Source organism: Pantherophis guttatus, chromosome 2 (genome assembly GCF_059756535.1).
Source record: "Pantherophis guttatus breed Tessera chromosome 2, ASM5975653v1, whole genome shotgun sequence".
Taxonomy (NCBI): Eukaryota; Metazoa; Chordata; class Lepidosauria; order Squamata; family Colubridae; genus Pantherophis; species Pantherophis guttatus.
In genome coordinates this window covers 101978433-102038417 of record NC_142064.1, presented here as the reverse complement: position 1 = coordinate 102038417, position 59985 = coordinate 101978433, and the positions used below count along the sequence as shown (strand labels likewise).

General features: G+C 38.9%; 2 protein-coding genes and 1 long non-coding RNA gene across 6 annotated transcripts; 1 reads left to right on the top strand and 2 right to left on the bottom strand.

Annotated features, from left to right (window-relative positions):
* Window positions 1–2512: 2512 nt before the first annotated feature.
* P3H3 (prolyl 3-hydroxylase 3) lies at window positions 2513–31502 on the bottom strand. 2 transcript variants are annotated; one of them, XR_015732338.1, is made up of 16 exons: window positions 30938–31366; window positions 28893–29045; window positions 27631–27817; window positions 25957–26088; window positions 25719–25852; window positions 18220–18309; window positions 17435–17487; window positions 17183–17241; window positions 15251–15375; window positions 15045–15140; window positions 13077–13227; window positions 10624–10741; window positions 5326–5868; window positions 4558–4633; window positions 4121–4261; window positions 2917–3849 (listed from the first exon to the last, which is right to left on the bottom strand). XR_015732338.1 is itself a non-coding variant. In XM_034410981.3 (15 exons), the coding sequence occupies exons 1-15, from the start codon at window positions 31364–31366 to the stop codon at window positions 3631–3633; spliced, it is 2163 nt and encodes a 720-aa protein (XP_034266872.2). In that variant the 5' UTR covers window positions 31367–31502; the 3' UTR covers window positions 2513–3630. The 2 variants fall into 2 exon arrangements, 1 of the variants encoding a protein (XP_034266872.2); XM_034410981.3 differs by lacking the exon at window positions 5326–5868 and having other exon boundaries at window positions 2513–3849; window positions 30938–31502.
* Window positions 31503–31700: 198 nt separating this feature from the next.
* Window positions 31701–48425, top strand: LOC117661817 (uncharacterized). Of its 3 annotated transcripts, XR_015732340.1 has the most exons (7): window positions 31701–31837; window positions 31982–32129; window positions 33108–33400; window positions 39692–39773; window positions 42921–43046; window positions 43461–43821; window positions 46787–48425. It is a non-coding gene; the product is annotated as an uncharacterized LOC117661817 (long non-coding RNA). The 3 variants fall into 3 exon arrangements; XR_015732339.1 differs by lacking the exons at window positions 31701–31837; window positions 31982–32129; window positions 33108–33400 and having other exon boundaries at window positions 39288–39773; XR_015732341.1 differs by lacking the exons at window positions 31701–31837; window positions 31982–32129; window positions 33108–33400 and having other exon boundaries at window positions 39288–39773; window positions 43457–43821.
* Window positions 38113–47697, bottom strand: GPR162 (G protein-coupled receptor 162). The gene is made up of 4 exons (XM_034410983.3): window positions 46834–47697; window positions 43410–43599; window positions 41574–41725; window positions 38113–39288 (listed from the first exon to the last, which is right to left on the bottom strand). Exons 1-4 carry the CDS (start codon window positions 47695–47697, stop codon window positions 38716–38718), a joined length of 1779 nt encoding a protein of 592 aa, XP_034266874.1. The 3' UTR covers window positions 38113–38715.
* Window positions 48426–59985: the final 11560 nt, after the last annotated feature.

Genomic DNA, 59985 nt, shown 5'->3' with positions numbered 1-59985 from the left:
CCTTGCAGAGTTTTCATATGATTTAGGGTCCTTCTCCATTTGTATCTAAAAATGGCACAAACATGCCCTGGCAACATCTTTTTTCTAATGTATACCTTTGATGTTGCCTTCTTCTTGTCCCAACCCTTTGAGTGAGTCTTAAGTCATCTTTACCTCTTCTTGGTTTGACAGTATTTTCCACCTTATTTTGACACATTCCAAGGATAGCTTTGAAACTGGATTAAATCTTTGAGACTTGGGTGTGTTTAAGTCAGAGGGATTGCAACATCTGGAACAGAAGCAATAGAAGCAATAGAAGCAAGATAGGCTACAGGGATAACCAATCCATTATAGCCCAGTTTACCTGCCATTCAAACATGGGTGGAGATAACTTCAACTAAATAATGGGGAAAATTCCTTTGTATGTTATGTGTTCAATATATTTTCTGAACTTAAAAAAATAGGTCAGTTCAGTAACTAAGCACATTACAGAAACATAGCCATTATATCTACTGCCACAGACCAATACAGGTAGTCCTTGACTTACGATCAATTGCTTAGCAACTGTTCAAAGTTACAATGGACATCCCTGGGGAGTACTTACAACCAATATTCGAGGTTCCCTCCCTTTATGCCCATGGTCATGTGACCACATTTCAGGTGCTGGGCAACAGGCCCATATTAATAGCTGTTTGTAGCATCCTGCAGTTGCCTGACCTTGTTTTATGATGGTTCTGCTGAAAATTGGCATTTACTTCTGGTTTTTGGCAAAACCAGTCTGTAACGAACTATTGATTCACTTAACAACCATTGCAAAAAGGGTCACAAAATTGGGTTGGCGATGTGGGTGACCTGATTTATGACCATCGTGACTTACAACTGTAATGGGTAGACTCTATTATGGTCATAACTGAAAGACTACCTATTATAATTTTTCAGTGTAAAAATTGTGTGCAGGGGATCTGTACATTTATATTGTTTTTGCAATCTTTAAACGCTTTTGTGCTGTTTCAAAAAACATACATTATAGCAAGGAAAAAATGCCAAACCACTTCAGTTCAATACAAATGACAGAACTATTCATTCTTCTATATCTACTAGATGTTTTATACATTTTAATTAATTTTATATTTGATTATTATTACTCATGATTTTGCCATTTGCTCTTTAAACTGCTCAAAGCATCAGGATCTTCCAGTCATGCCACTGTCTTCCTTACAGTGGCATCTGAAACAAGCAAGCTCTTTTTTCTAAAGAAGTTTTGCTGATCAGTACTCTGATGTCCCTACCTTACAGGTATTCAGTGTTTCTATTCCATGGTCATTAATCCCCCACAGTAAGATGGGTGGCAAATAAATTAACAAATAAACTGTGGGTTTGCTTCCTCCCTACTTTCTGCCCCTCACTCTTATTCCTACCGAATTTTTCTTTTAAAACTTAGTGAGATCAGCTGTTCAGAAGCAAGCCTGGATCTAGGAACTGGTTCACCAGTCGCCTGAAATGGCAGGCTAGGGAATATTATAATAGAAAAATGGCAGGAGTGGTGTGAGATCCTTAACTCTCTTCTTCTCAACCTTTCTCTCACCTCCACCGCCAATCTTCCCAATTCCTCACTCTCTGCTGTGTTGCCAGCTGCATGTTTTTCATCACAGAAGTCAATTAGTTCCAACGGAAAATGCAAAGAAAAAATAGCTGGAAAAGATAAAGTATCATCTCCAACCTGCTGTACCTCTGATCCAGACCACTACTTCCCAGAGTTTCACTGTTGCTCCTTTCAAAATATTTACTTTGACCTGAGTTTCACTTGCATCCTATTTACTTTTTGACTTAAAAAAAAAAAACATTCTTTGGGGAAAAAAAAAACATCTACTTCCAAAATAAAAACTGAACAATGCAAATATATCCAAATTTCTGGAGTCTGTGTTTCTGTTACTTTCTATTAACCCAAGCAATTGCAGGAAAAAAGAAAAGAATATAGTACTGGGTGCTGAATTCTACCTTCTAAGAAAAAAGGTTTTAAAAAGCATATTATTAGACTATCTAGAACGGGGTTGTCAAACTCAAGGCCTGGGGGCCAGATCCGGCCTGCGGGGTGCTTAGATCTGGCCTGTGGGGCCACCCTAGAAACAGCAAAAGACCGGCCCGTGGTGCCTCTGCCAGTGAAAATGGAGTTCGGGAGGGCCACATGCAGCCCTCCCAGGCTCTGTTTTTGGCTGCGACGGCCTCCTACCGCCCTCTGCCAGTGAAAATGGAGCCAGTGAAGGGCGGCCTCCCTGAGCTTTGTTTTCACTGGCAGAGGGCATAACAGCTGAAAACGGAGGTTGAAAGCCCATTTTCCCTGGCAGAGTGCTCAGGTCACCACAGACGCCGACACAAGAATTGTCAAGCTGGCCACGCCCACCCTGGCCTCTGAGGTCAAACACAACCCTGATGCGGCCCTCAATAAAATTGAGTTTGACACCCCTGATCTAGAACCTAAGTATGAATCTGTTTTGGAATACATTGCTTGAATAAAGAATTCGTAGTAATTCTGTTTCTTAACATTGTTTTTTGTTTTTTTTAATTAGATTTATATGCCACCCTTCTCCGGAGACTCAGGGCGGCTTACAATGCGTTAAGCCTTCATACTTTTGTATATTTTTTACAAAGTCAGCTTACTGCCCCCACAAACTGGGTCCTCAATTTACCTACCTTAGAAAGGATGGAAGGCTGAGTCAACCTTGAGCCTGGGGAGATTCGAACATGCAATAATTGCAGACAGCTGAATGTTAATAACAGGCTTTTAGTCTGTTGAGCTATCCATTTCACCTGTTTTTCTGTGCTTTCTTGGATAATAATTGGATCACCCTGGGTTCTTTAACTGTACATTTCCCTTTTTGTAATCCAGATGTCTAGTATGTATGTATGTATGTATGTATGTATGTATGTATGTATGTATGTATTTATTTATTTATTTATTTAATTTGTATATCGCCCTTCTCCCTGAGGACTCAGGGCGGTGAACAGCCAAGTAAAAACATAAACTACAAACATTAAAATACAATTAAAAAGATATATATAAATTTGGCCCCATGATTAAAAATAATAACAAACAATTAAAAACATTTTTAAATGTATGGCTTGTCTGTTTTCATGCATCCCATCCCAAAGTTCACACAAATTAATATTATTATTTTCCCAATTTTGATTCCTTCAAACGTGGAGGTGGAGGAAAGCTGGAAGGAAGGTATTTAAATTTAATATACACTTTAAAAGTAATACAAGTACATTTTATATTATCCCTGTTCCTCTCAGAAGAGCCCTGCAATCTAGGTAGATCTGTATTAACTGTGTCTGTATTGTAGATGAAGGCTTCTGAATGAGAGGGGCTAGTGCCCTCTGTGAATATGGCTGATCTGAACAGAAGATTTGCGTCTCAGTTTGTTTTAGCCATAATGTTACATTAGTTTACAAGCTTGGCATCTTTACTGGGACATCATTATATTCGGGTTTAAGTAGTAGCTGAAGTCCAGGAGTATCACTCTCTGATCCATACTTTGTGTGTCATAAAGAAGCAACTCTTTAACTCAGGAGTTGCAAAAGTTCTCAGGCTGGCCACTTGTACAAGTCACTTAAGAGTAGCTGCAAAAGACCAGGTTGCACTGAATGTGATCAGAATTCATCTCTGACTCTCAGCCTCCTGGACTTCACTCCAGACTTAGAGTCCAATTTAATATTTCGGCTTGTGGATCTAGCTCTTCCCTTTGGAGTAGGAGGCTCTGGTGAATCCCCACTTTTAGGTACAAAACTGCTATCCTTTGTGTCGTCTTCATGTGACTGTTCCTGTTCTGCCTCTTTCTGTCTCATCAGCTTTTCTGCTTGACCCCGTTCCTACAATCAGAAAGAACATAGGAAGTGGAAAAAGAATGGAGGAACCTGTTAGAAAAGCACTTTGCCATTTGTTGGTCTTCTTCTTACTATCGCCTATTCTCAATATTTGTATGAGAAGTAATGTAATTTCAAATCAAGACACTTGGAAATTTATCCAGTGATTCTGTTCTTACACTTCCTCGCAGTAGCCTTATTGGCAGCCCTTACTTTTTATTTTGCCTATGGACTTGGGTCCGTTTCCACCCCTTTTCCCTCTTCTTTGCTTGGTTACCTGCTCCGCATGCTCTTGAGAAAGGGTATACCAGAGGGCGATAGCGCAGCGCCTCCCACGGGTCACAGCCCACACTCCATGAGGATTATCTTCACCAGAGCTGAAGGCCACCAGCCTCCCGCATTTAGGGCGCACTTGAGCCTGCCAAAAAGAGGGGGGGAAAATGATAAATCAACAGTTCTCCCCTTCCTTGCCATAGAATTCTCTCGAGGTCATACGATGACTGTCAGTTATACTATAGATTTACATTTTCTTGTTTTGGAGACAAGACGAGAATTGCTCAAGCCCAGTACGGAGGAAGTTAATGTATCTTCCAACATAAAATTTGCCTGAATTTGCCTGATTGCTCAGTTTGTTAGGGGCAAATACTGCGAATTCAATTGCAGTTGTCCTTCCTTCTCTCCTAATCCCATAGCCAAGGCTTGAGGCAGACTCACTGTAAGGGTTACAGCATCCATCTCAGTGAAGAAGAGATTTCCCCCTTGGAAGTCTTCATTCAGGTAAAGGATTGCACTGTAGAGAAATGAGAAAATAAAGAAAGCAGTTTTCCATAAACCTTCCTTCGCCTTAAATAATCAAGCTTCATATTTAAATTGCCAGAGATGGACATTCTTTTAAGAGAATGCTTCCACAAAGTATGTTGCTAGAGCAGATTCAAAGGTTCACTTGGGAAAATGTTTCTAATTATGTTTCTAATAAGGATCAAACAAATTATTCAGGGAAATGTACAGGACCTGAAGCAGCCTTCTTCAAACTGTTCCCCTACAAATGTGTTGCGCTACAACAACCAACAATGTTGTCTGGATGCCAACACATTAGAAAAGGTTCATCTATATTCAGAGCCAGTGGCAACTGTCAAATCCACTTTCTTTTTCTGTTCTGTGTGTGCATTCTGTGTGTGCTCTTCATTTATTATCAGCAGTTAGTTGAAAGCAAAGTTGGTCTATCTGTGAGCTGTCTTTGACATTCCATGTTTACTGTTCTGCTTGTTTGTTATTTGCAGAACTGCAACATGGATATTTTCCATACCACCCACTCCTTTTACATGTTTTATTGTAAAAAAAAATCCATTATATCTTGGATATAATGCCTGTACCAGCAGGCATTAATACAGGGGACTAATTTAAATTTGCATGCCTAAAAAGAAAGCATACTTAAAGAAATACCTTGCATGGGAAGAAGAAAATATATACTGTTCTCCCTACCTTCCTACCGTGTCTCATTTCTCCAATGATTTTCCCTTTACTCTTCTAAGCTTTCACAGGGAGCTACCCAATCTCTCTCTTCCTCATTCTCTCCATCAAAACACTGTGAGCAAATGAGCATAGGTTCATTTTGGACATGTCTGAAGTTCTTCATCCATTTGCAGAAACAGCTTTAAAAAAACAATTAAAACCAGAATTCCAAAATTCAAAATATTCCAAGCATATGATCTTTTGGATGAGAGCCAACTGCAATGTGGAACTGGTCCACTCTCAATCAATGACTGCAGGGATCATTTTCCTGCCATGTTTAACATTGTTCTCTTCCTCAGCAGCAGCAGCAGCACACATTAATTAAAGCGTGGATCAGCTTGACATGAAAATCACTTTCATTCCCAGACTCCCTTCACACAGCCAATGGCTTCCATCCACATATTTTCATGCTGCTGGGTGGCATTCGGCAGAGATTCCCAACTTCTCCTTTAGCTATCCAATTAGAAACAAGAAGCAGTCCCAGGTATGGTCTTCACTTTGGTGTATTAGCTCCTTACGTTGAGAAAAGAAGGGAGAGAAAAAAGTTTCTTTTTTAGTTGTAGATCATTTCTAAAGATCTAAGTGTCTGAGCCCACTGTAATAACATTGCCAAAAAGGCATTAAGAGTTGTTAACCTAATCTTGCGTATCTTCTTCTCTGGTAATGTTGTACTACTAACTAGAGCATACAAAACGTTTGCTAGACCAATTCTTGAATACAGCTCATCAGTCTGGAACCCGCATTGCATATCGGACATTAATACAATCGAGAGAGTCCAGAGATATTTTACGAGAAGAGTCCTCCATTCCTCTAACTGCAATAAAATACCTTATGCCACCAGACTCCAAATTTTGGGCTCAGACAACTTAGAACTATGCCAACTTCAGTCTGACCTAAGCATAGTACATAAAATTATCTGCCACAATGTCCTTCCTGTCAGTGACTACTTCAGCTTCAACCACAACAATACACGAGCAAATAACAGATGCAAACTCAAGGTAAACCGTTCCAAACTCGATTGCAGAAAATATGACTTCACTAACAGAGTGGTCAATGCCTGGAATGCACTACCTGACTCTGTAGTTTCTTCCCCAAACCCCCAAAACTTTAACCTTAAACTGTCTATTGTTGACCTCACCCCATTCCTAAGAGGTCTGTAAGGGGCGTGCATAAGTGAACCAGCGTGCCTACTGTCCCTGTCCTAATATTCCGTTTTACTTACTCTTTTCATGTATTCAAATTATGTTTATACTTTTACCTGTTATCTTATATATGCTTGACAAATAAACTTATGATTATGATTATGGGAGGAACCGAGCTATGTTTGATGAGGAAGAAGGGGAAGAATGAACCTGCAAGTCAATAAGAATCCCAGAACAGGGCTAGACAGAAGTTACTACCAACAGGGCACATCTCTTGCCCAGCAGCTCTAGAGGAAGAGCGCTAGAACAATAATCACAAAGCCATTCCTTCTTACACAGAAGCCAAATTAACTTGCAGAGTTAATCTGCTCAGTTTCCAATGAGCAGACAGTTTGATTAAGAATATACAAGGATGACACCAATCTTAAACTTGTTGCTCTCTTGAGCATGGAAAAAGCATCACTGTATACTTCTACTCTAATCATAAAACTATGAATGGCAAGCAAGAGGTCTCTTTGTAGTTTCAGACTAAGAAGCAAAATACATGGCAGCGATTCAGTTCTTTTCTTTTGCTAGTTTAATGAATTCCATGATAAAAGAATTGTTTGCCAGGAAGATTGTCAACTGATACATGCACAAAGCAGTGTTTCTTTTAGCTTGGATGAGTAAGATAGAAAGAAATGTCACGAAGAAAAGCTTTGAGTATTTTGAAATTCTAGAATTCTATTTTGAAAAATGATAAAAGGTTCATGAGGAGGAGAACAATGCCTCCTCAGAATAACTAAAGTTGGAGGGAGGGGTGAAGACTCCAGTCCCATATGACTAAAGCCTGTAAGAGCAAATAGGAAACACCCACACATTTGCTGATTAGAGTCATTATAACTAACTGAATTATTCCTACTAAGGGGAATAATATTTGGACTGATTACAAAAGAATAACATATCTGGATGCTTCCTGAAATTACACCAAACATTAAAATGGCTGTTTGGATGCCATGTAAAATTCTCCAGAATTCTCCTACCAATTTACTTACTGAAAATATTTCTATATACAGAACTGCAGGTAGTCCGCAAATTTTGACCACCATTGGGACCAAAATTACCATTGCTAAGCAAGGCAGTTGTTAAGTGAGCAAAACAATATGTACAGCTAGTAATTGGTTCAGAATTGAATTTAAAAATACTGAAATCCTCCTTAGATAGTGAAGTAAGTCACCTTTCCATCTCATGGCTCCAAATTAAGAATTGTCAATGAACCTCAGTTGAATTTATGGCATCTGCTTCCCTTTCTATTCTGGTAGAAAGAAAGAGGGCGAGAGCAGGTATTGATTTTTTTTCTATTAATAGCCAGAAATGATGTGGAATAGAAAATCTCTCTTCTTGGATAAATCATACTATGGTATTAGATAATTTTTTTCACTATTGGACTATAATGTATAGTTAAAATACATAATTTTTGTGACACAAAGTTATTATAATATGAATTTATCCAACAAAAATTTGGTAAGCCTTTTAAACATCCACAAAATTATTTTTGTTCAAACACCTTTTTTTTTTTTTTTTACTAAAAATGGTTACCTTTTTTAAAAACATGCACAGAGATACTTTAAATACCATAAGCCAGAAAAATGCTTCAAATATGTTAGTCTCATGTTATATTATAGCTTTATAAAATTGCACACAATCTGTGAAATTGTGCACCCTTTGAAGGAAAAAATGTTTTTTTGGTTTTCAATTTTATTGTGATCCAAGTGTTCGGTCTAACTGTTTTAGGACTATAAATCCCAGTATGTGCCACCATTCCTACAAGGTTAGAGGGCAGCAGTTTATGCAAGGCTACTGCAGAGACACATACAAGGTAAACCTCTAAGTTCTGTAAAATATTGGTTTAATTTTGGTGTAAATCCTGCTCCAGGGGGCTCTTCTTTCTGCAAATTGCTTGATGTGGAAAAATCTCTATGGAACAGTTTCTATATTAAAAAAAGTCAAAACTTTTCTTTTGCTGGATTTGCAATAAATTAATTTGTACTTATTATTTAATTAATTTATATGAGCAGGAGTAAGGTAAATAATCTACTTATTAGCTTCATGTATAAAATAAACAGTAAGTTGTGAATAATAACAGATGATGTCTTCTTTTCAAAGCTGTGAGGGAATGGTCAGATGAAGAATTCACAGATCAACTTTCTCTATTGAGAAGGCAAAGCCAATTAGATAGATTTGTTGTTATAGAAATCGCTAGTTACTATTATTATGAAAAAGTAAAAAGTTGAGGGTAGATCTTAATGCTTTATTTTACTGCACCAAAGGAGTCGGAAGTCAATGCCTTTTTTTTCTTTTTTCCTTGCTTTCCCCTACTATCTACTTCCCTTTTTCCTTTCCTAATTTCCCTAATATTTGCTTTTGTATTCTCTTTGTATGTCATATTATAAATTAATAAAACTATTCAAAGACAAAGAGAAGGCAAAGCAAGAGGACAAAGGTGCTCTACTGCCTTTGGACAATAGATGGCAGCACAAATTATTGGCAATAGCAGTTGGAACCAAAGCACTAGCATCGCCCAGCACAAAGCCGAATGACAGAATAATAGAGTTGGAAGGGACCTTGGAGGTCTTCTAGTCCAATCCCTGCTCAAGCAGGAGTTCCTATACCATTCTCCATTGTGGGTGGAGACAGCAGCCAGCATGGGTTGTACTCGCAGGTTCAGATTGATGGACTGAGTCTTTCATAGCTGTTAAGTCCCGCCCATGTTACTGGGCAGATCCAGCTTTTGACTCAGTCCGTCAATCTGGACAGGCGTGTGGGTCTCTTGCTCTGACTTTTAGTCAAATTATTATCTTCTTCCTCCTATCTCATGGTTGGATTTCTGGCTTTGACATTCAATCTCTTCTTAAAAACCTCCAGTAATGGAGCACGCACAATATTTTGAAATGTTTCTATCTTTCTTTAACAGTTTTATTATGGTAAATAAAAAGACAGAAACAGCAGTGAAAAACATGGGTTATAAATAGATAGGCATGTCAGAGTGAGCACTGTATGGTCAAGCCAGGTTTTCAACACTGTAATGTCTCCTGCCCAGAATCTTCTCATGGTGGAAGAAACTGTGTAGAACAGTAGTAAGTAGATTCTTGACTATAATGATAAGTGACATCATACCAATGTCTGCAATGAGAGAGACAATTGTGATGGAAGATTTAATTGGAGGAGAAGAAGGGGGGAAGTCTCAGCAAGAGCATTGTGGTTTTCCAGGGAGGAGACAATATATTCCATAAAGAGGCCCAAAATAAAAAACTGCAGTCCTGAACTGGGTGGGGGAGAGAGAAAGAGGTTCAGGGTAGCCACACTCTAGAACAGTGTTTCTCAACCCTGGCAATTTTAAACTGTACAGACTTCTAGGCGATCGCGCGCAAAGCACGCACACAAAGAGAACCGGCAGTAAAGCCGGTTAGAACCCACCCCTGGACCAGGTAGGTGTAAATGAAGAAAGAAGGTCCTTCAAATGAATTTAAAATAAAAGAAATTCAAAATTCTTACTTTAGTACCCAAGCAACTGCTAATGACTACATTATTATAAACTGCCAGAAGCTTAAATAGTTTCAGTGGTATATTTATTTATTTATTTTATTTATTTATTGGTTCGATTTATATGCCGCCCTTTTCCGGAGACTCAGGGCGGCTTACAATGCATTAAGCAATAGCCTTCATACTTTTGTATATACCTGCTTAGTAGGGCTTTTTGGCCCCCCCAAGCGGTGTTCTTTTTTATACAAAGTCAGCTTATTGCCCCCACAAACCGGGTCCTCATTTTACCTACCTTTGAAAGGATGGAAGGCTGAGTCAACCTTGAGCCTGGTGAGATTTGAATTTGCAATAATTGCAGGCAGCTGGTGTTACTTAACAGTGCTTTAGTCTGCTGCACCACCAAGGCTCTTGGTCATATTGGTCACATCAACCAAACAGCATAAACTCCCTTCCTTCCAAATTGCTGAATGGGGTTTGCAAGTCTGTTTAAAATTTATCATCTTTAATTATAAATAAATAAACAAAATGTGTATCTAAATAATTTAAGTACGAGAGGCTCAGCATGAGATATACAGTATATCTGTTTTCACTCTGAAGCTATTACCTATAGTCTCTGTGTATGTAGGCAGGGGGTTCTCTCCAGCAAGTGTTTCCTTCCGGATCCAAGAGGCAATTATCAGCATGGACTGGATGGCTGAGATCCATGCGGCCTTCCTGTTCTCCTAAGGAAGAACAACAAAAGTCGTAACTGTTTTGTTCCCTTGAACTGCATTTTATTGCTCAATAGGCAAAAGAAACCCAAAGGCTGAGTCCTCATTTTTTTCTATAACTACAGAATTTACAGTACATAGTACTGGTAGTCCTTGACTTATAGCCATTCATTTAGTGACTGTTCAAAGTTACTATAGCACTGAAAAAAGTACCTGCACACTTATAACCATTGCACCATCCTCACAGTCAGGTGGTCAAAATTCAGGCCCTTGACAACCAGCATGTGTTTATGCAGCTTCCTGGAGTTATCACCATTTACTGATTTCTGACAAAGTCAGTGGGAAAAGCTGGATTCACTCAACAACTGTGTAATTCACGTAATCAACTGCAGTGATTTGCTTAGCAATTATAGCAATAAAGGTCATAAAATAGGGTGCAACTCGGTTAACAACCGTCTTGTGAGCAATGGAAATACTGGTCCCAACAGTTAAGGACTGCCTTTATTTTTTGAAGAAACACACCCAGGTAATACCTGGTATAATTCTAGTAGGATGGAACTGGCTTGAGACTTTTTTAAAAATGTATATTGCTATCCATTTCTCCTCCAGCAAAATTCCTCTCAATGTATCAACCGGGATGACTTAGGAGAGATAGCAAAATCCCAGTTTCAAGCAGAGCCCCAGTTTATCATAGGACTGCTTTATCTGACTTACACATATAGCAGTCTATATGTTTTCCCACTAGTTCTCGTTCTCGTTCTCGTTCTCTCTCTCTCTCTCTCTCTTCCCCTCCCTCCCTCTCTCCATGCTTTATTAGCAATAGTAATAGCATTTAGACTTATATTCCGCTTCACAGTGCTTTTACAGCTCTCTCTAAGCGGTTTACAGAGTCAGCATATTGCCCCCAACAGTCTGGGTCCTCATTTTATCAATCTTGGAAGGATGGAAATCTGAGTCAACCTTGAGCCATTCAGAATCAAACTGCTGGCTTGCAGTACTGCATTCTAATCACTGTGTCACCATAGCTCTTGAGTATTTCAGTGTGGTGGATTTAGTGTTTTCAAGATGGAGGATTAGTTTAGCAATCCTTTCTTCTATACTTTCCTTTGACCTTAGGATTTGATGGCAGAAAATCCAGAGTTTTCATATCTTTGTTTTAATGGAGACTACTTTTCGCTGTATATGTTCTGGGAAGCATCACTCTCATTGACCACATTATCTTTATTTTTAAACCTGCCTTCCTTCACTGATATCTATGTGCATGTACAATTAGCAGAATTTAAGCTTATAAAAATGAAATTTTGAAATAGCACCGTAACTTTTCACTTCCATTCCAATTGGAAAACTAAACTATAGTCTCTATTAGGCACCCAGCCTATAAATTCAAAGGATAAAACATTTATGACCGTACACTTTTGCACCAATTTCTCTTGCAATTAAATGTTATACATAGTTATATGTGGCACATTTTCATCAACACAGCCTGTATTGTACTGAATTCACGAATATGCCTATTAAGAATAACCCCAGGTGTAAAATATACAGACGTTGTGATACCAAATAAATAAATGGGATCCAATCTAGAACACAGCCCACACTGACAATTCAATATTATTTTATACAGCATATGTATGAGTTTCTCTTCCTGGATTGAAAAAGGATAGTGGATATGAGTTTATGGGACTTTGTATTTGATATATAATACTTACCAATAACACTTAGAATTATATACTGCTTCACAGTGCTTTTCAGCCCTCTCTCAGCAATTTACTAAGTCAGCATATTGCCCCTGACAATCTGGGTCCTCATTTTACTGACCTCGGAAGGATGGAAGGCTGAGTCAACCTTGAGCAGTTCAGAATCGAACTCCTGGAGTGAGCAGTGAGTTAGCCTGCAGTACTTCATTCTAACCACCATACCACTGTGTCACCATGGCTCTTTATACGTTTAAAAATCAAATCATAATCTTAATAAAACAGTGGATTTTTAATTTTCAGCTCTAAAACAGAATTCATATTTGAAATTTTGCTTATAAACTAAAGAATGAGAAAGTGGCGTATTTTGAATATCCTTACAACTGTTTTTGGCTCTGATATTTACTGCTTTATTAATAAACATGAGATGCATTTGCCAAAGTTATATAACCAAACCTATGTTCGCTACGCATTCCAACATGAATAGGTTGCATTATTTTCCTTTCCTATTTCTTCAATTGATTGATAATTTTTGCAATATATTTACCAGAAATACCATGTTACATGTTAGTATGAGATGTATTACAAATTGTCATCATAAACATGAAACTCTTACATTGCAGGTCTCAAGAAAGTACTTAAGAGCTCCTTACCTTCTGCAGCTGTGCGACACACAAGATGTGTGAAAGAAAAATAGAGATTTTTCCCAGGGGTAAAATAGGATTCCACAATTTTCCGGGATTTCTCACTGGCTTGCAGGAGAAGTTTAATATCTTTCCAGTTCATACTACTCTCCTCAGCCAGCTATAAGAAAAAAACAAATTTAATTTCTATTAAATCTCAGGAAGATCCAGGGATATTTATGAAAAAGAAAACTGATAAAGACTCATTATGTTCTTAACAAAATAGGGTGGAAGAAGTGGCTTCTCTTATATCAAATCAGAGAAGAAATTCAGATGGTGACAATTTTCTTATGGCCCTAGACCAGGGGTGTCATACTGGCGACCCGCGGGCCAGATGCGTCATACACAGGCCACACCCACCCCAGCTCCGTGAAGGGAAAAAAATGTCACGAAACATCATGTGACGGCAACATGACACCACAAGTTTGACACCCATGCCCTAGACTGTCAGTTAATTGTGTATTTATTTTATAAGGTATCAATAAAGTGAGAGACAAAAAAATATATATACCTCCTTTCCTGGCTCTACTTTCTGCTTTTTGTTTACCTTGATACTGATACTAAATACAAATGTTCATTTTTTTTTCAAAAAAATGAGAATTGAGCGAAGATTCCACCACTGGTCATAAAATGCCTTACATTCTTTTATCTCATCATCACTAAACTGTGTCTGCCTCTTTGTGACCAGCCCCTGCCCCCCCGTCTTCCACTGTCTCCCAAAGTTTGCTGAAATTCATATTCATTGCATTCATGACATTATCTAACTATCACATCCTCTCCCGTCCCTCTTCTTCTTTTGCCTTCAACCTTTCCCAACATCAGAGTCTTTTCCAAATACATTCAGACTTGGAGATGCATGTTAATTCACTCATGGGAGCAAAGCAAAGGTAGTAATTGTTCTCCAGGTTTCTGTTGTAGGCAAACCAGGACTGCAAAATAGGCAGAAAACCCAGAAGCTAGACTGAAAGAGGTTGTTTCTTCAACCCTCCTCCTCCTTTGTGCACCATACATTGTCCAGATGGAAAGTCTTGAGCTGGGATTAGAGAGAAAATACATCTTCTGGCAGGAAGGACCAGAAATTTTCCCTCCAGAAAATATATCTTCTGGAGGGAAGGACCATGCCTAACTAGGTGGCTCAGTTGCTAAAACACTAAGCTTGCCAATCAGAAAGGTCAACAATTCAGTGGTTCGAATCCCTAGTACAGGTCACCTATGTGAGCAAGGGGGTTGGACTAGATGGCCTCCAAGGACCCTTCCAACTCTGTTACTGTTACTAAAAGCTCTTCAGGCTTTAGGTTGATCTTGAGATATTCTTAGGTAAAGGATGAACGATATGGACTCTGGAAACAAGTGCTAAGGTATGTTTGTTGTATGGATATGGCCATACACAGAGCGGAACCACGTTCCCAAGGTTTAATTTAATTTATTTTTTAATTTGCTTTTTTTATTACTACCTTATTTCCCCTTTTAATTTTATATTTCTTAGTTTTTACCATATTTTGTTTAGTCAATAAAAGAAAAGTAAAAATAGAAAATGAAACAAGTTTTGTATTGTTTTATACACTGCATATTTGCTCCTTCGTGATCTCTTTTTCACCTTATTCTAATCCTATCTCCCATTCAAAGAGTCAAAGAGTCATTTTGTTTTGTTTCAGAAAGAAGGAAAAGTTAAGCATTTGTTTATCACTTCTCAGTTGAGACTTGCACTATCCTTTCCCCCCAAAAAACAGCATCTGGAAATCTTTTCACATTTATTTGCATAATACATACAGTTTAAATTTTAGGAAAAGGATGAGGAGGCTATGCATGTGTCCTACTCGTCTTTAATATTCACTTTGTAATATATATTTATGTCTAGAGTCTGTGAAACTGCGGAGGGTGGAGAGGGGGAAAGTCCTGCAGGACCAGGAACTTAGCTCATTCTAAAATCACTTTTACCTGCAAAGCTTTTGTCACTGTTAAGCCTTCAAATCGCTCATGTGGAGTATGAGGGGAACGTCTGCCACGATAGCCATCTCCTGTTCCTCCAGCTGCCTGAAACACGCACAAACGTATGAGAGATCTGGTATTGTCCTTCACCAGTGAAAAGCTTCTCTTTCTGTCAGACGGGATCACGCAAAGCATTTGCCAGCTCCTATCCTTACCATGGACAGACGAAGGATGTCTTTGCATTCTGATTCAGTCAGGACTCTATCAAAGACGACCCTCTGGGTACCATTGAGTTGGTGAGAATCCATGGTGATGTTGATGTCCTCAAAAGGTAGTGGTTCTGGAAAAAACAAGGAGGGCAGAAGTGTATATAGAGATGCCATCAAACATTACTGTTCATCATGAGTACAAAAGAAGAAATAGGCCTCAATCTATGACCACAATTGAGCCCAAAATTGTTATTGATAAGTGAAACATTTGTTAAGTGAATTTTGCCCCATTTTACAACCTTGTGTGCTACAATTGTTAAGTGAATCGCTGCAGTTGCTAAGTTAGTAACACAATTAAGCTACTTAATTAAACTACTTGTTGGAAGGTCGCAAAAGATGATCACATGACCCTGGGACGCTGCAATTGTCATAAATATGAGTCAGTTGCCAAGCATCTGTATTTTGATCACGTGAGCATGGGGATGCTGCAACAGTCATAAAGTGTGAAAAATGGTCATGTCACTTTTTTCAGTGCTGTTGTCACTAAACGAACTGTTGTAAGTCGAGGACTACCTGTATGCTCTAATTTGCAATCTCTGAACATATGTGTGCCCTTCTTATAAGTTATAATTGGTATCTGCATAAGGGACTTTGAAAGACTCCATGCCACTAAACAATCCTCACTTGCAAATTATTCTTTGGAAGCTGATATCAAAAATCTACTGCTAGGCAGTCATTATCCATCAATTTCAGAATTCAGATGCAAGGTTACTGAAACGGTCTGATACAAAGCTTATAGCTGTGTTACTGACTCAACTGTTATCACAGGTACCTTGATATGTGTAGTCTTATTATTATACTGTATTATTTGTTTAAAATGTTGTTTCTTTTATGGCTGAATGCGATTTCCAATGGAAAATAAAAAGTAATATCTAAATTAAATTAAAAACAGATATCCATTTAATAGAATTAGCAGCAGCTATTACCCAGGGCCACTTAGCAACTATTGAAATTTCAAAATAGTTAGATGTTACATTTTAAAAATCACTGTAAAATCATAGCTGCTATAGTCTCATTAGTGATATAATTCCAAAGTCTTGGGAAAACAGAGGTAAAGGTCCTTACAGCACTCATCGTCCTTGACTCATGCACTATTACAGTTATAAATCAAGGACTACCTATAGCCAAATAGAGACTCTATCTCTGTCTGTTTGTCTGTCCCCCCTTGTCTTTTTGTCTATCTGCCTTTCTGCCTGTCACACACACGCAAAAACACACACAGCACACACCAACACATAAAGAGTTGACCAATGAATCTTTTGAATAGATACAATTTAGGAATCACTGTACTTATTCAAACAGAAATATAATGCATCTTATCATAGTGGGGTAGACTGTGACCCAGTGATATCTGGCTGTTCTCCAGCTTCAAAGTTATTTTCTCCTCTCTGCCTACCCAAGCCAATACTTCCAAATATGATGAATTAAAGCACCTACCATCCTTAATCAGCATGATGGAAGTTGTATATCAACGTATCTGAAGGGTAATAAAATGGGAAAGACTACACTTTATTTGAAGTAGGATTCATTGGCTGACATCCAAACTGAGGACAGTCCTCTGTGGAGAAGAAGCTGTGGCCATCCTATTGTTGATATGCCTCTATGCCCAATAGGCACTCTGAATACCTTTGGTGCTGAGATAAGTTCTATAGCTTTTCTATCCCTTTGGGTCCCTGTGGCAGCTAGTAAACTGGAATCCCAAACAATGCCAGGCTTCAGCAAGTGAACTTCAGTACTGGGAAGGAGACTTACTCCATCTCCTCTTTAGGAGAAACTGTGGAATCATCCTGCTGGAGTCTCCCTCTTCTCTCATTATGATAAGAAGAAGAAACATGATAACCTTTCTTCCTATTTATCAATTCTTTTTCTGGTACTCACCATTTTGATCCCGTTGTTGCATATATGAGGCCTTCAAGCTTCGTTTCTCCTGATCTTCTCTTGGGATTAATAAACAAATATAGAAAAGGCCATGAGACTGCCTCTTCAATTAAATAGCTCAGCAATAAATCAAATCTGTTATAATTTCTATTCTGTTACATTTAAGGACTCTTTAAAAAAATCTTTCCTAACAGAGCTGAATCATTGCCCTAGAATTGCATCCATATCTTACATTTCTGCTCTGAAACTTACTTGTGTTTCTCCTTCATGCTTTCAGGGATCAGTTCCTCAGGAGTCCATAAATCCTAAAGAAACACATCCAGGATTTAGCACTACAAAATTAAGTTTATTGGCCCATTTTCTTTTTTCACAGGATTGCACTAGAGCAGACACCTCCTCACCACAGCAGGCACATGTGTCCTACTTTCTGGCTATTCTACGCAGCAGAAATATTTGTGAAAGTCAGCAGACTGGGGAAAAAAATCATCTGTCCTGTTTCCTGTACTTCTACAAGCAGTGTGCTCCTTCCCACACAATCAGTAACAGCTTTTTAGAAACACTTCCAACTATAATTAGCACTTTTACTGTGGTAGCACGCCACCTTTGAAACATTTTTTCTATAGATACTTGACCAGCATTAAAATGCTATCATTTTAAAGACCTCTAATTGACATATATTTTAAAATTCTATGCTGCTTTATGTTTACTTTGGTATATGATTAGCATTCTTCTGATTTATTTTTGTCTGGTATTGTTTTAGAATTTTGTTGTGTTGTAAGATAGCATATCTTGGATGTTATGCTTCTTACATATTGCCCTGATAGTCTTAAGATGACATTGGCTGAAAAAGGCTTATAATAAATGAATATATGTCCTTAAAGCATAGCTTCTTTCAGTTCATTTCAGGCATCAGAAAAGGAAGCCAGAAAGAGGATCCTATGTACTATTTTATCAAGCAGTATTCGATAGATGAGATAAATGAATAGCTTTGTGGCAAGGAGGCCATGAAGAATCTTTGAAGAAAGACAACCACTTACTGGATCCTTAAAAGTTTCATCAAGGTGCTGTACTGCATAATAGATCAGTTTCTTTTCCATAAGGGATCTTTGCACATAACAGCGGATATTCTGTGGATTGAAAGCAGATGTTACAACATGGTAATATAAAATAATGTACAGAAATCATAAATGATTTGAGTGTTTCTTGTTCAAGAAAACAAGACACAAAATATACACAACCATCTCTGCTGCAGGCAATCTACCTTGCCTTCAGGTCAAACAAGATGTTATATTCAATATGAGCTTCACATTTCTGTCTTGTTGTCCCAGTCATGGCAGAGACAGGGATTAATGCCACCCCATGCTGCAACCATCCTTGGAGTTGTTACTTTTCCCTGAAGGGAAGCTGCTAGTCAACAGCAACTTAGGGCAAACAGCAGTGATAGCACTTCTAAAGGACAAGAGAGAAAAAATATCCACAACTTTCATCGTAGACTTCTGAAAATGCAGTGCCCTAAACTAACACCAGGTTTTGCACCTTGGGCAATCAAAAAGGTGAGCTGCAATAGATTGAAACGGGTAAGAGCTTACTTTCTTCTCAAACAAAAGCAGTTACTTGCCAGCTAAACAAACCTTAGTTGATTCATGGTCATCAAATTGTGTGAGCATCAGAAAAAGAAGAAAGAAGACAGTAAGGGTACACAGATTTCTTGCCAAAGGGATTGTGGGTGACAGGCTAAGGATGAGCTGGAAACACTTTAATCTGATGCCTATCCTTCTCTTTGCTTTACCAATTCATTCATTGGGGGCTATCTTAATTTCTTGCCATTCACTCTGATGAATTTATTGCAGTCCCAGACCAACATTTAAGAGAAGATAATTTTATAACAATTAAATATTATATATTCTGTATAACACGACTTATACAGAAAGTAATAATGTAAAGGATGATCTTTGCAAACTATGACTGTTGTTAAAAATTCAGCAACCTTACTGGAAATAATTAAATGTTATTTAGTTAACATTTGGGGTAGAATGATCAGCTCCTGCTCAGAGGAGCAATTAAGATTGCTAATGATTGGTGTCATGAATTCTATTGTTCATTTATTTCAAAGTGTAGCAATGCATATGCAACAGATTCAACTTCTATATCTACTGATAAACATATATCAAGGTGATTTTCATAGCGTATATTGATATATCTACCTGTTTTTGCTCTTATAGGCAATTTGTCAATTTCTAAACTAATGCTAGAAATGAAACAAAATAAAAGAAAGGATCCTGGGGTATAGCTTTAAAAATTGGTATTGGATAGCTTCCAACCTAGAAGCATTCTTATAAATACATAACTGAATGCCATATACTGAGCCCAGTACTTTAGCCTTGAATGTAGTTGTTACTATGCTGACATGCATATTTAATAATCGCAAAGGATGCTTTGGGGGCTCATATGAAAAGGTCCTTTGCTTGATTGATCCAGCAAGTAAATGATTGGAAGTGGATGCATAGGTTTTTAAAAGTCATGATTTGTTCAATACTGTAGTTCTATCATTAATCATCCACTTAATTGAGTGCTTGAAACACTGGAGAATATTAAAGCCTTTCTTTTAGACTAACTGGTCTCAAGGTATTCCTTATGGTAATAGGAAGATAATGCTTTAAGGCATCTAACATAAACCCACTTGGATTATGAAAGAATACCTTTATTATTGGCACAGAGAGGAATGGGTACAGAACAATGAGTAAGAGTTGGTGGATAAAATTCTAACCATATTATTGTTTAATTTATATATTAATACATGTTTTATAGCAAAGACCACTTCTATTACTACTGCTAGATGGGATCAACATAATTGAGCGACTGCATCCAGTGAGAACTTATTAGTGGCTTACTTCAATTTATAGCAAAAAATATGGAGATGGGTGCCATAGGGTCCAATCCTGTAGTGTTCAATATTTTTATCAGAGACTTGGGTGAGTAACTGATGCGACACTTACAAAGTGCGGAGATGGAAAGGATGATTAATATTTTAGATGAAAGAGTGAAGATGTTAATAGATCTAGACAGGCTTAAAGAGTGGGTTGAAATGAATAGGATTGAACTTAGTAGGGAGACATATCAGATTCTGTATCTTGGTATGAAAAATGCAGAGTACTATAGAGTGGAAGAAAATTTGATTGTCAGTAATACATGTGGAAGTGACCTGGATGTCCCTGTTAAACACATTAAATATGGTGCAACTGCTAAAAGACAAATGCTACTTTGGGATGTATTAACAGTAGCACAGAGTTCAGATGATGGGAAGTAATTGTTTCACTCTATGGGGCCTTGGTAAGCCTCCATTTGGAAAGCTCTATCCAGATCTGGGTCCCACAATTGAAAAAGGATAGTGACAAATTGAAGTAGGTTTGGAGTATGACTATCAAGATGGTGAATAGTCTGGAAACCAAACTCTATGAGGATTTTTTAAAGGATTGGAGTACATTTCATCTATAGAAAAATATTTAAGGGAAGATACAATAACAGTTTTCAAACATCTGAAGGGTTATCACACAGATGAGAGCGTGGACCTATTCTCTATTGGCCAGAGGGCTGGACCAGAACCAGTGAATGAAAATTATAAGGTGCCAACTAGACATCAGGAGGAACTCATGAGTTCATGGACTGTCAGCAGTGGAACAGGTTACCACATGAGGTGGTGAATTCTCCTTTGAAAAAAAACTATGGGAGGAGCGAGATCGAAGCTCTCGGATGAACTTCAAATATTTTGCTCTGTGCTCCAGAAAGAGGCTGATGACCTTTAAGTGTCTATCTTGGAATGTCAATGGGTTGAATTCAGCACAGAAAAGGAAGAAATTATTTACATATTTGAAACAATTTAATAATGATATAATATGTTTACAAGAAACGCATATCACAACTCAAGATCAAAAATATTTGATAAATTCAAAACTAGGAGCACATTATATATCTTCAACTTCGCAGAAAAAGAATGGTGTGGTTATTTATGTAAATAAAAAATTAACAGCGAAAGTTATAAAAGCAGATCAAGATGGTAGGTTTGTAGCAATTGAATTGCTCACAGCAAATGGTCAAATTCTTTTGATTGGAATTTATGCTCCCAACCAACAACAGGATTATTTTTACAAGATGTTACATACTAAAATATTGCAATGGGACTATAGATCTATTTTAATTATGGGAGACTGGAATGGAGTAATTGATTCTAAACTAGATAAAAAGAGCTTGGCAAAGTCTAGAATTAGATTACCACAGACTTTTTTTGATATGAAAGAAGATATGGAATTAAAAGATGTTTGGAGAATACATAATCCAAATGAATTGGACTATACTTTTTTTTCGGATAGACATAGATCTTTTTCTAGGATTGATTTTATCCTGTTGTCAAATGATCTACTTGTTAAGACAAAAAGAACAAAGATTTTTCCAAGAACTCTGACTGACCATAGCCCTGTATGGATAGAAATTGAGATGGATAAGGTTGAGAGACGTTCTTGGAGATTAAATGAGAACTTGTTTAGATATGAAAAAAATACAATAGAACTTAAAAAGCACTTGAAAGAATTTTTTGAAATAAATTTGAATAAAGGTACCCCAATTGAAATTGTTTGGGATGCAAGTAAAGCTTATATGAGAGGGGTACTCATCTACATGAACTCTAAACATAGACTGCTCCGACAAAAGAAAAGATCTGAGTTGGAAATGGAAATAAAGAATAAAGAACAGTTACTTATTAAAAATCCAACAGATGAAAGAATACGAAGTGCTATAAAACTTTTGAAAGACCAATTTCAAATGCTTATGGCGGAACAAGTTGCAACAAGTTTACAATATGCGAAGCATAATACATTTTGCAACGCTAACAAACCGGGCAGATGGTTGGCTTACACATTGAGGAAAAAACAAAGTATACGGACTATTGATAGTATTGATATTGGAGGGAAAGAAATCTTTCAACAAAAACTAATTAAAGAAGCTTTTGTGGATTATTATACTAAACTATATGCCAAAGAAGAGGTGCAGAATGGACTTATAGAAAAATATTTAAAGGATAAGAGAGTTACAAAAATTACTGATCAACAAAAGGAAAGAATGAATTATCCTATAACAGAGGAGGAGATAACAGCAGCAATTAAACAGCTAAAAACAGCCAAAGCTCCTGGCACGGATGGTTTGACTGCAGTGTATTACAAAACTTTACAAGCTGAAATGGTGGGACAACTTAGAGATTTATTTTGCAATATTCAACAAGGGGGTAAAATACCCCCATCCTGGACAACTGCTTATATATCTTTGATACCAAAAGAACAAGTTGGTCCTAAAAAACCAGAGAACTACAGACCAATATCTCTTTTGAACACAGACTATAAAATTTATGCGAAGGTATTAGCCAACAGGTTGATGCCAGTAATCCAAAAGGTGATTCATGCGGACCAAGCGGGATTTATTGAGGGCAGATATATGAAGGACAATGTAAAGCAAGTAATAGACTTATTGGAATATCTTGATAAGAATAAACAGATTTCTGCAGTGCTGGTTTTTTTGGATGCGGAGAAGGCCTTTGATAGAGTGGATTGGAATTTTCTACTAAAGACTTTAAAAAAGATGGGCTTTGGGGACCAATTTATACAGGCGATCTCAGCAATTTATCAAGAGCAAAAAGCACAGATTATTATTAATGGAAGTTTGACGACAGAGTTTAAAATTGAAAAAGGAACAAGACAGGGATGTCTGTTGTCCCCACTTTTATTTATTTTAACATTGGAAGTCTTGCTAAATATAATACGGGACTCAAAAATTTTGAAAGGCATAATGATAAGGCAAGAGGATTATAGAATAAAGGCATTTGCAGATGATCTGGTGGTTACCCTATCACAACCAATGGAATCAATAATCTTGATGAACGACATTATACAAGACTATGGTAGAGTTTCAGGTTTTAGAGTGAACTCAAAAAAGACTAAAATGATAGTCAAAAATATGACACAAGATCGTAAACATGAGTTTGAAAGGAGGGCAGGTTTTGAAATTGTACCTAAGGTAAAATATCTTGGAGTTCAGGTTGCAGAATCAAACATGAAATTGTTTCAAAATAACTATGAGGTGTTGTGGCGAGAGGTTCAGAAAGACATGGAGACTTGGAAAAAGCTGCAACTGTCTTTACTTGGAAGAATAGCAGCAGTTAAGATGAACATTTTGCCAAGATTTCTGTTTTTGTTTCAAATGATTCCGGTGCTTAAAAGTGATAAACAACTGAAAGTTTGGCAAACTGGACTTAATAAGTTTGTCTGGAACGAGAAAAAGCCGAGAGTGAAATTGAAAATTATGCAAGATGTTCCAGAAAGAGGAGGCCTTAAACTTCCAAACCTACAGTTATATTATGATGCAGCAGCTTTAACTTTAACAAGTGATTGGTTTGGAAGTAAAAAGGCTGGAATATTGAATGCAGAAAGTTTTGATCTTGAATTTGGATGGCATGCTTACCTATTTTATGATGACAAAGTTGATAAAGTATTTAAAAGTCATATACTTAGAGACTCTTTGATGAGAGTTTGGAAGAAGCACCGACTCAAATGGGATTATAAAATACCGCTATGGCTGGATCTTGGTCATACCTTGTGGAATACAAATATAATGTCACTCGGGGGGTTTTTATACAAAGAGGTTCTTTTTACAGATGCGGGCAGATGGCAGTTGAAGACATTGCAGACACTGTTGGACGAAGGGATTAATTTAACCTGGTTACAATATAATCAATTACAATTGAGATGGAAAGAGGACCAAAAAACTGGTATTATGTTGCATGAGGAAGAATTGGTTAGACATATAAGAGAGAAAGGTCCAATGCATATTAAAAGGCTTTACAATGTTTTGCTAGAAAGGGATTCAGAAACGGAATTAGTTAAAGATTGTATGATTAAGTGGGCACAAAATTTTGAAGAACCAGTGATGTTGGAAACATGGGAAAAAATTTGGGTTCAGAATGTTAAATTTACACAGTCGCAGAATTTGAGGGAAAATTTTTATAAAATGTTTTATAGATGGCATCTAGATCCTAAAAAGTTGTCATGTATGTATCCTAATGTTCAGCCAAAATGTTGGAGATGTGAATGTTTGGATGCTACGTATTATCATGTTTGGTGGACCTGTAGGAAAGTTAAGGCTTTTTGGATAAAAATATGGTGGGTCATGCAGAATGTTTTGAAGAAAAAAATTCAATTTTCTCCACAATTGTTTTTATTGGGTATAGTTAAGGGTTTTACACGGGGTGAAATAAAATTAATATTGTATATGATAACAGCAGCAAGATTGTTGATAGGTAAATATTGGAAGAATGAAGCTTTGCCTACTATCGAGGAATGGACTTTGAAGATGGCCAGTTTTGCAGAGATGGCGAAGATTTCAGCATATTTAAAAGATTGTTCACAAGAGACTTATGAATGGGAATGGAAAAGGTGGATAGAATATGTTCAGAACAAATACCAAACTAGAAAGTACCAAATAGCTTTTATTTGAAAACAATGTATTAGAAATATTTTAATGTAAAGAGATAAAGAGGGAAAATTATATAGGGGGAGGGATGGGTTCAGGTATATATATCAGTATTATTAGTTATGAGTATATAATAGGGAAGCCTGGGGGGAAGGTTAGGGAGGGCTAGGGAGGACGGGAAGTTTGGGGAGGGAGGTGGGGGGGGTGAAAAAAAGGGGTGAAAATGTAATTGTAAAACTTTTGCAATAAAAAAAAAAACTTCAAACAAAGGCTAGATAGTCATCTGTCAGGGATCTTCTAGTGCAGGGGTTCAAACTCAATTTCATTGAGGGCCACATCAGGATTGGGTTTGACCTTGGAGGGCTGGATGTGAGGTGGGCATGGCCATGGTGGGTGTGACATGGAACTGCACCTCTGCAGACATGGTTTCATAAACTTATAAAAATAGGGTGGCGAATATTTCTGTGATTTTGTTTTTTTAATACCTACTTCATCTACTTGATCACCTTATGAGAAAGAGACCAGATCAAGAAACTGATTCCATAGGAAGACTAGAACTATAAATTATTGACATAGGCTAGTAGCAGAATCCTGCAAGCCTGAAAGGTAAAATATTTTATTTTTCCTCCCTTTTATAACCTTCTGAGTTAAGGACGACCTCCTGCAGTACTCTGGAGGCCCCATTTTGGGCCTGAAACTTGGAAGGCCTCCTGGGCCACTCTGGAGAGTCCGTTTTGGGCCTGAAAGGCCTCCTGGACCACTCCGAAGGCTAAAAGCGGTTGCCCCATTTTTGCTAGCAGAGGCACCGTGGGCCAATCCTTTGCTATTTCCAGACTGCCCCCCCAGGCCAGATCTAAGCACACCGCATGCAGGATCTGGCCCGTGGGCCTTGCATTTGACACCTCTGTTCTAGTGGAACCTCCAAGACCCCTGCCGACTCTATGATGCTATCACTGAAACCTTATTCATTTGTCAAAACTGAGAACTGAGAAATATTTCAGATAAGAGAAATGCTGCTGGTTACCTCTCTGGCTGGAATAGCTATTTCTTTTCCCAGATCTGCTTGGTACTCTTTCAACCTCTCCAGCATTTTTTCATCTGATGGATAGAACAGCAGGAAGGTAGCTGCACATTCAGCAGCAACAGTCCGATTTCCAACTAAAAGAAAGAAAATGTTCTTCATCATCATGTTTTTTCTGTCTGTCATTCTGGCAAAGCTTGACCCCTTACATGAACTTCTCAGCTGTTCATTTCCTGCTTACCTCTGTCATAGGCAAATTGCAATAAATCAAAATGAGATGGGATGAAATCTTCTGTGGAAGACACCCTGCCTGGCTTGGTGGCAATATCAAGGACACACTCTTGCCTGCATTTCAAGACCTGGACATAATGAGCTGGAAAGCAGAGAGAAACATAAGGGGCTTTGGCGTTTCAACTACAGAAGCACTGAAACAAGTATTGCTAAGATTCCTACATTGTCTGTGTTTCTTATTTCACCATTCAAGCAATGCATGTTAAATTTAAATTTACGTAGTTTTAATGTGACATTTTATTTCAAAATCTAATTCTTGTTGGCCATCTACATTGTTTTGGCTTGTGTCAGTATGACAACTTGTGCAGTGCTGATTGGCTATACAAGTTAAGTGCAGAATGCTATGTTGTTTATTATTATTTTAAAAAAAGTCTTAGATGAGCAAAGATTGGAAAAAATGGTTTCAATTTTAGTGGGCCAAGGGAGGCGTCAAGACTTCCATGTCATGCAAAATAGAAAAAGATAAAAAGAGTGTGGATCAGAGATTGGAGATTGAAAAGATCCCCATGGAAACATATCCAGTGCCTGAATTAGTTAGCAGTTAGCTGGGTATCATTTTTCAGTGGTAGCATTTACAACCATGTTTTTCATCCAGTCAGACCAGAATTTTTGTATGAAAGGATTTTGTGCTGGGCTCTGATATTGACTAATAACCCTCTCCTAATTTTCCCTAAAAAAAATGGAGACCTTTTTTGATTATTGTTATTGGTACAAATTAGAAAATCTCCAAAATTTACTGCATTTTATTCTGAGACCTATTATTTGATTTCCTCATCTCAAAATGCTTTTTAAAATCCTGGAGCCATATATTCATTTGAGATGCCTCCCTTCTCATTGGCCCCTTTTAAAACTGACAGAATTTCTAATTTGTACGATTGTTCAGAAGTGCAGCATTTGGAGGATGAAGGAGACTAGTAATGAAATTTCCCAATTTTTCAATGTTTTTTTTTTTTTAAATAGCCAATAACTTAATTTTCTCCCATATCTGATTCCAAATTTCAGGATTCTCCCCTCTCTCCATTTTTTTTTTTTTTGGCAAAAGCTATTATACCTATTGTGAGAACATGAAAAAATGGCAGTTGTTTCTCTTTACAGGGACACTTTTTCTAATCAGTTTTAATAAGTCCACAACAACATCCTTACCCTGAATATTTAATCATACCATTCAAACTATTTCTTCTAAAAAGTAACTGTCACTGATTAAGAGCTATACCTCACCTAACCGCTCCTAATTTTGGGGAAAAAACTTTTCCATTGATCTCCCATGTCATGCTCAAGTATGCTGTGCTATGCAGTAAATAATTTTCCTCACTTAGATAAACAGGCTACAGGATTTCCTCAGTGAAGTAGCTTGCATCACCTCGAAGCTTTGTACAGTAGTTCCAATACTCAGTTCTCTTTGGTTATTCCTGAAAAGGAAGCCTCAGAAGCAAAATGCTATGCTGCTTTGTAAAATACCTTCAAAAGCATAATTTTGCTCAATCTTTTGTCCAAGTGACATATTCCTTTGAAGATCTGCAAATCTCTTTTAAAAAAAGATGTTTCTTTCAGACAATGGCTTATGGTTTTCACGTACTTGCCAGCTCACACAATTCATCATACTTTACTAAACCTTTGATGATACCTGCAATGCTTTCATAGAGGCCTAGTTGTGTCTCTTCCTTGTCGTCTTCATCTTCTCGGGGCCCTTCACAAAGAGCTCTGCAATTCTCCAGTGCCAGCAGCCCCTCTCTGAGCGATTCTTCCAGTTTTGCTGCTGCCTGCTGGTAGTCATCCGTACCATAATGATGCATCCCAGCTTCATAAGCTACCTGCAGAGTCAGAGAACCAAGCCACCTTTGTTAAAGTCCAAGGATTGTGCAGGAGGTGACTATTGAATCCAAAGAATAGTACAATTATGTACTCAAGAGTACAAGTAGTCCTCAACATACAACCAATCCTTTAGCGACCATTTAAAGTTACCACAGCATTGAAAAAAATGACTTACAACTGATACTTGCACTTATGACCTTTGCAGCATCCTCACACTCACAACAAGTGAGCACCCTGTGATGTTTTGCCTACTGCAGTGATCCAGCAGAGCGTATTATCTCCAAAAATTTTCAGATCATTGTTAAAAAATATTTCTGGATTTGCCTTACAAGTATTTGTATAATTTAAATCCTGCTCTACAACAATAATTTAAAAACACATTTTTAAAGTTTTTTTAAAAGAAAAATTGGATACAAAGAAAAATATCACTTCTAGAGATCAATAACCATTCAATCTAAAAAAGCAGTTTGCTTTTTTAAAAACAGTTGTTAGATTTCTGCTAAATAATTGTTCCACTTGGGGCTATTGCTGAAGTATAATAATAATAATAGTTTAAAGAACATTAAGTCAAATTTAAAAAGAGACCACAATGAAGCCAACTGGAAAGAAACAGGTACGGGTAGTAACAATATAGCATATTTAAACATCAGCAAATTTTCCTAATTTTGCAGGCTGGTTTCTATTGTTCTGCTTGTTTTAATTTACAGAGGAAGTTTTATGCTGCAGTTCTGTTCTGAGAACTTGCAGAAGATATATGAGGAAAACACAGGAGGACAATGGTTTCTTAACCCTTAGAAAGCAAGGACTAACAGCACAATTATCTATGAGAGTCGACATACTCTTAGGCAGTGGTGGGATTCAGCCAATTTGCACCACTTCGGGAGAACCGGTTGTTAACTTTCTGAACAGTTTGGAAAACTGGTTGTTGGAAGAAATCATTAGGGCAGAGAACCGGTTGTTAAATTATTTGAATCCCATCACTGCTCTTAGGCCTTTAGAATCGTGACTCCCAATCTCTACACAGCAGTCCTTCTGATCTGTTCTATAACATCCAGTTTTCCAAAAATCTCTCACCCAATGTGGTTCAGCTTCCAGATCCCGAAAGCTTTCAGATTTTATCCCTGCCATGCGCTGGTATTTCTCCATATCCTCACGCATTTGTAGGTGCTGTGGATTGGCTATGAAGAATGTATGAGCTGAAGAGACAGCTTCATCCAGTTTTTTTAACTGTTGAAAAGAGAAAATAAAATCCTTTTTGATTGAATGTAGAATACAAGGGAATCATCTCAGTCTGGGAGAAGGAAGGTTAAAAAGGAATACAGCAATCCCTCTGGTTGGATCCATTTGCTCCCAGATGGTAATACTATTGACTAAAGTATCTGTGAAATAATGTTTATTATATCATAATTATATCATAATTCACATGCTAATTGTAATTAGCAGACACATAGATATACATGCATGTGCGCACCCCCCCACACACACTATAATATACCGTCTCATTTGATTTTTAAAATCCTTATTCTGTGTAGTCAATCCGCAGGAAACCTCATCCCATGTGCATTGACAGCTATGTGGCATCTGGGTTGAATTCACATGATTAACACTGACATGTATAGCAGGCAGTTTTATTTATTTTATTAGAATTAGAAAGCCTAATCATCATAGCCCCTCCCAGTTAGGGTGGAAAAAATGCTTTTTTTAAAAAAACTAGATGGAGAACTCTAAGAAAACAGAGGAACAAGGAGTCATCTCAAACTTGAGAAACGGAGAGGAGTCTTCTCAGCTACTGATGAAAAATATAAACTAGCCACAAAAAGCTCAACAACAATAACAACAACAACCACAATCAAATAAACCAAGTTGAGGACTGGAAATCAGGTATTTCAATAGAAACAGGTAAAATCTAAGCAGCATTAAATTTAGAATCATATTTTTACATTCTATGTGTTTAAGTCATTTTTCTTCCTTTTAATTTGTCAAGAAAAACAACACTGACTGTTGAAAGACCTCTCAGTCTTAGATAGCGATGGATGCCAACTGATCCTCACCAACCCCTGGAAGGAAGGAAGTGGTCTAACAAGCTTCCAGGGCAAGACAAAATAAATAAATAAATGGAGTTATGATGTGTAAAACCAAAGTGAAAAGAAGTTCAAGATCTCCAACTTTTCACCCTGTAGGATCAGCTTTGCTAACATGGTCCCCAATGAGAATGCCAACAGCAAGTCAGCCTGAGACATTTTGCTGATTGAGGAATATAGTGTTTTCTCACAAATTAACATGATTACAAAACCCAACTATTTTGTCATCTCAAACAGATGAAACAAAAAAAGCAGCATAAATGTAACATCAGTAGCAACAGCAATGCTAAACCAACATTTTATTGCTCATTCATTGGCTATCAAATTATTGTTCATTCCACATCATGCATCTCAAGAACTCTGAATTAGGATGCTGTGAGAGTAGTTCTTTCCTTCTGAAATGGCCCGCAACCAGTGCTTTTTATAAGGCGGCCCAAACCCAACATTTGAAATCAATAGATGGATCAACATTTCACGCAAGGCAGCAGTACAAAATAATTTAAATCTGATGTCAGGAATTTGCTCAACTTTTATCAAAGGAACTCAATGACCTGACTACTGGTTTCAATGAAAACAAAAAACAAAAATACAGATGCAGTGAAAATAAAGTTGGGTGGTAGCGCTGAGATTAATGTCCTGCCCTCTATCTCTCAAGAGTCTGCAACAGAGTTTGCACCCAACAGATAACTTTAAACCTGCCCCTCCTAACCCATCTCTCTAAGAATGTCTCAAAAGAACAGAAATACAATATTAATGCAAAGAATGTATTAAAAACTGGATGGATAAGGGACTAGTTGAAATTCAAAGCCATGAGAGTCTCTGCAGGAGAATTTAAGAGCTTCCCGGAATTTAGGAAGGTATTAAATGTATGCTAATACTTTGGTGAGGGTTGGACGGTCTCGGGGTGGGTGGTGGGTGGGGGGCGGTGTAACTGTTGCGCTGTTCTTCTAGCGGGCGTGGAAGAGGGGGGCCGAGGACGGGCAGCCACATCAGCAGCTGCTCTTGCACACAGAGGGTCCCGCCCTCTCCGCCGCTCACCTTGAAGAAGGCAATTTGCAAGTAATTGTAGGGCTCCCTCTCTTCGAAGTCCTGTTGGATGGCGTGGCTGGTCCGATAGCGGGACGGCTGCCCGCCCAGCCTCCGTCCCAGACATTCCTCCAGGCATTCCGCTCGCTGCAGCACCCGGTCGAAGAAAGTGGTCTCCCACGAGTGGAAAGGCGACTGACTCCCAAAGAAGGCTTCCCTCTGGCATCCGCCTCGGCACTTTCGGCGCGCCTCCTGCAGCTGCGAATAGCTGTGGAGAGAGCGCTGGAGCAGCTCGGAGGCCCGAGGCCAGTCCTGGGCGAAGTACGCCCGCACCCCGTCAGCGTAGAGCAAGTCGAAAGGGGCTACCTGGCTCGAGCCTGAAGAGAAGCAGCCGCAGCTTCCAGCGAGGAGGAGGAGGAAGAGGAGAGAGAAGGGGAGCATGGCCGAGCCGACGCCGGGAAGCGGGATTCGAGGGAATGAACGCCAGAAGGAAAGCTGCAAACGTAGCTGGAAGGAAGGCGGTGGGCGGAGAGAGAGAGAGAGAGAGAGAGAGATGCCTCGGCTGCTTTCCGCTCTTCTGCTTGGCTGGGATGGAAAGGGGGCCTGCTGGAAGGAAAGAAGAAGGCGGAGACCCAGAGGAGGAAAGAAAGGTACGGTACTCCAGAGCCGCCCGTGGCTGGAAAGTCCTGAAGCGGAGCGGTTGGCGAAGGAGCGGGAGAGCCCTGAAACTCTTGAGTTCGAGTCATTCATTGGGCGAGAGAGGAGAATCTCTCCGAAGGGAGGGAGGACTGGATGGGCGCTTCAGCAGCCATCTCCCCGCTCAGAACACAATAGAAGCTCCGGCCTTTGAAGTACTGTATTTCCATAAATGCCGTGTTTAAACGGAAGTTCGCCTTTGTTTGCAGATAAAACGTAGGTACGATTTATTACTTGCATTTTGCTACAGATGCTTTGGCTGTTGCCCGTGTGAGCTGAAAGGTCCTTGAATGAGCAGCTATAGAGGTGAAAAAAGAGCTTGAGCCTTAATTCCCCCTCCCCCATCTTTGCATATAACAGGTGATTCAACTGAGACTGCTGTGGAAGGTGCCCATCAGTTATTTTAGAGGCGATGGTATCACAGCAGGGGGCAGCACCCAGGTTGACCCTGGCTGGCTGGAAGCTGAATAGGGATGCATGGAGAAAACCTGCAGGAAATTCCACTGCGGTAATGTGCATTTGACCTCTTTTTTGTTTTACCACTTGCACACTTCTTAAAAACTCAGTCCTGCTATTGCTCAACTTACTTTTACATTTCTCTTAACCCACTCACTTCCTACTATATAACAGAGCAGACCTATGTATGTTGCTCACTCCCTGCCCAGCCTAATATCATTCTGCACCTCCTGAATTTTGCTCACTGATTCTTTTTGTATTCTTTCAGTCAGAAGCCTGCCAAACACTATTCCAAGTACATGTAACAAATGAATCCACCTGTAGTTTTTGCACTCATCTCCTTTGTATAGAGGAACAACCTTGGTCTTCCTTCTGATATCATGCCACATTGCCACAAGTTCAACAAGCTGTTTTACTTCATGTTGTTCAATGCAAGCTAAGATTTCTTATGCAGAAGCTATCTTACAAGCCAGTGTACTGTTGCCCTTATTCTGCCACCTAATATGTACACACAACTGTTGTTGGACACAGATACTACAGTCGAGAATGAGTGGGTACTGAATGAATGTGGACTGAGCACAGGCATGAGTGACCTGTAGAAGAGAGGCTGGTTGATATGCATTAGTTGTCCAGAGAAAATGAAGAGGATTAAATTGCAAAATAGTTATCTGAATGAAGAGTGCACAGATCAAGAAAAAGGGGAATGACTAGAAAATCATGGTTGGACAGAGTTGGAAAGTAAGAAAGATACATGAACAGTTTGGTGTGAAGGAGGCCCTTTCTGAGGGAGATGGGCAGTTTAGAATATGAAATATAAGTAAATACAATAAGTTGTAGCCATATTTCCTTTTCTGTGAATTGCTACCTTTAATTTCTTATTTCTTTCTGCATTTTGCATAATACTTACTCTAAAAAAAGAACCTTCTGATGAATATCTCTGCATCTCTTTTTTCCGCGAATGTCATTCTATGAATATACACCTTGTGAAGAAATGCTCCTTTTAATCAGTTCTGAATCATGCACCATTTAGCTTCATTGGATGACCCCAAGACCTAGTATTTTGAAAGAGTAAGAAGTCTGCTACATGTTCCAGCAACCAGATACACCAATAAGTGGGGATTAACACCAAACAATGAAGCAGAACACAATTGCATAATCGAGGACCTATTAAGGAGGGAAGTTGAACTGTATATAAACAAAGAGCAAACCCCACAATCACTTGCACTGATGATGTTACCTAGTCAGGTAATGAAACAACTGCAAGCTAACAGTCAAGCTTAGAGATACCAAGGACAGCACAGTTCAGTCCTGAGCTACATACCGGTACATTTTATTTTATATACCTCTCTTGTGTGTCCTCTTTTATTTGTTTTTTCTCTGTCAAAAAGCATTAATCTTTTTCATAGGAAAGTTCTTTCAATTCTTTAATGATTTTGATTGCCCCTTTCTGCAGTTTTCTGATCAGTAAAATGTCCTTTTTGAGGAGGTTGTCAGAAAAAACCCTGCTTTAGTAGACATTACCACCACTATTCAAAACAGCACAATTTCAATTATGTTCACCATCTTCAGGATGCCTTCCCTATAGGAATTTTCTGAAATGTATTTCCTTATGTGACCTTGCTTCTTCTTTTTCCTCACTGTTGTGCACTTTCCATTTATTTAATTTCCATTCTGAATAAATGGATGTGGCTACTTTCCTTTTGGAATGACAGATAATGATGTAGAATGCCATATTGGCCAAAGTCCAAGAGATGTTGGTCCTCTCACCAAAAAGGCGACTCTTACTGGAGCTGCATATAGCAGGAGGTCAGCTTTCTCTGACAAATCCCTAACTTTTGGCTGAGGTGCTCCCAGATAAATTGAACCCAGCTAGGAGTTTAAATAGAGCAGGACTCAGCTATTATTTCCCAAAATATACCTCCAGTTTATTATTGTTCAATCTAATGCTTTAATCAGTGAAACTTAACTGCTTTATCATTTATGTATAAGACAATTTGGAAAGTTGGTTTAACTAAAAGATAATTTTTTGTTTCACCAGTTGGAACACTGAAGTTAGAATAACTTGACTGTACAAGACAGTTAACTGATGTCTTCCTAAGGTGGCTTTTACACTGCAAGACATGTGCTTTACCCAAAGAACAATGTTAACAACTTGCCATCCAACAGGAAGCCCAGATGTGGCTCTCTATTCATCTTCTCTGTAATACATTTTATATATATTCTGGAACCTGAATTATTCATGCAAGTCTAACACATTTAAACTAACTTTATGAATTTTATTTGCAATTCTATATGTGTACTTATTACATTCCAGTGTTCTTCCTCTTAAATTTCTTCTGTGTATTCCAAAATTCTCATTAAAATCTTCCTTGGGCAGAAGGTTGTACAGCTATCACTAGAGCTTTTAGGGTACACATAAGGTTTTCTATAAGGTTTGGCATTTCTGGGTTTGGACAAGAAAATCTCATGCATTTGTAAGTTTTGCCCTTTAGAGATGGAGGGCAGGAGAGGCTTCTAGCAGAAGGACTAAGATCTTCCCTGAATATGTCAGAAGATTCAGTTTGACTGGTGTCTATTAGCGGTCATTTTTTAAATGGGAATTTCTCATCAGTAGGCATGGTTGCCTCCCAATATATTACAGCTGGATTAACAGAGGGTTTTTTTCTTACTACCCATAGGTATCTAGATTGTTAACATGGTAGATAAGGTTAAAAATATGAGTCAGTTCATTACCATGTGAAAAACAGGCACCTAGGTCAATAGATTTGAGTTTTTTACATGTTGTGGGTGGAGGAAAGCAGACATTTGTTCCTGATCTATCAAGGAAAATACTAAGTAGAAATTAAGTAGGAGATATCTAAGTGACATGGTCAAAAAAAGTCAAGATGGTGACTACAACAGTGTGGTTGAAGTTCCGTCTTTTTTTAATAAATATCACACTAACTCCTAAGACCAGTTGCAGGTGTTTCAAATTAAATACTCTCCAGGACTATTAAGAATGTGAACAAAACTTTGATATCCCTGTACAGTATTTAGCACATTCTGAGTGGCCATCGGTAAACTAAGTATCTCTTAGTTGGTGACCTGTGAGTAATTGTAACAGTTTGCTGACTTGTAAGATAGTCTTTCATTTAAAAATCCATGGAATAGGTTTTTGGAATAGTGTAAATTGGAATAAAATTGGGCTTTGATTATACTAGTGGCATATTATCCTAAATGAGCTAAACTGACTGGAACACATTATTTTATTGGTAACCCGTTATGTGAAAGCTTATGTGAAAGCCACAATAGTAGTAGATATCAGTAATTATGGGTTTATCTAGTGACAACTGTGGCATATGAAATATTGTGATTTGTAGTGTAAATGATACAGATAGTGCATTGTTGAATGAAATTGATAAAAGAAAAAAGACACATGATGTGCCTGTGAAACTTAAGAGAAAGGGGAAGGATATAATAAATTTGAATGAAGGTAGCTTGATTGTGGGGAATTAATGAAAACAATTACAGAATTCACTGTGAATTGCAAATAAAATGTATGTAAGAAAAAATGAACCAGTATCATTTACTTTGTTGTCCATATGACAATAAGAATTCATAGGTTGGTGATAGTGTGTTCTAATGAATATTGATAATGGTAGAATCGGGGGTTAGTTTGGGGAAAAACTTAGCAACTTTCTAAATAAATGCAGTCCTGAGGAAAAGGTATTAATGCTAGATGATATGCAGGGCCGGATTTTCCTATAGGCTAACTAGGCTTCAGCCTAGGGCCTCAAGATCAAGAGGGGGCCTCAAGATCAAGAGGGGCCTACATTCAACTTGTTAGCAAAATTAAAATTACACTTTCACTATAGGTGAAAGGGCCTCATAAGTGGAATAGCCTAGGGCCTCTTTTCATCTAAATCCGGCCCTGATGATATGAATTGATGGCTGAGATGAAATAATGTAGAAGAAGTGATTAGGTTATTTTGAGTCCAAGAAAACACAAGAGAGATGATTGGCTAGCATCTGTTCAGAAAAAGGCCTATTTGTGACTTCCGAGGAAATGACAGTCTGAAGATAGCTCTGCAAAAAGTGGAGCTAACAACCACAGTAGAGTGGTGAGTACACTGGCTCTTTGATATTTCCTCTTCAAAGAGTGAACTTGAGATCACCCACAAGTGCTCCAGACATCTGCTCCCCTCAAGGAGACCAAGACAGGAATGTCTGATGGGTTGAGAGCTCTGGAAAACAAGAAAAGAGTCACCTTGCTCAAGCCATAGTTGGCAGCTTTGCAAGGACACTAAGATTACATACTACCTTTCTAATCATTTTCAGAAATTGCTTAATTTCTGTTTAATTGCTTTTTAGCTATTAGGGATCTTTGGATCAAACAGATTTTACACATCAGATCAGTCTTCCTAAAATCCTTCACAAAAGAAGTTTTAACTACAAGTTCAAGAATTACATAAATTGGGGAGGGGGAATAACCAGCAAAAGGTGAATAAAACTTTAATTTTAGAAAGTTACAAATGAACTAAGTGGACTAAGCACAAATGAAATTCGGTTTTGGAATTAATTCTAAAGAATCCTTCCCATAGGAAAATGCTTTTTTTTATTTTTTTCAAAACTGAATTTTCAAGATAAGTAAGACTTTAAAAATTGGATACTAGAGGGAACTAAAAATTACAATTAAAGGAGAAATCTCAAATTCAATTTACAATTACAGAATGAAACAAAATTAACACTGGACACATTGACAGTTATTTTTGAATGGATGCAGAATGGATGCAGAAGTTAATTTTAAGAGTGTCATTATAAACCGTGTTTAATAAGATGTGATGGAAGGTTTTACTTGACAAGTTTGAGACTGATTTGAAAGTGGGTTTAAAGATGATAGGCTACAAGAATGATATGGAAAAAGATCTTACACTGGACATACAAAAAAACAACTGATTGTCGTAATTTGTTATTTGTATATCCATTTTAATTAAGAGAAATCCTGGATATTTTTCCTATGGATTTACAAAAGAGGTTTGTAAAAGCTTTAAAGAACTTTGTGAGAAGGGATAAAGAAAAAAAAATGAAATCAAGTTCCACAAGATTATTTGAAGGGACTAAAGATCAAGATCATTAGAAGTAAAAGGAAGGAATAAGAATCAAATGGTTTACAAAAGCTATCTTCTATGATGTTTGATGAGTTCCCGGTCTAGACTACTAGCACTTCCTGGTAATTTCTATCTAATTACTAACTAGATCCAACTCTGTTTAGCTTTTGGGGGATATCAGTCAAAATCAGATAGTTGCTACCATCTGCTACAACATAGGTGGATCACATATATATGTTCCCCCATTACCAACAAAATGTAAGTGAACAAGGCATGATATATCCACACTCAATGTCCCCAAATGGTTGTCTCTTAAGTAGTACCAGTCAAAAGGCACCATGCCACTATTCCATCTTTCTTAATGCATTTTCTTTGGTAAAAAATAGTTGTAGGAAACATGGAAAACTGACTGATGGAAAATAACATTTTCACCTTCATAAAATTCTAACTGCACACTAAAAGCATCATCTGGAAATACTTCAACTGTGAATACAACACTAGACAAATCCCTTCTTCCCTTTCCCCTGAATTAACTACTACCCTCTGGGGATAGATCTGGCATAAAAATAAACTCTGAATATATGAACCCAGACAAGTTCAGCTGTTTGTAGTATCTTTCTTCCAATTTTTGGCACTAGCTTTGCTCATGTTTGCATCTGTGATAGAATAATGATAAAAGATAGCTTTCAAAGATCTAATGAAATCCTTCTTTCATCAGTCTCTGTTGATGGTGACTGTCCATTTCATTCTTGAACATTTTTATGTCTCCCATTAGCCCTTCTCATCTGTAATGTATGGATGATAATGCTTTCCAAGAGACCCACTGTAAGAACTGTTGTAGTATTACGTGTGAGCTACTGGTCTCTAGAAGTCAACAATGACTTGATAGCCCATAATCAATCAATCAACATTGGAATGCATGATAAACACTTTCATGATCACTGCAAGTGATTCCTCTTTTCACATTTAATGCACTTCATTGGTAGGTAAGGTTAGCTGAGGGTGATTCTTCTCAGTTTCTCCTGCTAAGACTTACTAAGCACTTGATGACAGCACTCTCTTATATACCTTTGTGGTGTGTCCTGTAGTTTTTAGGGGCACTAATTTCCAGCTAAGTACATATCTGTTTGTAGCCTGAATCACTTTAATAGCACAAAAACATGATTAATTAACACTAAAACAAAAACCAGACACGTGACATTCCATATATATATATATATGGAATATACCTTCCATATATATATATATATATATATTCCTTCTCACCACACCCAATTTTTTTTCTCTCATGAGTGGAGCTAAGAAAGTTGCGAAATGGATAGTGTTAACAACGCTGCCAAAGATAAAGAGTGCCCTCAGTTATCTAGGGTGATCTGAATTCAAGTTGTCCACTGAGAGCAGGATGCCATTGTGCTCTCCAGCCGTGACATTTTTCTACCCTCTCACTACTATTCTCCCCTCCATATCAGGTTCCCTTATGGCATAACTCCCGTCCTCTTGGAGTATCAAGAAAAAACATGGGAGCCTAAATTTTTGAGTTCTGGGATTTCCTTAAAAATCCACAGCAGAGCTATTGCCTTTGGTACCATTGTATAGGCTGACTTCCTGCAAGGATTGTGCCCCATGAGTTGCCATGGTCCATTTGCCAGGCCCCTGTTCTCCAGCACAGAGGTATAGACTTTCACCATCAGTCAATGAACATTGTTGATTCCTATCAGGGCCTTCTAGTTCTGCACCGTTTAGGGAATGGTGCCTCTCACGCTGTACTGTGAATGGGAGGCGTGAGTGGCGTGGGGTGCTGTGAGGGGAGGGCACCGGTGTTTCATCAATAAAGGTCGTAATCTCATCACGGAAGAAGCAAGCACTGGAGCCAGGTCCAGGTCCCCGAGCCATTCCAGCTTCTAGAAACTGCCGAAGTGTAGTGAACTCATCCTCAGGGGAACGTCGACGGGGATGGTAGCTTCGGAACTCTGGAGGCAGAAAACTGGAGGGTCCTCCATGTTTGTGTGGAACAGCCACCCGAATGTCATCAGATGAGGACCACTTGTGAAGGAAGGAAGGAGTTGAACGATGGGAGGAAAAGATATTGGTTTCATCATGAGACATCCTCCGGGAGATAGGAACCTGAAAGGAAAGTCAGTGGAGAAACAACAGCTGAAGAATATAGATTGCTCTCCATTGATAAAAATGTCCAATAGCTTAAACATTTTAGGAGTCTAAATGAAAGAAAGAAATCTGAACTACCTAGCATATTCCTCTCTTCTCTTTATATAACAAGTCCCAGATGGTTCACAGGCAGATGTCATAAGGGATCCATGGTAAAGTATTTAAAGTAATAAAGTTTGAATTTTCTTTAATCAGATGTTAATAGTATGAAACTGAAAAGATTCTCAAGAATTTGTTAATCACTCCAATGCCTCCCCACTAATTGGCTAGAATGCCTGATGCAAAGATATTTACTTTTTTCAATGCAGTTAGACTGCTAACTCTCTTTTCTCTTTTCTCACCATGCAAAAACCATCTCAAGATGGAGAAGATCAGAGAAGGCACCTGTCAGATATATTTGCTTTGAAGTGTTTGGTTATTTGAATTTCCTAATTGTTCTTTATGTGAGTATAACAAATAGCACCCTCTGCTCATAATGCTGTTTTACAAAAAATGTAATTCCCATCCTGGTTCTCTCTCCCCCCTCCTCCTATACATGCTTTCTTATACTAAGTATTTGGGGAAATGGGGGAAAGTACCTTGTTGAACCACCATTCTCTAATGGTGGTTTTATTCAAGGGCTTCATTTTGCAATTTGTAGTTTCAAGGAATTTTAGAAAAATCCAGATGGGGGTCCTTCGGTGTTTTCTCAGATACCCCTTTTCTGGGCATAAAATTCAATTATAAAAGGAAAGCTGGAATAGCTACCATATCCACATTACTCTGGAATGTTAATCTTCCAATATGTTCAATAATTAGAGGAGTAGCTCCCCAGTTCAACTCAGTTCTACATTTTTAAGTAGAGCGGATAAAGCTTCTACCATATTTCCCTGCAGTGCTACATCAACCTCCCAATTGTTTTTTTCCCATGATGTTCCCTAAACACACAAACATGAATTATTGCATATAGCTCAGCTGCTTGGAGGAAAATTGTGCCATATTCCTACAAGAGATGTAGAAACAGATGGGAGGGTGTGTGGATTACACAGTACGAATTTTTAAAAAAGCTCTATATTTAAATGTCTTTCTCCAGATGATTGTGAAAATACACCCATAATTATCACATAGCAGTTTGGCATCAAACTGGGAATACTCTTTGGTTAGTTACTAATGCCCCCTTATAAAAGCAACTAGCTTAGAAAACAGGTCAACTATGTACATTCATCAAACTAATAAGTTTAAATGCCTCGGTATTCTCAGAAATAATAAAAACCCATTTAGTTTTTAGCAAGTCTCTAATTATGAAGTAAATTACAAAATAAGAGTTGGAAGGGACCTTGGAGGTCATCCAGTCCAACCTCCTGCTCAAGCAGGAGAACCTATACCTTTCCATACAAATGGTTATCCATTGTCTTCCTAAAAAGCCTCCAGTAAATTATAGAATCAAAAGCAGAATCCAGTTTTAGAGTTCAAGATCGATGCCGTGTGTTTTGAAATTCTACTTAGAAAAGAAGATTCAGTTCAAATCTAATTAGCCATAACATCTATTAAATGTCTTTGGGCCAGTCTCTCAATCCAATTTACCATATTAGCTTACCGTATTATAAAGAACGGGAGATAAACTTTTCCCCAAATACAAAGGATAGTGAGTTGTTGCAATACAGTACTTTGAATCTAAGAGAACATGGTTAGGCTATACTGGCCTGTTATACATGGACTGACTCAGTCTAATAGAAGACCATGTGCATATATTTAGAAGTGTAATTTATTTTTTTGTGCATCAGGTTTCTGATACACAATACACAATAGAGCTGTGGTGGCACAGTGGTTAGAATGCAGTACTGAGGCTAACTCACTGTTCACTCCAGGAGTTCAATTCTGAGCGGCTGAAAGTTGACTCAGACTTCCATCCTTCTGAGGTCAGTAAAATGAGAACCCAGTTTGTTGGGGGCAATATGCTGACTCTGTAAACCGCTTAGAGAGGTAAAACACTGTGAAGTGGCATATAAGTGCTTTTGCTATTGCTATTCTATCCTGTTTGTTTATGCGCTCATGGTGGCGTGCAAAGCAATCCCTCTTCCTACTTTGCCCCACAATAGCAACCGTCAAGTAGACTGGGCTGAGACTGCCTGTTCCAAAGTCACCCAGTGACTTCCATAATTGCAGGTGGACTAGAATCTGCAGGTCAGTATTTTTACTAACAACGCTGGCTCTTTATTCATATGGTAGTTGTAACCAATTATCACTCAGAGCAGGCAGCTTACCTGCAAATAATGTACCCTGTCGTGGGGCAACAGCATATGGTGCACCGGCAGCAGCTTAACATCCCTAGGATCCTGCTTCATGGCTGTAGCACCATTGGCATTGAATCGCACCTTGCAGATCCTCCCATCTCCATAATCATCACCAGGGCCATCTATACAGGAGAACAGGAGAGCTAAAAACCCCTTTCAGACTCAAAGGTCTCCCCTTCACATCTCCGTCCTCAGCACAGAGAAAGCACATCTGCACATTGGCATGGCAGGGTATCATTTGAAAGTCATTGTGGCTCACTTCTCTTTCCCCTCCCACCTCAATGCTCTTTTATTTACTTTTGTATTTTGTATTATATAATATTTTATAACTTAGTAAAAAAAATTTTTTAAAAAAATCATCAAGGCTATGTTGTTGATTTCTAAAAAATATTTTACCCACCTAGGGTTCTAAGTCTGTATTGTGCTGTACTAGTCCTACACTTCACAGTACAGACCTGCTTTTGTTAATAGCTTGCAATAAATAGTCCATGATATATTCCAAACTCTTTTTAGTGCTGTTAAAAGGTATGCTATGTATGCAAGAGAGGTTGCTGAGAAACCTAAGCAATAAACAAGCTGGATTATGTTCAGTTCCTTGATTTCCTGCTTAAATGACTATTCTTGGGTAGAACAATTGGAGGCAATTGTCTCATTTGGTGCAAATGTGAATTTATTTTACTACTAGGACTAATGTTGCAATCTATTCTATAATTTTACTGGATGTCCAAATCCAGATTAAGAGCTGGTTGTCGAAGATGCTTATAGGGTCAGCATCATTCCTAACCTTTAATCAGCACATGCAGCTCAGCAATTTGGGGAAAGATCATGGGATGAAGCTTCAGACAGAGGCATAGGCCTACAGTGTTCTAATCTGGTATTGATCTATTAAGAACAGCAGAAATGCAGAGATAGCATTTCTTTCTCCGGATTTGTAGTAATCTAGTAGTTGTTTAAGAGCATATACTGTAACTAATATATGCAGTTAAGAGCAAGATAGTTGCTCTTAAGATAGTTGACTCAGTATACAACTACCTACAGGGTATGTGCTAGGGAAAAATGAAATAAGGGTTATGCCTTGAATGTGACTAGAATCACGTTCTAGATTAGGACTCTAATGTTAGTTACTAAAAAAAGCACCTGTGTAAGTTTGATCTTTCAGATATTTTACCTGAATATTAGTTGATGTCATCTGATCAATTGATTTTCTACAATTTGATTTCAGTAACATGTTGTCATATATTTTAACATTGAGAATGCCACAAATGGCAACGCTGTCTTTTAAATTCCATCTTGGTACCTGACTGCTTATAATTGCAGAAACGGACTGGCCTCCAGGCTTCTAGGAATAAGGATTTACTCTCTAGACCTATTGCCTTCTTTTCCCTGTCCTGGATATGGAAATGACAGGATTGGATATGAAATCGATTGTGCATATTGAAGGGGGCAAGTATAAAGCTTCTAATAACTTGCAAACTGTTAATAACATGTTAACGTAGCCCTCATCCTTAAAACTAAGGTAAAGTAAGGAACTATTTTATTTTCCTCTGTGGAACACATTGTAATTTTAGGAATTATTTAAGGTGGCACTCTGTGAGAAGACAGACACATAAACGCCATCTAAAATATGCAAATTTGCAACAGATAAAAAGATAGCTGCTCCTCTGATGAATCTCCTGACAGGATACCTAATTCTGGTTGCTGATCTCACACTTCACACCTTTGAAGCTTGTGATTATTCCCCCCCCCTCCACAGTATGAAGCTTCCTCAATATATCATACAAAGACTGAAGTGGGTAGGTTGCTCACCGTCTTCCCCATCATCTTCTGACATTATTGCTACACATTGTTCCCAGACAGTCCGGACATCTGCCCGGTAACGTTCACAAGACCAGATGAATGATGGGAGTAGCAGCGTCTGCACCATGGAGCACCAGAGCACTGCCAGCACCATCCAAGTGGGAGCAGTGTCATAGCGTAGGCTGAAGAAGCTGACCACCTAAAACAAGGAGAGATAAGAGTTGGTGTGGGTAAAATTCCACAGTTGGCTCCCTGTTCATGACAGAACACTCCAGAGACTATCAGAAAATTTCTCAGACCACTAAAACAGGAATGATACTCGTGTTCTTTTAACATTCAGAGAACTGATAGGCTTTGCAAATGGAACATTCTCAAAAAACCAAGCAGTCGAATCGGTGAAAACACAGCTAAACATAAACAGGTATTGTGGGAAATGCAACCACCTCAACACACTTTTAAAATCATTGTCTGCTTTCTACTCCAGCATTACAAGGGAAGGGAAACGCTCACAAATACTTTTTGGCAAACAGCTTCCTAATGGCTAGTTCACTATATGCAGAAGCTGAAATTGTATGTCTGGAAAATAATTTCAGTATGTGCTGGCTATTGTCTTATAACACATTACAGCATTATTATTATTTTTTAAAAGAAAATGATGCTAATTACTGCTATCATCAAGTAAACAGCAAGAGCTGATCAAGTGACATCAGCAAAGGGCAGGATACCGATTTTTTTGGACTATAAGATGCACCGGAGTATAAGACACCACCGGAGTATAAGTTGCATCTTAGTTTTTGGGGAGGAAAATAAGAAAAAAATTGATTGGAGGTGGATCGGTCTCCCGGAATACCCACAAACAGTTCTTCCCAGAGGTGAACTTTAGCAACAGGTTCGTTGGTTGTGAGCTCTGCACTTGCTTTTTCAGCCTCTCAAAGGGAGGTTTCAGAGCTTTTTTCAGCCTCTGAAACCTCCATTTCAGAGACTGGGCAGGGCTACATTCAGACTATAAGACGCACCCAGATTTTCACCCTCTTTTTGGGGGTAAAAAAGTGCATCTTATACTCCAAAAAATACGGTAATTGCCTTACAGAAAAGTCTAATAGCTCAGTTACTCTGGTCATACTCAGTTACTCTGGTTACTTTTTCTGCATTCTTTCTTTACAAAAGAAGTCTGCAGTTTTCATTTATTCTGCTGGATTTAATAATTATCTCTATGGAGAAAATACTGTTTTCCCCATAGCTTTTAAATAGCAATGTATTGGTTGTTGCAAAAATTAAACAATTATGTATAATTCTCTCAAATGATGTATGGCACATGATTGCACAGATGTTACAAGCACCAGATAATACTTGTGACCTCTACGGATCAATGCTAAAAATAACCTCCATGGATATCTATACCCTAAAAAATACTATTGATATTTTAAAAAAACATTTTATATTATTCCAAAATTCCAATTAACAGTAGATCCATTTAGTAATGTTTCCTGTCAAGTTTGCTGGCATTTTTCTTTAATTATTGGCAACTCTGTTAGGCTGGATGAGAAAAAAAATTCAGTAAATGTGAATTGTGAATGAAAATTCAAGAAATAAATTGAAATTGACAATTGCAATATTTTTTATTCTTACCACCCTCTTAAAGGGTGGTAAAGGAATTCTGTGCTGTGTTCTCTTAAAAGTGATCTGTAAAACCATGGCATAAAAAAAAACACAGTTCAGGTTTGTCTTGAAATTGTGGGGAACCCCCCCCCCAGCTGTAAAGGGTTATCTTTGCTCTATCTTTTGACTATCTGGAATTTCTGAAAAAATGACAAGGAATATTTGGAGATAAATGCAGGGATTTTCTACTATGAGTGAGAAATACATGTAAAAAACAACCCATGCATTTAAAAAAAATTCAAAAAAAAAGTTCAAAAAATAAAATGACAAAGCACTTATTAAAACATTTAATTTAGAATTCAGCCACACCTTAAAGCATCTTAAAGCAAATGATACTACATCCATGCAGTCTTTTTAGCAATATAACAGAAGTGAATTTCTATAGTTTTCTTCTAGGTTTTCTTTTACTTCGCTGTCTAACCAACAATCCTGGCATCACCAGGCACTACCTCTGGCCAAATATTTATCTTCTGCCATCTGTCAAGGTTGGCTGAGTGCTGCCACCTGCTCAGATTTGTTTCACATTAGCATTAGGATTTAGAATAGAGGAATTTCATTATTTTTATTGTTAAATAATTGCTGATCTAGCACATGTCAATCAGGTGGTCTACCAATAAATATGGACTTTTATCTAGCCCTGGTTTCTTAGACATATGTATAGAAATAAATAGCCCCCAAGATTCAAACATTTTTGTCCAGCATGAATGAAACCATCAAACTTGCAATAAGACTATATATCTCAAAAGGCATATACATACAGTGGATTATCAGTGCTTCCCATTAATTAATTAAGATATACTCTACAGCACTGCTGAGAGGAGATCAGAATGGTGTTAAAGACATTAAAACAGATTAAGCACTTCCCCCCCCAAAGTGTCCCAAAATATCTGTATTTCCTTTTTATCCACCCATGACATCTATTTACTTTTATAATGAAAAATAAATTACTACACCCAGAACACAATTTTGATTAGAGCATCCAACCTTGATGCCGGATGACCTGTCTTCCATGGACAAGGCACCTAAGTACCACATGTGGTCCAAGAGCCCCCAAAGCTTTGAGTGAAATCCCCAGATCTCTCCAGAGATGGCCACCAATTACAATTTTTAACAAGACAGAAAAATGTACCAAAAATGTAATATTAACTATTTTATTAATTTGCAATGTTACTTCTGGCATACTCCTCAAAGCCGTCCATGTATTACGTAATTGTCCACCATCCCCCGCCTGCCCTACTTGGTATATAATTATAGGTTCCTTTTGAAATACTATTAAGGTGTTTGGTATTAGTGTAGTGCATGTTTAGGAACTGGACCTAAGGACATAATTTATGACTGATATACACAGTCCCTGAACACTATAAATGAATCAATCTATCTGTCTGTCTGTCTGTCTGTCTGTCTATCTATCTATCTATCTATCTATCTATCTATCTATCTATCTATCTATCTATCTTCTTAACCGTCCATCTCCCTCATACAGGGGCTCTGAGAGGTATACAATTTTTGCCAGGAATGGATAATTTTAAAGAGATAATGAAAAATGACTTAGATTTGAAACATACTCAAAAAATCTCGTTATCATTCTATTTCAGAATGTTAAATGTCTTTATTTCAGGAAATGTCTTTGTACATGCAAAGTGGGGGAAACTGCTTTGTTAAAGTGATTTCGGTTGTGTCAGTCCTAACAGAAATTAAGGATTCATAACTGGATTTTTGCCTTCTAGAGACCCTCCAAAACAACAGGTCAAAAATAGGAAGGGATATTTCTTACCAAAATGGGTACACCAGTCAGCGTGTCATACAGAAAAACAATGGCGCTGATGAGATTGGTCATCTGCATGGAAGTCTTAGCAGATTCAGATCCATCCAGTGATGATCTTCTTTTGCCTCTGACATCCTCTACTACAATGGCTGGCACATTGAAAGTGTTGTGAACTGAAGAAGGACAAGAAGAGGCATCTTCTGTTCTTTGGTGATGGCATCTATGATGCCTTTGGTGTGCCCATAACGTCTGGTAGAAAGTTATACCCACACACACCAAGCCCATGACTATGCCTCCGAGAAGAAGCAAGCTGAAGCACACACCAAAGCCTAAGCCGATCTTACTGACAATAAACTGGCAGCCACTGGCATAATAACGCTCTCCATTGTTATGCCAGCCAATGGATGGCAAGGTAGAAAGAATGAAGGAGACCATCCAGATGCCCATCACAGCATGCAGAGCCTGCTTCTTGGCATTGCTCAGCCGATAGTTGACTGGCCATCTTACCATCCACATACGGTGATAAGATAAAGAAGCCACGGTGAAGCATGTGGCCAAGGCCAATGTATAATAGGTAGAGACAAAGACCTTACAAATGCTTTCGTTCCAGTCATAGTCAGAAGATTCACGTCGCAGCTGCACCACTGCATAAGTTGTAAGTGGCACAGCAGCCATGAGGATGTGTGTCCCTGCCAGAAAGCAGAGCAGGAGCTCCAGGGGCTTGTGCTTCTGTTGCTTCGCTGTGATGCTCAAGATTATCCAGGAGTTGGCTAACAGCGCAAGAAGCCCACAAGCCAGCCACCAAAGTGAGTTAATGTGCAGTGTAGCTTTGGATAGTTCCTCCATGGAGCTGCTGTCACCTCCACGATTCATTCTGCAGCCTCCTTCCTGGGATATGAATCCACACAGAAGAGAGAACCCAATGATTACTTCCGTGGCTATCTCCTAAACAGGAGAGGGATGCAGAAAAAAAGTCTAGCTATTGCCATGAGGTGCATACAATGTCTTTCTTCACTCCTTGTTGTTCTTTTCACCTACTTTTTTATTACTGTACAGTGTTCTGATCCATATGTTTCTCTGACATGGTTCTGATCCATCTCTTTTTTCTTTTGATTATTTTCTCTTTTTTAAAGAAAAATATATTTATTCCAGAAAAAATTATTTGTACAGAGCAAAAACTAGGCCATGACAACACAAAACTGAATTGCTCTTATTTGCTGTGAAGACACTGCTTTGTTTTCAAGGAAAGTTAGCATCTTCAGTGAGCTGTAGGATTCCTATATTTTCTTAAAAGGAAAGCCCACTATTACTGAACAGCTTCTACATAAGGATATTAACTTATGTCTGCCCCGCATGTTTTTTTTGGGGGGGAAAATATAAGGTACCTTGATGTTCCATGTATTAAATTGCTGATCTGTATAATTGCTGATTTACTGTAGGCTTGGATAATAGTTTTTGGGCGTGTTATATATTTGTGCTATTTGTTTTATCATTCAGATGACTGCTGCAATTTCCTTTAAAAAAAATTAAGCTGCCACCAAATATGCATCAATTAACAGTGCATCTTAAGAAAACTAAGTAAATAAAGGATAAAGATTTTTTCCCTGTTGCCATCTTTTCTTCTGTTGTTGCTTTACTTTCTCTATCTTCAAAAATTAACTTTTATCGGTAATCACATTTGACGTTGCCTCTCCAAGATGAATTAAAATTTAACAAAGGGTTCTTGGGGGACAGGGTTGGAAGAGTTCACTTGGAAGCAGGATGAAAGTCTTGACTTTTACAAGGCACCACTGAGCCGTTGATCAGAGAGCTCCCGAATGACCACACATGACCAACTTCCTTTGCTTTTCTGCCAGGCACTTGGGCTGGCTATCCACCAAACCTTGTCCTCTGGTTTGGAATCCATAGATACCCAATCAACAACTGCAGGAAACGTTTTCATTTCCCCAAGTTCCTTGGCCAGTTAGAGTTTATAGAACCAGTTGTACTGTAAAAAGAAGAAAAAGGAAAAATGTAAAAAAAACACAAGAAGATACCTTTTTCCTGTCTATTCTCCTGCCCTCACAGAAACCATTCCAACTCATCCACCCACACAAATGAGTAGGTAATGGAGAAGAAAAACTATTGTGTTATAACACTGGATCAATACAACACTGAAAGACTGAATTCAATCACATGGCATGGCATAAGGATCTATTGTAATCTGCTTTTTGCACCCCAGGAAAATTCAAACCAAAACAGTTTTGTGAAAGCTTCTAGTGAAGAGGAAAAGCATCCTAAATTCTATTTCTTAAGTACTTCTCTCAATCTTCTCCTAGAGTCTGATAAGGCCCAACTATTTTTCTTCCTACTGTAATACATGGCAAGCTAGTAACAGAATAACAAAGTTGAGAGGGACCTTGGAGGTCTTCTAGTCCAACTCCCTGCTCAGGCAGGAAACCCTATACCATTTCAGACAAATTGTTGTCCAATATCTTTTTTAAAACATCCAGTGTTGGAGCATTCACAACTTCTGGAGGCAAGTTGTTGCAGTGATTAATTGTTCTAACTGTTAGGAAATTTCTCCTTAGTTCTACCTTGCTTCTTTCTTTGATTAGTAGATTTTATGTGTCATGAAGAGTGGCAATGCAGTTTTGGTCCATCCATTGCAGTGTTCTGGAAAGTCCTGTGCAAACCTCTTTAAAATGCCCAGAGTATGATAGATTAACAGGATTCAGCTAGGAGAACATTTTGGTCACTTGTGTCTCATTTTAATGCACATAAAAGCAGAGAGGAAACTGAACAATTTAACAATCTTGGATGAGGACAGCAATGTCTCCCATGGATTAACCAGTTAAACCAGGAGCAAACAATAAAATTGAAGGGAGAAACAATATCCCAAGGATCTATATGGTGATCAATATTTAAAAAAAACATGTTTTAAATAATCAGGAGTCAGGGAGGAGCAGTTAACTCAGTGGTCTCCAATCTTGGCAACTTTAGGATTTGTGGGACTTCAACTCCCAGAATTTCCCCCAGCACAATTGCCTGAGGAATTCTGGGAATTGAAGTCCATAAGTGTCACGAGTGTTTTCAGGATTGCTGTAGCTACTTGATCAGCTACAAACAATATGGATCCAATCAAGCCATCTCCTGTTTGCAATTAACTGCAAGCCTTCCCCGCCCTAGTTAATTGCAGGTTAACTCCCCATATAAGCACAGACCTTTCTGCTTGCTATTTGGGCCTAGACACTGTTTAGGCCTAGACGCAGAGCCAGTGCTGAAGCACCTGGATGCAGAGCTGCAGAAGGGAGGAGAACTCGGATAAGGAGTCCTGACGGCTGCAGCAGAAGAGGAGCCAAAGAGCTGTGTAAAGATACTCCCATGGAGCCAGCTGCAACTGTGAGTTGAGATAGCCGAGAGCCTTTTGAAGTTTCCAATTTCGGCTTTCCTTTTGCTGAGTTGAAGCATGCAAGCCAACATCTGAACTGTTGCTGCTGTTGTAGCTACGATCGGAGGAAGAGCTGGACACTTCCCCTCCCAGGAGCTTCAAGCCACGTTTGCTGATTGAATTGTTTTTCACAGGTGACTTTTAGCTGTGAAGCCTATGCTGCTGCCCTTCTACCACCTCAATGATGTATCGACACCATAGCTGCTTAATGTCATGTTAGTTTTTTCTTATGGACTGTTTCAGTATTGTGGAGAGGAATTTAGGGAGATGGCCTGGCTTCATTTAACCAAGATAAGACTTTGTTATTAATGTGCATTTTTAAAGATATAGTGTTTTTTAAACATTTTGAAGTAAAGTATATTTTTATACAAGACTCCTCTGCTAGTTTTATTTCAGTCCTAGTGTGTTTGCTCGTGAGCTGGTTCACGGTTCGGGGACAACCCTCTACCCCATCCTGACAATAAGTCTTAAAGTTGTCAAGTTTGGAGACTCCTGAATTAACTGTTCATCCCTGACTCCTGGTCATTTAAATGATTAAAGTTGCTAACTATATAACTCAGGGTACTAAAATCAAAGAGAGGTTTGGGGTTGCAAAAAAATTTCAGAGGCCTCTTTCTAAACTGAATGGGTTTTTAAGAAGAGAAATGCATTCTGTGTATTGTAAATGCAGAGTGATAAACACTGAAGCAAAGTATCTGAATTTCACTTAAATATTAACAGAATCTAATCTTGCAACGAGAATCTTGAAGTCATGGTGGGTAGGTCAAGTGAAAAGATCAATGAAATGTTAAAAGTGATTTTATGCTAACTAGGAAAAGACAAATTATGGAATTGCCAACAGATAATGTAAATAATGAAAGTCTGCTTAGTATAGTTTTGTTACTACGTCTCAAGTACAGCACTGAATATGGTACAAAAAGGCAACCAAACAAATTAGAGGGCTAGGATATCTCTGCTACAGAGAAAGATTACATTGATTTTGGTTTCTAGAGAGATGTGACAGAAGTATATAATAATATCATGTATGATATAAAAATGTGCATAGACAAATATCTATCTTTCTAAATATTATTTGGAGACTGTTAGGCTCAATAGAAGGAAACTCTTTTAAAAACTAATATCTGAATGTGATGATGGCCATTAATCTAGACTTTTTTTTTTTTTAAAGTAGCTAGACAAATTGAATGAATATTTAATATTGTTTCTGCTCTGTCCCGAAGGCAGAATGCTTTAAATATTAGCTGCTGGGGAGTGACTGTGAAAAGAGAGCTATCACCTTCCTGCTTTTTTTTAATGAGCATCCTGAAAGCATCTAGTTGACCTTTATTTTTCATCTTAAAACCTACTTACTGCCAGTAAAATTGGCCTGCGGAGCAGTTGGCAATAAAAAATAAAAAACAAAATTACAATTACAAAGTTTGCTCAACCACAAAACACAATTTAAAACCCACAAATAGCAGGTAATATAACTTTAGACAACTTCAGGTATAACTACCATCTGATTAACAATCTGAAAAGCAAAGTCCTAAGGGGGAAGTTTGACCCTTTCTTACAACAAACCAGGAAGGGAGTTGTCCAAACATAGAGAGGGAAGAAATTCTAGAAATATGGTGCCACCACTGAGGAGGTCTTGACTGTGGTTATTTTCAGTCTGATTTTAATCTGGAAATTAATGGACAATCAATGTGGTTTTGCCAGAGCAAATTTCATACAGTATATTTATGCTGTGAAGCTCCTGACTAAAGTCTGGCCACCATATTCTGGATCTGCTACAATTTCTGAATTTCCTTCAAAGAAATACCCACCTAGAGTACATTTTAATAATCTAACTGAAGATAAACAATTAATGGATAGGAAACAGATGAGATCAGGAAGGGATATAGAGCAGGGGTTTCCAACCTTGGCAAATTTAAGCCTGGTGGACTTCAATTACCAGAATTCCCCAGCCAGCAAAGATGCCTTAAAGTTGCCAAGGTTGGAGACTCCTGATATAGAGAATAAATCAAACATAGCTGCTATAGGTGCTCTTCATCACAGCATTGCCGAAGGCAAGGAAGAACAATAGAAGTTCAAACAGCACTCCCCCAAATTGCATACATGAAATAGCACTATATACACAGACAGGCTTCCAGAAGGATCCAGTGGTGGTGATCTCTCCTAAGGTCATTTGAATGCTCTGTCTTAAGCACTTGAATATCATTGTCATAGATTATCCCCATGGCATTTGTTGGTGGAGAAGAACTTTAAACTACTGCAGAACAATTCTTTCTTTTAATAAAAGAGAATATATGTAGCTCAGGGTTCAAATAAGGGATCCTTAGTGCTCTCTAAGCTTGGTTGTTTTCTTGAAGACATTTCACTACGTAGTCTGCAATAAAACAACCAAGCTCAGAGAGCACCAAGGTAGGACCCCTCAACTCTTCCTTCCTCCTTACTTTTGAAGCTAATGCAACCTGCCTCCCAAGTGATGTTTGTGACCCACACACAACCAGCAGCTCGTGGTTCTGCCAAGTCATTTATTCCCCAAGTAGCAGAAGCTACTTCAATTAAAACTTTCATTTCATAAATTCTCAGTGCCCACATGCTGTTCCTATCCCAAGCTCCCACGATGATGGTGCTACTATTTCTCAAGCCTGCTGATTGTTCTCATTCCAGCTCAGCTCTTGTAAGCTGCATTCTGTCTTAGGTATTGCCCACAATTAGGTATTTGTCCTATTTATTTATTGGATGGAAAACATCCTTCAACTAAATTCTTTCCCTGACCTTAATGTTTTTAATTCAGGACATGGACTGGAATAAGAAAGAAGGGAGTAGAAACACTTTCCTAGGGCTATAGTTTTTTTTGGAGACATCTTTCTCTCTCTCTCTCTCCCCCTCCCTCCCTCTCTCCCTCCCTCCCCCCTCCAAATTTGTTTTCCCCAAAATAGATAGCAATCCATTTACAATCTATCATGCAAATAGACATATGAATTTGAGAATTACAACATGAACTGCTCATAATCAAACATCTTAAAGGTTAATTTTAAAATGCTGCCTTCAATCTACTTGCTGGTCTTCATTACTATTGCTACCAGTAATATTTGGTCAGGAGCTCTGCTGGATCAGGCCTAGTTCCCCTAGGAAGCATTCAGTTTCACACAATGGCCCACCAAATGGATCTCAGGAGCCTGCAGACAGAAGATGGAGACAACCTCCTTTCGCATTGTTACTTGTGTATTCGTAGTCAGTATCATACAGGCAATAATTTCTCTCTTCTTGTATTACCAGGATCGATAATTTTTCCAATTATTATGGGTCCAGCATCGCACCATTTTCAAATGTCATTAAGGTCTATATTTAGCTTGGGTAGCCCATGTATCTGCTATTCACATATAATGCCAATAAAAGAGTTGAGTTATCTTTAGTTCTAGGGCTATTTTGCACAATCTTCCAAAACGACAAAGCTCTCATTAAATACAGATTTAAAAGAGTAGCTATTACTTTTGTGCTGATGTTTCCTACAACTTGGCCAAAATTGTTATATGCCCTAGTTCTCCTACCTTTTCCACCTTCATGTATGAGATATGGTTGCCTCCTGGTTTCCAGCAAGGCTTCTGCCGGCGATTACCCGCCCCATGTTTCCTGTTAAATGCCACCTCCCACTATCCTAGCCGTATTTCCAGATGGGAACTTTTTTGTGACTAGGGAAACAAGTCGCTCACAGGCTTCTGACTGAAGGGGAAGATGCAGGAAAATGAGGGGGAACAAGTCACAGAAATGGGGAGGGTGGAGATGAACAAGGGAGCTTAATAAGGTTAGACTTGAGGCCCTGCTGCTCCTCTTCCTCCCCAAGTCTTAGGAAAAGGAAGGCAGTAAAAATGAAAAGGTTCCTCCCCTCAATCTCCCATTCCCCAATGCCTTAGCCTTTGATCTTACCCTTAAGTGCAACTGCCAGTGGCCTCCCAAGAAGTTGCTATGGCACTAGGCCTGGGCAGAGGGAGGTCTGAGCTGAGAGAAAATTGAAGGGGTTGAGCCTGGGAGTCCCCGTCCCCGTCCCCCCCCCCCGCTTCTTTTTTTGCCCTTTCCTGCAGACCAGGAGCTCTGAGGTCCAGCAAAGAAGGGAGCAACGCCAAGGCAACAAGGAGGAAGGTTAAGTTAGGGACAGGGGAGGTTGGGGTCCTTATGGCAGACAGTCGGTTTCCTCGGTAGGGCTAGAGAGGATCAAGTCAAGCGCTGCCCCATCCCCAGTTTGGGCAGGCAGGGCAGAAGAAAAGGACCTGCGAGCAGCCAAGAACGCAAAGGCGAGCGGGAGGAGACAGTCGCCATTCACAGACCGCCGCGCCGGTTAAGGCCATCGTACCGCCACCACCAGCTGCCCCTTCCCGCGCTTAGCCTGGCTCGGCGAGGCTGGAAGAAAGAAGGCAGCCGAGCGAAGGGACCCATCTTACCTCTTGCCGCTGCTGCTGCCATGGCGACCGGAGCATCCTTTGCTGCTTCTGCTACCGCCGCCGGGAGCAGCTCCCTCGTTTGCTCTCCGCGCCGCCTGCCGCTGTCCGCCTCCCAACCCGAAGCGACGGCAGCCACGTCAGGGCGAGCGAGCGAGCGAGCGAGAGGTAGCCCGCGGCAGCCGGCGGGAGGACAGCAGCGGGCGAGCAAAGGCAGCTGGGACTCTCTCCCCCAGCGACGGAGACGGAAAAGGGCGCTCACCCACCGGCGGCGGCAGCGGCAGCGGCAGCAGCAGCAGCGGCGGCTTTAATGGCTGCGGCCCGGCCCCACCGCCTCTGCCAGTGCGTGCGCGCCTGTTCCCTTCCTTCGCGTCCCTCCTCCCCGCCGTCTCCCTCAGGAGGTGGCAGCTTTCCTGCCGTTGTGGGCTGCTTGGGGATTTGGTCCCTCCGGGACGAAAGAAGGGGAAAGCGGGGAAGGGAACATTCCAGGCTGGGCCTGCCCCCTCCGTGTCCAAAGACGAGGGGCTGGGCCAGCCGGCGGGCCAACAGGTGGTTTGCAGCCTGCAGGTGGAAGAGGAAGACGGGGAGGCTCGTGGGCAGGCGAGAAAGCATAGTTAAGACTCGGGCTGTCTGCGCCTTGCTGGAGTCTGCAATAAAGAGCCGGGGTAAAGTTGTGTGGATCCACGTGCTCTGCATCGTGACCTCGGTTCAGGCTTTCCCCCATTGATCCACGGGAGACCAAAGTAGCTTGGAGAAAACAAACACTTTTGGTTGGAAGGGCTGCTCCAAGAGATACTTGGTTGGAAGGGCTGCTCCAAGAGATACTTAGTCCCCCACCCTCTTCCTTCGGTCCTAGTTGTTTTTCAGCTCTTCATAGGTCTCCTCCGAGTAAGCAGGCCAGGAATTAGCAAGCAGGAGACCTTTAGGACATACTAGTCAGGCAATCAAGACTGGCTGCAGTTTGTCTGGATATAGAACCGGAAACTAATAAAACTGGATTTCCTGTAGTGTAATGCACAGAATGGACCTTGTGTGAATTTGTGTGTAAATGACTTTTTGGAAGTTCTAACTTTGTGGCCCATCGACAGATAGAAAGAGACTTCACTTTGTTATAGTGAGCAGAGATGGTGACTGAAATGCAAGATTTTAAAGGAGATATGCAGTGTGCTTCTACAAGAGGAAGTGAGCATCTTCAACAGGATGGTGTTTATAGGAATCTAAAATGCCATGAATCGTAGGACTGCAATGAAATGTAGTCAGTGAGAAAAGCTGTAGGTGAATTATGATTTTCAAATCATTCCAAGATTTATTTGCATCTGGAACAGGTGGACACTTGTGGCATTCTATTGATAACCTGTCACTCATCCTTCTAGTCCTTTTATTGTGACTGGAGTCTGATGCAGTTTACTATGTGATGGTAGTATTGTGTTTAGGCAAAAATAAACAGTAAAATACATGAGTGAAGCATCCAAAATGCTTCATATAATATTTTATTTAAAGAAAGGAGATGGAGACAATGATAAAATATGGCCTTCTTTATTCTTCATTTTATGGGGAAATCTCTGAAAAAGTGATGACTTTAAAAGGATTTGTTAGCCAGTTATTACAGCGTTTCTGAACATTCTGGCATGTTACAGATAAGATTTGATAGAGCGATGCCACTCCTCCCCTTTTCAGGACTTGAACTCTGGCCAGGCAGATTTCAGTTTGAACTATATAACCCTAATTTAGCCCTGAGTAATAAGCAGAGGCAATGAACAGATTCCAGTATTTTTATTTCCACTACAACGAAGTGGTACACATAACAAATATTTGTACGCGTAATTCAGCAAATACAATACAATAGCTATGTATGGTCTAATTCAGAATTAAATTTAACCTAAACCTATATGTATAACATTCAGTTATTTGGCCAATATGTCAATTTATAACAATGTGCATCTGTGCATGTACACAAGCAGCATATAAACCGCTTCCAAAGGCAAAAGGCACATCTGTCTGAGACCAGCACCATGCTTTCATCCTTCCCACCACACCGAAAGTTCTGGTGATCTTCATATTTCAGTTGGCTCAGGTCCTGGTCCACAAGAAATATGATCATATTTTAACAGCGCTTCTTATCTAGTGACAGGGCTGGCAGAGGATTTTTGCCTTATTGCTATTCCTTTGATCATCTATCTTCCACTGGCAGCCAAGGTGATTTGGTCTCCTCTCTCCCTTGCTATTCCTGGCAGCTCTGTGCTGCAGCTTCACTATTAACCTCTAGATTTGTTTACATGTTGTTCATTCTGCTTCTAGATTACAAATCTACCAAAATAAAGACTGAGGATGAGAATGGATGGGATTGGGTTGAGATAGGGCATTATCTGTCTACCATTTTTTGAGTTTCCCTGTTGACCTGCCAGGAAAGGGCTGGTCAGCTCAAAGGGGGACCATTTAGGTATTGATGGTGTCTCAAAACAGGTGACTTGGGAGGATGAATTAGGGGTGCTCCCTAATTACATCTACTTGTCCCATCAGGTTCAGAAAGAGGGGCATTTTGCCAATCCTGTCAGCCAGGGATTGTCTTTTGGTGGAACTCAGGAAAGGAACCTTTTCTGCCATGACATTATCCCTCTGGAGATCTGATTACCCCAATCTTGCTGGCTTTTTGCAAGGCCCTGAAGATACAGTTTTGCTAGTGGGGCCTGGAGACATGGAATTGTGATTGAGCTGATTAGTAGCTTTACAGGTTGTTTTGATTAATGGGATTATGGCCTCTGAGTTTCATGCTTTTTATAATGCTTTCATATAATGTTTTTCTTGTTTTTAAATTGTTTCATTGTTCTCTTTTTTGTTTGTATTTATATTTTGTATTGCCAGGAGTTTGGTTCTGACTGGCTCAAGGTTGACTCAGCCTTCCATCCTTCCGAGGTGGATAAAATGAGGACCCAGATTATTGGGGACAATATGATGACTCTGTAAACTGCTTAGAGAGGGCTATAAAGCACTGTGCAGCAGTATATAAGGCTAAGTACTATTGCTATATTTGTTTTAATTGTTTGTAAGCTTCCTAGAGTCATACATATGAGATGGCCGATTATATCAATTTGAAATAATAAATAAATATATAAATAAGAAAAGAAATTTTCAGTTTTGGAAGTGCCTGCAAGTATAAGAAAAAGGAAAACATCTTCAGGTTGTTATTGGAAACAGAGATTTTCAATTTTTCAATTTTCAGAAGGAACATTAATGTTAATGTTCCTTCTGGATTGTGAACCCAGCCTCCTATATTAATGCACCTATTTGCATGTAATGCCACGTCTAAATGGCAATGCTCTGTAACAAGGAAACTGTTGTTGGCGGTGACTCCAAATTTATTTAGGGACCATGACCATTAGAAGGAGAGATCTATTTGTGCAGCAAAATGCAGTTCTGGTTCCTTATTGCATCCTGGAGAACACTTGATCCACAAGAACATGTGGATTGTCCATGGCTACTATCTGGATTTATATTAAAACTGAGCTGTAACAAGGAGTTACCATTGCTAAGAGAAGTAAAGTTCTGCATCTGAAATCCAAATAACAATTGCTTGGATCCAAGTAAAAACTGAACAGAATTGGCGTTTTCCTTTCCTATTAAAGAAAGGATGCTAATGTGTTATCCCAAACCACCTTTGAAACTTTCCTCACTATTAAATATATGTCAAATAAAAAAACCACCTAGCAAACAAAAGTAAAAGTAATGGAATTAGATTGGAAGGAGCCATTCATGCCAGGAAAACTAAACACTGTTCAGTGCAGGAATTCCTGTTGAAACCTCCAGATTAGGAAGGCAACCTAATCTTCCCTTGATCATTGTCTGTGAAAGTGAGCCCGCTCTCTCTCCACATAATTCATGATTCTTTAGATACTGGTTTGCCTCTGCATAAAAATTCCACTTAAATAATTTTGGAGGGGAATCTAGCTAACTCTGATTTCTTGCTATTGATTGAATATAAACAAATAATGTAAGAAGCTATTCATTCTCCTGCCACCAGTACAGGAAAAGCATTTTGTATGAGAATGAAATGAGTTAGATTGAAAAAGAAGCCACATCTCATGTTCACAACTCATTACTGCAAACAAGAAGAGCAAATAGCCTTAAATGAAAGATGAGAAATATAAATAGCAGTACTTATGAGTCATTGGGGAAACAAGTATAAAAGGAGGAGCAAGATGGGCAGATGTCTCTTTTACTGACAATTAGACAATCTCATCACAGTGAAGTATGTAAAACGTATTTGCACTAGACTGCCGGAACTCCAAACAGCTCCCGGAATAAAGGTTGCAATAAATGTGGGTTTATATCCCCAACACATTGCACAGTGGATCTATTCATCTAGGGACATTTAAATTTATTTCCTTGTTGATCTTGCTTCTTGGCCTTAAGCAAATCTTTCTCAGTCTCAATTCACTCTGTGCTGAATAAGTTCTTAATGACTCATTTTGCAAGATTATTCTGAGTTTGTAAGAGAGGAGCAAAGTACTGTTCACAAAAAAGGTGCAATTAAAATGAATAATAATAATATTCTAATTATGCTTCAAGATTTCTTCCTGAATTTAAATTGTAAATGCATGTCACGAGCGGTTTCACATTACTTGATTGAAACCCAAGAAACTGAGGATAATAAAATCAAATGAATGTAAACAAGTATTAACATCAATAGTAAACATTGAAACGAGGTGGAAGGTTGCTTGAGGTCATAATGAACTGGCTTCTTAGGCTGAATTAAGGCTTGGGACCGGAGGTTTCTTTGTCCTTATATGAACGGGTCTTAAGTTTACTATAGGATTAGGAGTTAACTAAATCATTCCCTTGGTGTTCATGAATATCCTGCTAATATCTGTGTTTTCCTTTACTGCCTAAAATTTGATTTAGGAAATATGTTTCCAAAGGGATTTTGAAATGAAATACTGCTCCTTCTGGCCACCCCCTATCCTAACTTAACAGATTTAACAGAAACAGAATAACAGAGTTAGATGGGAGTTCTTCTAATCCAATCCCTTACTCAACCAGGAGATCCTATACACATGATGGCGAACCTATGGCACATGTGCCTGAAGTAATGCATGGAGCCATGTCACCTGGCATGCTCAGCATCACCCGTTCCTCTTCTGGGTTTCTGGTGCACATGCGCCCGTGATGATCAGCTGGCCTTTGTGTGTGCGGCAGTGCTGGAAACAGGAAGAGTGCTCCCTTTTCGGCACTCAGTGCCAAAAAGGTTCACCATCACTGCCCTATACCATTCCAGATAAGTGACTGCCTAGTCTCTTTTTAAAAGTCTCT

Excerpts from the sequence above, each read along its gene's own strand:
- P3H3 (XM_034410981.3), bottom strand. The coding sequence starts at position 31,366 with ATGCTCCCCTTCTCTCTCCTCTTCCTCCTCCTCCTCGCTGGAAGCTGC. Across the intron at positions 10,742-13,076 it reads GTGTCGCACAGCTGCAGAAG|GAGAACAGGAAGGCCGCATG; the intron begins GTAAGGAGCTCT and ends GTTCTTCCTTAG. Across the intron at positions 4,262-4,557 it reads TGGATGCTGTAACCCTTACA|GCTCAAGTGCGCCCTAAATG; the intron begins GTGAGTCTGCCT and ends TCTTTTTGGCAG.
- GPR162 (XM_034410983.3), bottom strand. The coding sequence starts at position 47,697 with ATGAATCGTGGAGGTGACAGCAGCTCCATGGAGGAACTATCCAAAGCT. Across the intron at positions 43,600-46,833 it reads TGACTGGTGTACCCATTTTG|GTGGTCAGCTTCTTCAGCCT; the intron begins GTAAGAAATATC and ends TCCTTGTTTTAG. Across the intron at positions 39,289-41,573 it reads ACAGGGTACATTATTTGCAG|GTTCCTATCTCCCGGAGGAT; the intron begins GTAAGCTGCCTG and ends CTTTCCTTTCAG.